Source organism: Perognathus longimembris, chromosome 5 (assembly GCF_023159225.1).
Source record: "Perognathus longimembris pacificus isolate PPM17 chromosome 5, ASM2315922v1, whole genome shotgun sequence".
NCBI lineage: Eukaryota > Metazoa > Chordata > Mammalia > Rodentia > Heteromyidae > Perognathus > Perognathus longimembris.
This window is the reverse complement of record NC_063165.1, coordinates 17018109-17090197: the sequence shown is the minus strand read 5'-3', so window position 1 is coordinate 17090197 and position 72089 is coordinate 17018109. Positions and strand designations below refer to the sequence as shown.

Here is a 72089-nt window from a genome sequence, read left to right as displayed (position 1 = left end):
AGCATTTTTCTCTCAAGGCTAGTGCTCTACCACCCATCCACTTCCTGCATTTGGGTGGTTAATTGGAGATGAGAGTCTCATGAACTTTCCTGCCTACCCTGCCTTCGAATCAAACCCTCAGATTTCATCCTCTTGAGTAGCTGGGATTATTGATGTGAGCCACTAAAGTCCAGCTTCTTTCAGTCTTTTAAAAACCTCAAGTTACATAGTAACTTATTTAATGACTTATAATAACTTATTAGTGTTCTATGTACATTTCCCAATAAGGAAACTAGGCACTACCTATCAATAGTGTTAAGACTGAAGTGTGATTTGTTAAAAGTAAGATGAGCTGTATATAATAAAATGCATCCCAGCTTTCAAAGGCTTGCTATGTAAGAAATTATACATATCAATAAACTTTAATCTATTTTTCACAAGTCTTTCCAATTCCTTATGAATGATACAATAGTATTTTTTCTGGTGGATGAGTAGAATTCCATTGGGTGTTTATCCCACATTTTCTGGATACATCAGTTCATCAAGGGCTGAGCCAGACCCAGAGAAACAAAAGTTTCATGGTTTTCCTCATTTGTGGTAGTTAGAATGTGCCTATAAATCTATATGTAAATACACTGGGTGTTATGTAAGCAGTTAAAAAAGAACTAACTGAAGTGTAATAGACTCCATGGAGAGTTCAAATAGTATAATTCTTTAGAAAGATTAAGTCAAATCACAATAAAATAAGTACCAGGAAATGGGTACTGCAAGAGGAAGGGGAAGGGGTATGAGGTGAGAGCTAGAAAAATGAATGGGGGAAAGGGAAACAATGTATATTCCACAAAATTAAAACAAATAAAGGAGGGGTGGGTATAAAGAGGGTGAAAATCTTGAAGGCATGAGACAGATCAAAATGCATTGTATATATTACTGCTTTGTTAAACAAAAATAAATCAATATATATTCTAAAAACTTAAGAAAAGTAAGGGAAGGGGTAAGCTGGGAGGGGTAGGTGAAATTAAAAAAAAAAAAAAAACTTCACCAATCACCAAAGCCATTAGCTTCTTAACTATGTTATGAAGAATCTTTTTGCAATCACATCTTTATCCAAAACAACTAATTCTAATTTATCAGTAATTTGTTAAGTTACCATTTAATCATATTGTTTTCCTTTGGGTTTGGGACATATTATCTTTTATACAGCATTTGCTTGCTTGTTATTTCTAGTTATTTCTGTTACCTCTCTGGTGTGGGCTCCCATGTCTTTTCTCCTTGAAGCAACACATTTGAGTTTTCTTTGCCCATTACAATTATTATCAACAAAACATAACTTATTCAGTTAATAAGATCTGTTTTTATATAACATTAAAGTTCTATCCATAAAAGGATTATGAGCACTTGGGTAGTTGAGTGATGTCTTATTCTGCCATTTCTCTTTCAGGGATAGTATAGTGGTCATAAATAACTGTGGCTGGACACAAAAGCTCAGCCAGCATCTTTGGAATATTATTATTTATGAGTGATAGCAGGCAGAGTCTCCTTTAAACTCCTAGTTGAGTTTATACAGCCAAAACATGGTGATGGTGAGTATAAAAATACCAGTGTTAACAATTTCCCTTCCAAGCTAAAATACCAAATAAAGAAGTGTGGTACACGTGTGTAATACTTAGTGGAGAATAGTAAATCAGAGAGTGATTTTTTTATTTTTTTCTTACTTTTTATTACTATCTTGAAAAAGTTATGTAATTCAACATGTACATTTATGTGTATCATATGTGTGTCAGCCTTTCCATCATTTTCATCCCTCTCCCATTTACCCATTTCTATCCATCTCCTATAGTGTTTGTTTTCTATTTTCACATATGTATAGAGTGTTGTGACTTATTTTCCTACCAGTCCTCTCTCCATTCATCCTTGCCTCCCATTAATCCCCATTCTCATCAATCAAGACAGTGCTTCAATACTTGCAAAACTGTTTGGTGTAAGTGAACTGAACACCTCAGAGGGGGAAAGGGTAAGAGGGAGGGAGGAGGGAGGTATGAGGAACAAGGTAAAAAACAGTATAAGAAATGTATCCAATGCCTAACGTATGAAACTGTAACCTCTCTGTACATCAGTTTGATAATAAAAATTTGAAGAAAAAAAAAAGACAGTGCTTCAAGTTTCTAGTATTCATTTTGTTAAAATTCCATGGAATCCCATAACTCAGTGTACTATACTTGAGTCAATTTCATCATGCATGTATGCATATGGCCCTGTCCATATTTTCATATATATATATATATATTTATACTTTAATTCTAACTTCCCCATAAGAGAGAAAACATGCTTTTTAACTATCTGAGTCTAGCTTACTTCACTCAATATGAATTTTTTCCAGGTCCATCCATTTCCAGCAAATGACATTATTCTACCTGATGGATGAATACAATTCCATCGAATGTATATAAATACACTTTCTTAATTCATTCATTGAGTGTACGGCATCTGGGCTATTTCTACAACTTGGCTCTTGTGAATAGTACTGCATGAACATGAGGGCGCAGATGCTTTATTACATCTTGACTTGCAAACTTTTGGATAAATGCCCAAGAATAGAATCACTGGGTCCATAGAATTCTTGATTTTTCACTCAGATCATACAATTAATTTCAAGCTGGCACACAGGTTTGGTACTCACCCTTTTCAGCCATAGTAAACTTTCTTGTTTTGTTCAGTGGTGAGACAGCATGGGATCATAATATAATGGCCTTAATTGTGAATGTCTGTGTTCTCAGAAATTGCCCCAAACAATAGCAAAAAAAAGATAAGCAAAATAAAGTAGAAGTAAATATGTACCAAGATAATTTCAAGGCTTATATACATAAATACATATATTAGAACAAAATTAAGATGAAGCCAATACATCTTGATTTAGAAAGCATAAATGAAGCTAACTCACTGATTAGAATGATAGCATATACATTTGGATCATGATTAATATTCATTGGTAAACTGTGTGTCAGAGACTCACCTAAAACAAACTGATTTGGATCTTGTAAATGTGAGGTGAGTTGTGAAGCAGAAAAAGTATAATAATAATCAAGGGTCACAATCTTGATATCATCAGACAAACCAAAATTTGAAAGAACATAGACACTTTCAGCACATCATAATATAGTAATATCTCAGTCCATTCAAGATGCTACAACAAAGTACATTGGACTGGTAAACTGAGAGCATAAATTTATTACTTACAGTTCCTGTGTGCAAGACATAGGTACAAATCCTGTACATAAAATTACATCTATACATGTGCATAGATGTCACTGTGCCTTTACAGAATGGAAAGGGCTAATGAGCTCCCATGAGTCACTTTTAAGATTATTGATCTATTTATGAGAACATAGTCATTATGATTCAATCACTTCCCAAATGTCGTACCTCCCAGTCCTACCAGGGAAGCAAATGTAAGAATTTTAGACTCACATTTAGAATGTAGCAATGAATAAGGATAAACTTCTATGCATAAAAAGTTATTGGCAGTCATACAGGAAAGAAAAACTAAAGAACATGATATGTATTCATTAGTATTAAATATTACTTATTTCTCTACGAATAAATAGTTTGAACAGTCACAAAATAAGTAATATGTGAAAGACTGGAACATAACAATTAATGAGTACTAATTGATATTAAATAAATTTATTTCCTGAATATAAAGTACAAGCCTAATTTTCTGGTATCTCAGGCAATGTGTCTCATTTAGAATCATACACACAACTATGTTTCTCCCAGTACAATTCACCATTGCTAAAATAGGGAACTAACCCAGATGCCCCTCAGTAGATGAATGGATCAAGAAAATGTGGTACATAGATACAATGGAATTCTATGCATCTATTATAAGGAATGACTTAGCCCCATTCGTGAGGAAATGGAATGACTTGGAAAAAAATTATACTAAGTGACGTGAGCCAGACTCAAAGAAACATAAAGTCTATGGTTTCACTTGTTGGAAACAATTAGTACTTGTCTAGGATAGTACTAGCAGAGGGGCACAATAGCTCAATAGCAATGTATTTATTATCATATAAAATGATCTTAAGAATGAACTACAAGATTTGGAAATAAGTGGTTTATCTTTGATGTCATTATTTCCAATGTACTCTATGAAATTATGCCTTTTTCTTTTGTCTTTCTTCCCCATGCTTTTACCCCTGTTGTCACTATAACTGACTTTGGTATGTTTATCAGAACAAGGGAAGGGGAACACCAAAATGGAGAGACAAGGGTAAAAGGTGAACCAATGCAACGGGGATACTTACAAGACAATATGTTGTAAAGCAACTGTACACCTAAGGAGAGGGTGGTGAGGGACCTAGGCAGCGGGGAAGGTGGGAGAAAAATGAAGGAGGTAAAAAGTTTGATAAGAAATGTACTCACTGCCTTACATAAGTAACTGTAACCCCTCTGTACATTACTTTGACAATAAAAACTAAGAAAAATAACAACAAAGGAAAAATACATTTAAAAAAGAAACACACACACACACACACACACACACACACAGCTGAAACCAAAGCAGTTAAGATAAAATGGTATTATTTGAAGCCTTACATTTTAGAGAAATTAGTAACCAACTCTATGGGTTCTCATAAGGCATATCTTCAATTTGAAATCCCTATACAAGGCTAGGAACATATAAAATATATCATAAATTTAGTGATAATCTTGGTTTGAACAACAACTGTGTCAACAATGAGATAAGAAAGAGACCTTCCTGCCTTGGTATAGCCCTGAGTGGGGCAAAAGTATTCCCTAAATTTGTTAAGCTTTATCCTATGTATTAGTTTATACTGCCTGCATGGGTAAGAGCCCTTCAAGTTGAGAAATTAAAGTTTCAGGTAAACATCATCATTTGATACTAACAAAGGCAACCTCAATTTTTCTCTGGAAATCCAGAATATGCTCACAAAGAATTTCCAGTGATTAAGACCAGAAATAAGGCAGGTTGTAACCAATGTAAAATAAATACAACAAAATGTTTCATGATCAAAGACAAAATAACCAACAATATGTACTGGAATATCAGATACTGCAATAATTAGACAAAATAATATAAAGTAGGCATCCAACAAATGTTTGATACAAATTGACTAAGGAAATAGTGAAATATCAAGAGCCTCTAAGAATTAAAACACCTCATATACTAACGGAAGTACTGTATGTACAGAGAAGAATTCAAACAATAAAATTCCTTAGAAAAACAAATTCACAGTCCAACAAAAGGAAAATTAAGAAAGTGGCACTTGAAAGATGTTGGGGGAAGATCAATGAGAGAGGGATAGATGAATGAAGACAGGAAGTAGGATGGATAATAGTCAATGTACACCCTGTGAAATTAATAAAGATTGAGAGGACAGACTGAAATTAAGAAAATTGAGAGGACAGAGAGGGATGGAAGAAAATGATGAAAGGATCAAGTTGCATTGTACTCATAAAATGATTTATTGAATGGTAACTCCTTTGGGCTGGCCAACACATGAGCCACTCACTGCAAATATGGCACATATAGGATGCATTCTAATATGAAGAAATTGTCAAAATACAAAATAATTTTTTAGTGTCCAACTAATGATCTCCCACACAGAGTCTGTGTGGTAATAACAAGCCTTACATCTCTACTTCCATCAGACAAAATTTCACTTTAACTGCTTTAAGAGGAACAACTTGTCACCTGTCCAGGACAATTCTGCTTGAAACCAAAATCTAAATGCTAGCCTTTCCTCACTTTTGCCAAATTTAGCTAAGCAATAGGGAAACATCTTTTAATGTCACCAATGAGACTAATGATAGATTTGTACACCCTTGGCTATCATCATAGCTAATATTGCCTGGAGACACATTTCAAGTAAAAAAAATGGTTTATGGATGTCCAGCAATTACATCTGCTAGCAATCTACTGTATAAACTTTACAGCTGCTTAAAAAACATCATAATATAGGGTTTTGTGTGCTGAAAGTACATAAACATGCAAAATGTCATTGCAATAGTTCTCCTGGCCCTATGGCTTCTTTTTTCTCTGAGATAACAGCATCTTCTTATCTAGCTTTAAGGGACTGATCAAACTTGGATACCTTTTCATCCGACATGAAATTTCTGTTGAACAAAGCACATGGGGCCTTTAAAATGAACAAAACAAAAATAGGTTGCCTTACACTCACAGATTTATAAGAAACAATAAAAATTGTCCCACATGAGAAAAAATCTCTAAATTAAAAATAGCAGTCTATGCAAACCACAACTCCTTTTACAGTCTTGAGAAATTCTCCCCTGCACATAATATATAGGTCATCGTTTAAAACTGATGCTCCCAGCCACTAGACTACAGCTGCATTTTGAAATGCCAGGTGCTTAGCTTTGCTTTCCTTGAAATACTTATCTATTAAAAGTTTACACAGTAACTATTCTCCCATCTCATCTTCTGAAAGTATATTGGCCAGATACTCCCGTATCTTTCTCTGGAAATAATGATTGGAACATTTTACCTACTCTAGGTCTGTTTGTTTCTTTCTTTTAAATAACCTAGTAAATCCTATTTGTTTATTGTTTATATATTATCTATTTACTTCCTGTTTTCTTAGTGGTATGACTAGGAGTTAACTGTGTGGTTGATCCTATACCAGCAGTGATCTTGCATATTCATGACAGTAGTGATGTTGCTCATCTATCTCACCTATACTCCTCACCTAGTGACAGCCGTTCTGTTTTCCTGTTTTTTTCATCTTCCTCACTCTTGTATATATGAAGCTCCTATACAATTTCAGGCTATCAAATACTCTTTAAGATAACCCTTTCAATACAGAATAGAATCTGTTTGTGTTCCTTGCAATCAAGAAACTTAACTCATATAATAGCTCAACTGAAAAGTAAAGCACGAATTATAAAGATTTATTTTCTAAAAATTATTTGTTCCCATATTGATATGATTTGTCTCCTTAAATAGGTTGAAAAAATGGTCCTCAGTATAGCAACATTGGGTGGTGATGTGGAACAAATAAGAGGTAAGGGCTAGTAGGAGACAATTCACTAGAGCTGCTGCATCTAGAATGTATCAAATACTGATCTCATCACATGTGAATAACCTGTTACTCAAGCACAAGTCTTGTATTGTGTGGCTTCTTTTCTCTGTTGGGATCTCTTTCTCTGTCATATTCTCCTACCAGGGTGCTACCTGTTGAGATGTGATGCAACCATTGAGGTCTTTACTGGGCAAAGGACAATGCTGTTTGAACTTTCAGCCTACAAGTCTATATGCTAAACAAATGTTTTGTCTTTACAAAGTATCCATTCTCTGGTATTGTATTTTATCAGTGTAAATTTGGCAAATTCTCATGTTGTATACATAATGGTACAGAACTACCATTTTCCTTTGTCCTCATCTCTTCTACTTTTCTAAGTTCTGAATTTGTATATCAATATGAAGGGTGAAAGATTAAATAAGTCTAATGTAAGCTTACCTTTCCTTTATTAATTTTATGAAGTAGCTATAGTAAAAAGATAAGTGTAGAAATCAGATAATGGCTGTTATTGCACTTAAATCCATTTTCTAGTGTTCTGTGATCACATTTCTCTAGGGAAAAATTAAAATAATAGAGTTGTTTTCCTCTGATGCCAGTTGCTTAAGAAGTTGTGTTCTCTGCTAGTTCAAACCCCCAAACAAAATATGAAGTACAGATGGAAAGGAAAAACGGAAAAGTCCTAAGGAAAGATGTCTACAGTAAGTCAAAGTAAGTAGATTTTAACAGCTTTCAAAGAAGATTTAACATTTTTGTAGTGTTAGTCTGTATGAGACACTGTTTCAAGTGATTCCTATCAGGGTTTCAGAATCAGTGTTCTGCTGACATGTTCATAGAAAGAATTCTTTTTTGTGTGGGCTGCCTCGTGCCTCACAGGCTGTGCAAGCTAAGTACCAGTTGTGCACATACGCACAGCATTTATCAGAAGCAAAATGATTTGCTTGAATGTTACCTTGGCTGGGAGATAGGGAATGGATAAGACCCACCCATGATGTGAACCACTCCCTGAGTTCATCATTTATGCTTCAGAACCAACCCTTGAGAGAGGAATGATCATTGCTCTTTATTTAATAGGAATTATCACTATCCCTTGACAGATAAGGCAGTGGTTGATTTTGACAAGACATACACAACTAAAAACTAAATAAGACATACATAACTAAAGCTAAATTTGTGCCCAGACATCCTGATTTCTGAATTTCCACTCACTTTGTTAGTTGTGCTCCAAATGATTGTACTCAGAGTTGAACTAAATTTGAGGGTTCGTTGCGTTAATATAAATAAACTATTCAGACAGAGGACTATACCATCCAGTTATATTCATTTTTTAAAAATAATAACCTCTTTACACAGTATTGGGAAAAGACTTACAATAGTGGAGCTTATGTGTAAGTCATCATGCATGCTAGATATATTCATTCTTTTTTTAATTCTTTTTTTTTTTTTTTTTTTTTTTTTGGCCAGTCCTGGGCCTTGGACTCAGGGCCTGAGCACTGTCCCTGGCTTCTACCCACTCAAGGCTAGCACTCTGCCACCTGAGCCACAGCGCCCCTTCTGGCTGTTTTCCATATATGTGGGGCTGGGGAATCGAACTGAGAGCTTCATGTGTAGGAGGCAAGTGCTCTTGCCATTAGGCCATATTCCCAGCCCTTGCTAGATATATTCAAAGGGACCCCTCCTACCAGTCAGTAGATAGAGACCTGTCAGTTTTTGAAAACCGACATCAGTATTTCTGGGGTGAAAATAATAGCAAAGGATAGATTCAATAACTTCTTCCTTTTAAAATTCATTCATTGTGCCTTATTGGGCTTAAAACTCAGGGCCTAGGTATCCTTAGCTTTTTCTTTCTTGGCTGGAACTCCACCAGTGAGCCCACAAATCTACTTGTGGCCTTTTGAAGTTGATTGTGATAAGTGTCTCAGGGACATTTCTGCCTGGGTTGGCAGATCCTCAGATCTAAGCCTCCTGAGTAGCTAAGATTCGAATCATGAGCTAACAGCATCCAACACCTTCTGCCTTTTTAATACATATTGTGGAATTAAATCTGGGCTGTCTTACTTTATTCAACAATACCTGTGTCTTCATTATAGCTCATGCCCAGTACAGCTAGCACGATTAGGCTTAAAGCTCTCAAGATCAGAGCACCCACTGAGCTTCTATGGAACTAGCTATGAAATATGTGGTTATTTTCTAAATCTTAAATTCTCTCTCTACTCCCTACTCTTAATGTGTATTTTAAAGTTTTAAAGTTTCAAAGCCTTTCCTTTTTAGATTAAAATTTAAAATCATGTATAATTTAAATCAGTCAAATAATTAAATTATGCCAAGAATTCTACTTCTAATAAATAAATCTATAAAGACATACTTTATAGAAATCTTTCCAATATATAAAGATTTCTTCCTGTCATGATAAAACCTTTTACTATGCATAATTTAATGCATGCTAATAATTCTTTTCCTTCCTAGGTGAACAAACATTTTATACTTGGAACATATTGAAGCATAAATCATAGAAAGAGTATATAAAGAGGAGGTAGGATAGGGATTGAACTCTTCTCATGATGGGGAAATACTTTATCAGGGATAAAAATTCCAAACAGCGTGCTAAAAGTAAACAGAGATCTTGCCTTTGGATTCAGCACAGGACATAATTGAGTTTTTGTTTGCCCTTTGTAGGACTTATGCAAAGTTCCATTCCCCTAGCATAATACACACAAGGTGACATTTTTCAGTTGTCTGACTTTTCAATTATGGATCTTTTGGAGAGCTAATGATGTCTATATTGTTAAGACTGCCAATATTGTGTCAGTACATTGGAGAACCCATGATATTAAATATGCTGATGTAAAAATATATGTTATTTCTGCTCACCCGTGTGCAAACAATCTGGCTGAAGAGCTTGAATTATAGGAAAATCCTCTCCAGAGATAAAAGCAGAATGGAATTCTGTTGAGAGCAGTTAAAAAGCTCTTTTGTTTTAAGTGGTTTCCTGAAATAATGAAGCCAAAGTTTGAGAAGTTAATTACATGAATTCTCTCACTCAAGAATTCTACTTAAAGTTCTAATATTATGACCATGTTAGTCTCATTTGGGGGAGGAGGGAAAGCATTATGAGACAACATTTATAAAGTCATTATGAGCTTTAAAAAATATCTATGCATGTAAATTAGATTTTTGAGTAAAATGATTGATGATGTTTTAGAGTTTAAAAGAGTGGCAATACCAATTTTTCAGACAGCCAAATATTAAAAGGATCTGAGACCAAATATTTCCATCACATAAGCACTATAACAAAACTCAGATCATGTTTTTAATGTTTATTCTTCACAGTAAGCCTTCATTTATTGGTTATGAGCATTGGCGACTGCTTCGGGTGATAGGTTCCAGATGTCCAAATGCAAAGACAGACCTCTGATAAATGAATTAGAGTGAACATAGTAACAAACTAAAAGCATTTTCACTTTAAAAATAAAACAAATGATAAATGTGATATTTAATAGCATATTTTAGTTATTATCCTTCCTTTTTCCATATTTTTATTTCTTAGTTCCAAGTCTCTTATCTAATAAATCTATTCTGGACAATAAAATCTGACAATAATTTGGTTCCACACATATAAGAATGCCCGTCTGGTATTTTTAGGGAATGAAATGTATTTGGCCAAAAATTAAAGTGCATGCTACATTTAAAAGAATTTCATTTGCTGGTAATTTCCAGATGGGGCAAAGTATTTGGTACGATTCGAAATTGTGTAATGATTACCGATAAAAACGGGGGGGAAAGGTTTTATTACAAAGAAAACAAAGGTAATAGCTTTTTAGAATAGTATGTTCTTGCTATCTTAGGATAGTGATAATATTATTTAAAAGTAGCCAAGTAACTTGTGTGTCAAAAACTAAACAAAAAATACCACATATGTCATCACTGTCATACAAATGTTAGAATATAGTCCTTAACAGTGTTATTTTTACTTTACTTTTTAAATTAACTTTAAGCAGTTGTACAAAGGGATTTTAATTCAACATGTCAGTTTATGAGAACAGTTCATCTTGATCAATGTCACCTTTTTCAAGGCTATTATTTAGTAGAACTATTGTGATATTTCAGTAAATGGCTTTCCTTATAGTGTAAAACAAAATACCTAGCGATGCTTTTGAATTATATACAATGTGTATAAATTGTTAAATATCCCATGAGTAATAATAGCAATAATTAATATTTATAATGGCAGAAATTAAGAAAAATCATTTCTATTTTCTGTAGGTTAGATTATGTGGTATTTGTACTTTTAATTTTTTTTTCATTTTGCAATGAAAAAACTTGGGAAGGGAAGAAAATTAAAGAATAGACCTCATCCCAAGAGAAAAACTTCTTGAGCCACAAAATTCAAATTTGTATTAGCTTCAAAGGAACTTAATGACAGGAAGACTTTCTGGAAATATATTTTTTCTAAAAAGAAGATTTTCTTTCAATAATAATACAAAAAGAAACTATGAGAATGATGACACATGAATACAGCTCCTTGAGCAAAAGGTCATACAAGTTATAGTGTTTTAACAAAGATTGGTTTTTTTTTTACAGTTATGGATGCATATGTGTTTGAGAGAGAGTTTCTTGTTTTTACATAAGTATCATTAACTATCCAAAGGAGTTGCTACTTAAAACAGTTTATGAATTCAATGCATTTTAGTCAATGTCAATTCTTTCAACATTCTCTCCAATTCCTCCCCTCTTCTCCTTCCTCCCACCTCCCATTAATCTTCATTTTGTAGGATATACATTGAATTTTTTAATCCACCAGAAGATATTTTATTTCCAGATATTAATAGCTTATGATTTTAAAAGGCATACCAACATTTTCCATAAAAGATAGCTAACTAATTTTCATTCACTTATAATAAAGTTTATCTTGTTCAATTTCAGTGTTTTTGTTCAATATCTGCTTCTAAAAATGTAAATCCATTTATCACGTTATTTCCATAACCAATGTATACACTTTCATAATACATTAAATGCCTGCATCCCCCTTTGTCTCCTCTTCATCTCCCACTTTCCCCTTAGCCCACCTCATCCTTTCCAAGTACTAAATTACTGTTGCTTATTTTCTTATTGACTTTGTCTCTCTAAGGAATTACACTGCTTAAGTTTTTTGATACAATTAGAAATAGCTTTTGTAGGAGGATATGACAAGGGTACATAAAACTATTATTAAAAATAAATCCTCTTTTCAATACTTAAGGAAATTTAAACATAGAAATAAAATATCCAACAAGTAATTGAACAACTCAATTGAACTTTTATCCTGTGATTTTTTTATTTTAATGGGTAACGAGATTAATTTTTGCGTGAGTTATAAGCTACCGCTAAAAATACCTCTATTTGCAAGTAAGTTATAATGAGAGTGCATTTTTTTTTTTGTAATGGCAAATCTCTGACTAGTGAATGTCTGTTGCTGAAAAACTTCTACCAATTTAGTAGCACAAAGTAACTCCCATTTATCATCTCCCAGTTCTGTTATTAGAAGTATGCATAGTCTCTTTTGGGTCTCTGCTGAGACTCTCATAGGCTCCAAAGGTGCCGGGCTAGATTTACCTCCTCTGGTGCCGAGACGCTAAGCTTTATCCCCTTATCTGTGCTCCCTTTCCACTCTCTCCCTTGGCCGCCTGACCTGCAGGCAGGCCAAGATAGAGTGGAGGACACGAGTAAGCCTCAGGTGCACATGGCCAGGGGAAATCCCTTCCCCCTTCCTATACCCACCAAGGAAGCAAGGCATGCATGGATTCCCAGAGAGCCTCAAAGGACAATCTGTTTTCAAGGGAGGGGCTAACAGTCATATAGCAGTGATGAGGAGTGAGGGGAGGGATTGATCAGGAACTGGCAATAGGCTGGCAAGCTTGTCCATCTAAGAGCAGCGCTCTAGGATCTCCCTCATGGGCTAACGTCACTTCCCATAGGGTCCCCATCCCCCTGGGTACTGCCAGTGCCAAGGTACACCTTGGGGGGGCTGGTTTCAGAGCTACTCCCTCCGGTTCCCGACACAGAAGGAGTTAGGTGTGGCTAACTTCCACAGGGCCCCAGGGCGGGGGAGGGCAGCGACTCGGGATCGCCCTCTCCCCCTCAATGCCAAGCTGAATCCCCAACACAAAGGTGACACCTGGGCTACATTACTACATTACACGGACTCTTCATCACACCTGGGCAAGTCAAAATCTATTTCCGTATAGAGAGGTCTGAGGTTTTTGTTCCCTTGCTCTAAGCCACCTACATTCCTTGCCAAGTTACCTTCTTCGTCTTGAAATCCAGAAACATAGCATTTCTGTCATTCAATCATTTTCATTTGCAAATCTCTTTGGTCTAGCGTACAATCAAGAAGGATCTGTAAATCCAGCCCACTTCCCACCTAGCATAACCCCCCTTTATTAAGATCTTTCAGAAACTTTATTTTATCATTTTAAAAAATTCCCATTTTCCTAGGTGACTAATGTATAAACATTTCACAGCATTTACCTACATCTGTAAACCAACAACTATTTAAGAGAGCATTTCCTTGGGATTCATTCTGAATACTGAATTGCTGCCCATCACAACCCTCCAACAGCTCCTACTTTCTCTGACCACCTCTTTGTTGCCAGAGTTCTCCATCTCTTCTAAATGCAAAGATGGTGATTTTGATTAATTTTTTATCACTACTACCATTCTTCTCACAAATGGCTTTTATTTCTTTGCTGTTATGATAGTGTATTTGACTACTATTTCTTCAGTATGTTTTGCCTCTCAAATCTTCCTATGTAGTAAGCTAGCATTATTTATCTAATATAAACAATGTTTAAGACCTTTCTTACATCCAAGCTCCCTTATTCTTGGAAATGTTATTTTTGGATACTTCTGAAATTACACTTGTTTCTTTAGATTCATTCAGATTCCAATTTGGCCATTATATCCTGCACGAAAGTTTCCTATTAGCTTTCAGTTTGGGTTAGTTAATCTCACTCTATGATACAGGGTAGCATGTCAAAATTTCTGAGCCTCACTCTGCCTTTCAATTGCCCAATGTTCACTCTACTACAACTGGCTTGTAACCTTACTGAGGAAAGAATTCTGGTTTCTCACATCTCCTTGTGTCAGCACACTACTTGTTACCAAAATTCATCCTTTGAATTATGAACTTAGGCCATTTTCCAATTCTATCAACTATGTCCATAAAACACAGTAACTTGACTCTTGTGCATTATGGTAATTTCAGTTACTTTCTACATTAGAACAATTAGTGACGAAAACAATGTGACAAAATAAAAATAAAAAAACTTTTAAATAAAGCTACTCAAATTTAAAGTAACTTTTGTTGTTTCTCCATGAAGGTATTGTAGTTATCATGGCTGAATTTCATCCTAACTTGTATTTTCTGCTTTAAGTTTAAGCACGTTTTCTTTCATAGAAAATTTCTATAAGAACCCATCTTCTCAACAAAACTTTGTTGTAGCTTCATTCCTTTGTCAACACTGATTCAATGACTTCTCCCAATAAGCTATTCGCTTATTTTTCATCTACTCTTTTCCTTTTTTTTTCCTTGGTCATTTTCATTGTGAGTAAAAAAATAAACATTTTAATGTTTCTATGTTACAAACTAACTATATTTTATAGGTATTCTCATCATTCATAATATGACATTGAAGTGCTAACATTAGTTTTAATAGTAAACTATTCATTCTACAATGTGTCGATAGACTTTTAGTGTAAATTTTAAGGAAAATCAGCACTTTGAGAAGTGAGATCCTCTTCTGAAAATACAATACGCACATATACACATACCCCACCCAAATGTTAAAAATAAATAAATTTTTACTGATACTGAAAGATAAGAACTTAGCACTGTCTAGTAATTACTTTGAATATGAGAAATTGAGGGAAAAATTAATGCATAAATGACGTTGTAAGAAATAAACTATCAAGTGTTTACCCAACATTTCAATAAGCTGTACCAACAGAACCACATAAACCATTGCACAAGTGTGGAACAGGATTTAACAGTTTACACCTGGATTCCCTCTGAATATGTATCAAGTATCTCATTAAAAGAAAGTAACACTGTAACTTCCATTATGAAGCATGCTATAATCTTTAAATAGATGTTCCTCTTTTACATTTCTACTGCTAAGCATTTGACAGTTTACATTAGTTGTCAAGCGCTTGTGTTTTTAAAAAGATTCTAAGTAGAATAAACATTTATAAATGACTTCTAAATGTCTGAAAACATTTATTTGAAAACTGATCACATTCCTCTTAAACATGGCAAATCTGTCAAAAACTGCCTTTTCTCTTCCTCCTTCCTTATTATTTATGAGTAATTATGTTGTCCCGAAGACCATCCTCATTATCAAACAAAATAATTCCTTTGGATATAGTTTTTGTGATTTTTTTCAAGTAGAATTGCATTAGCCTTTTAAAATGAGGATGCGATATTTCTTCTGAGAGATCTTTCCATGCAATTGTCAGTTATTGTTTGCTTTCAATTTATTAAAGCAGACTGAAAGTCTATTTCAGATTTTAATAATGATGTGGCATCAGTTCAACGTGAAAAACTTTATAAATGTGAAGATCCTGTTGATCATCTCAGGATTTTCTGTTTACTAGAAGCACGTGGGGGTGGACGTGAGGATTCCGATGTTCCTGTTCCTCAATTCAGTTCCATAAAATTGGAGAACTTGGCATCAACATTTTAAAGAATGCCAGGCTTTTCTAAAAGGCAGACAAGATAGAGAACCACCACTCATGTTGTTGCACATTAAAATTATCTCTAGTGCTTTTATAACTTCATTTAAAAACTCAGCACCATAGCCCACACAAATTATATCACATAGATGAGTCCCAATAATCCAGGTTGTCTCAGTACATGGCAAACCTTAAAAACTAATTTTAGATGGACAATCTGTTTTCTAAGCCAGTGTTTTTTGCTTGTTTTTATTGCTTTTCTTCAATACTGGAGTTTGAACTCGGGGCCTGTGTTGGATTGGTTGGCACTCTACCTCTTGATCATGCCCCCAGATTTGTACATTTTGTGTTATTACTTTTACAACCATTGCATTGCTTCTGCCGTAGCAAGATAGCACCCATGGGACAGGAAAATGAGGCCTTGGGTTTTAGGTAAATGAGTGTATTGTAAACCTAGACCACTCTTTGATCAGAGACTGTTTCTGAACTGAAGTATGCATTCTATAAAACCAGTGTACACTTTATATGCTTGCTGAGTCAATAAGTTTACTAAATCCTGGTGAGTAGATCTTATATCAGTGAATGTGAACAGCAACTACTTCATGAAAACGTGCTGTGTAGTGAGTTTTATACCATCAGTGGTTTGGGTTATAAACTGCTTCTGCTTACAAATGAAAACCTGCTAAAGCTAAGTGCACACCTTTTGAATCAGTAATAAGAATAGAGAAACACTTCAGCTTTCTAATTTTGCCAGCAATATTTGCTCTGAAAAACTTTCTAAATAATTTAACTGCTGCTCAAATCACAAGTAGAATAATAGCTAGATTTATAAGACTGTTTAAGCCAGAGAATGTAATTGAATTCATTAGTATTTTTTGTCCAGACTTTCCCATCAATTCACTTTCATCTTAGGAGAAAATTACTTGGGTCAAAAGTCCCTTGCTTTAAGTCCATAGGTATATTATGAGAAGCAGAATGTTAAACTCAATAGATATTATCAAGTTTCTGATAAGGACTTTGGTGATAGAAATCCTAACTTTTGGTGTGGTCATAGTCATTACTGAACACTGTGAAATCTTAGATTGGTTATTCCTCCACTTAGATGGCTAATTCCCTGGACACGATTTATAACCATGCCACTCCAGTAATGAACTGGACATCTTTTTCTATAGCATTATTCTGAAAAGTTATATTCTAGAAAACTTATACTTGTCTGCAACGTCCCAATAATGCCAAGGTGTTTCTTTCAGTGATTTGCTTGGAAATGTAGCATGTTAAAAGAAAGAAATGCTAACTTCATCTTACAATTATTGTGCTTATCATCTATAAGGCATCCATCTCTTTGAAGATGGTTATGCCTTTAATTTCAATTTAACAAGCTGTGTCTTTCCAATATGGGTGGTGCTATTTGCAAATTAATCATAAAATGGACATGTACATGCTGACAGTCTTAAACATAATCAATTTTATCTTCCAGAGTAACATAGATACATCCTGACATGATTGGATCAGAATTTAATTTTTGCCACTCAAGTAATAATTCTTGAGCATTCAAATTCAAATTTTCCACACTGAAGATTTTGTAAAGTGAATGTTGCCTCCCAAGATGATTTGGAAGAGCACAAAACTTTTCATATAGAGTGAGATCTATTCATAATGAAAATAGGCATTGTAATCTGTGATTTGTCATCCAAGTAAATACCTATATAATATAATAATAATATAATTCTGTACAAGTGAAGCATACATTATTGTTTTCTATATCCTTTGTTCTATATCATATTTAGCTTACTTAAAACTTGTCAAGTATGATAAAATTAAGGAAATATGCCTTTTTACCCCCAATGTCTTTCATAAAGTCCCATGATGGGAGATGTTCAAAATACTCCCTTTTGTGCTAGCTCTATAACTTATTGCTATAGAAAACTAAAGTTTGTGACAAATAATACTAAAATTTATAAGATACACTATAATCAGAATAGAATTTTTCTTATGAATGAGGCTGATATGAAATTATATCACTACTGTATTTTTCATCAGCTAAATCACTGAGATGTGGTAAACTACTGCAACTAAATATTCTTTGTATGGTTGTCTGAATTTACATTTTAAATATGATAAGCTTATTGGTAGGACCAAATCTACTCAGGCCATGCTATGATGAGAGTTGATAAGTACTAGCAAATCTCTCTTATGCTTAAATACCATTGTCATAGTTAATATTTCAGCACAATAACTCACTGCGATTAAAACTTCTCTTTGTTCAAGGCTAAAACATTCACTCAAAAATAACTGCTTTAAAGTAAGAGTACTCTGGAAAATGTGTTCCTTAGTCCTTTATACAGTAATAATTTGTCAAGTAGTTACAAAAGAATATACCATAGAACAAGAAAAATTAATCACCATTACTGAAAAAATACATGAAATATTTTTTCTGTATTTTGGTGTATCATTTGGAATTTCATAAAATGTGTTATTATTATCTTCTGGCACTTGAAGGTCAAACACATAAACTCATTTGTGGTCCAATCAGCTACATTCTTTATAGCTGAAGCATTATGTTTCACATAATTATATAAATGGAATCACATTGGAGAAAATCTGATTCCTTATCTGTATCACAATGGTTGACTTTCATTATATTGAGACTATAAGAGTTAATTTAGCCATTTATAGTTTTATAAAGCATTGACATCGTATGCTGGCTTGGGCTATTACAAAGAAAGCTGCTATGTAAGTTCTTGCATGCTTCTGTATTAAATATCAGCAGTAATTACATCATCAAGATATCTAACAATTTGGGATAGTGTATGAAATAGACTCTAAAGAAATAGACATAATTGGATGGATGCTCCATACAAGTATATATTTAAAGTTATAAAAAGCTGTCACTCTATTTTCTAGCATGGCTGTACAATGCTACATTTTCCCCCCAGCAGTATATGAGAATGGTATCTTTGCCTTTTCGCCAACACTTGGTATTGTCTTTAATTTCTCCTATGATAGTGGCAAGATAGCACATGATAGTTCCATTTCTCTAGTGATTAATAAACTTGACCATTTTCAGCTCGTTAGCCACTTCAGGCCACTTTTGATGAAAATGTCTACTAATATATCTGTACAGTTTTAAATAGAGACATTTGTCTTATACATTTGCATGAGTTTTCTGTATACATTATATTTATGTCTTTCAGACATAAATTTTGTAAGGATTTTTTTTTCCACTTGTGGCTTAGTGTTTTATTTTTGAACTCTTACTAGTTTCAAAAATGTTCTGAACTTGTTTTATATGCATCTTCTGCATATTTCATACATTATTCCTAATTATTTGAATATAATTATTGCTAATATTTAATTAGTATTTCTTACAAGTCATTTCTAGTGTATAATAATAAAATTGATGTTTCTTTAATGACATGTAATAAAAGTTTTTAAAACACATTTGTTAACAATGAAAAATGTACTTGCACTGTGATATCCCATTATTTTAGTAGGTAATGTATCATTTTTATGTCTTCTCTTTACTTTTTTTTCCCAATTTTTATTATCAAACTGGTGTTCAGAGAGGTTACAGTTCCATACATTAGGCATTGGATACATTTCTTGTACTGTTTGTTACCTTGTCCCTCATACCCCTTCCCCCTCCCCCTTTCCCTTTCCCCCCCTGAAGTATTCAGTTCACTTACACCAAACAGTTTTACAAGTATTGCTTTTGTAGTTGTTTGTATTTTTTTTACCCTGTGTCTCTCAATTTTGGTATTCCCTTTCAATTTCCTAGTTCCAATACCAATATACACAGTTTCCAATATACTCAGATAAGATTACATAGATAGTGTAGGTACAACCACAGGAAGGTGATACAAGAACATCATCGGTAATAGAAGCTACAGATACACATGGGACGTTGAAAGTAGTTGCAACTGTGATATAACAACTGTCTCCATAACATGGTGTTAATTTCATTTAGCATCATCTTATGTGTTCATAAGGGTATAGCTATTGGGCCCTTGTGATGCTCTGCTATGACTTGCCTAAACCTGTACTAATTATTCCCAATAAGGGAGACCATAGAGTCCATGTTTCTTTGGGTCTGGCTCACTTCACTTAGTATAATTTTTTCAAAGTCCTTCCATTTCCTTACAAATGGGGCAATGTCATTCTTTCTGATAAGAGGCATAAAATTCCATTGTGTATATGTACCACATTTTCCTGATCCATTCGTCTACTGAAGGGCATCTGGGTTGGTTCCAGATTCTAGCTATGAAAAATTGTGTTGCAATGAACATTGTTGTGCTGGTGGCATTACTGTGATTTTGTCTGTGATCTTTTGGATACCCAAGAGTGGGGCTGCTGGGTCATAGGGGAATTCTATATTTAGCCTTCTGAGGAATCTCCATACTGCTTACCAGAGTGGCTGAACCAGTTTACATTCCCACCAACAATGAAGTAGGGTTCCCTTTTGGCCACATCCCCTCCAACAATTGTTATTGTTAGTTTTCTTGATATAGGACATTCTTACTGGGGTGAGATGGAATCTCAATGTTGTTTTGATTTGCATTTATTTTATGGCCAGTGATGTAGAGCACTTTTTCATATGTCTCTTGGCCATTCTCATTTCCACATCAGAGAAGTCTCTTTGCAAGTCTTTAGCCCACTTGATGAGGGGGCTAATGGTTCTTTGCTGTTTTGTTTTGGAAGAAGGTAATTTTTTTAGTTCTGCATATATTTTAGATATGAGGCCTTTGTCGGTTGAAAGACTGGTAAAGATCTTCTACCAGTCTGTGGGATTTCTGTTTATCATGCGAGCTATGTCCTTGGCCATGCAGAATTTCTGCAGTTTGATGCAGTCCCATTTGTCCAACCTTTCTTTGATTTGTAGCCTTTCTGAGTCATTGTTAAGAAGTTCCGTCCTGCGCCAAGGAGCCCAAGTGTTTATCCTACTCCTTCCTTTAGTGTTTTCAGGGTGTCTGTTTTTATTTCGAGGTCTTTAATCAATTTGGAATTGATTTTGGTGCAGGGTGATATATAAGGATCTAGTTTTAGTTTGTTGCATGTGTTGAGCCAGTTTTGCCAGCACCATTTGTTAAAGAGGCTATCTTTCTTCCAAGCTATTGTTTTAGCTCCTTTATCAAAGAATAAGTAGGCGTAGTTCTGTGGGTCCATTTCTGGGTCTTCAATTCTGTTCCATTAGTCTTCAGGCCTGTTCCGGTGCCAATACCAAGCTGTTTTTATTACTATAGCTTTATAATACAGCTTGAAGTTGGGTATTGCAATTCCTCCAGCACTGTTCTTTCTGCTTAGGATTGTTTTTGCTATTCTATGTCTTTTATTGTTCCATATGAATTTCTGGATTGCTTCCTCTATTTCATTAAAAAATGGTGTTGGGATATTATTGGGTATTGCATTGAATTTGTAGATAGCCTTTGGCAATATTGCCATTTTGATTATATTAATCCTCCCAATCCAGGAGCATGGGAGGTTTTTCCATTTCCTTAGTTCTGACATAATTTCATTTTTCAAGCTTTTAAAGTTCTCCTCAAAGAGGTCTTTCACTGGTTTAGTTAAGGTTATTCCTAGGTATTTTATGTTTTGGGGGGCTATTGCAAAAGGAGTTGCTTTCCTTATTTCCGCCTCGGTCTTCGGGTCCTTAGCATAGAGAAAGGCTGTTGATTTTTGAGGGTTTATTTTATATCCTGCAACGTTGCCAAAGTTTTGGATCAGCTCTAGTAGCTTGGGGGTAGAGTCTATGGGATTCTTTAGGTATAGGATCATGTCGTCTGCAAAGAGAGAACGTTTAACTTCATCTTTTCCTATTTGGATCCCCTTTATATTTTCTTCTTGCCTAATTGCTCTAGCTAGGAATTCTAATAATACGTTGAAGAGCAGGGGAGAGAGTGGACATCCCTGCCTTTCTCCTGATTTTAAAGGGAATGGCTTTAGTTTTTCACCATTTAGAGTTATGCTTGCTGTTGGTTTATCATAAACTGCCTTGATTATATTCAGGAATGTTCCTTGTAATCCCAGTTTTTCCAGGGCTTTTAGCATAAATGGGTGCTGGATTTTATCGAACGCTTTTTTCTTTACCTTGCTCTGGTTGATGTGGTGGATTACATTAATTGACTTGCGTATATTAAACCAACTTTGCATCCCTGGGATGAATCCAGTTTGATCGTGGTGTATGATGTTTTTGATGACCTGTTGAAGTCGATTGGCCAGAATTTTGTTGAGAATTTTTGCATCTATGTTCATCAGGGAAATCGGTCTATAGTCCTCTTTCTGTGATGAGTCCCTGCCTGGTTTTGGGATGAGGGTTATACTGGCTTCATAGAATGAGTCTGGTAGTGAATGTTCTCTTTCAATTTCATTGAAGAGTTTGAGAAATATTGGTGTGAGTTCTGTTTTGAAGGCCTTGTAGAATTCTGCAGTGAATCCGTCTGGACCTGGGCTTTTCTTAGATGGGAGATCATTTATTGCCGTTTCTGTTTCAATACTGGATATGGGTCTGTTTAGAAGGTTTAAATCTTCATGATTCAGTTTGGGGATATCAATTTTTTCTAGGAAATCATCCATTTCTTCCAAGTTCTCGAATTTGTTGGCATAAATGTTTGCAAAATAGTCCCTTATTATTTTCTGAATGTCAGTTATTTCTGTGGTGATGTTACCTGTTTCATCACTTATCTTGTTTATTTGAGTGTGCTGCCTTCGTTTTTTGGTCAGATTTGCCAGGGGTCTGTCTATCTTGTTGATTTTTTCAAAGAACCAACTCTTTGTTTTGTTGATTCTTTCGATGGTTATTTTCGTCTCTAACTGATTTAATTCTGATTTGATTTTAATTATTTGCTTCCATCTATTGACTTGGGGTTTGGCTTGTTGTCCTCTCTCAAGGAAATTAAGGTGCTTCCTTAAATTATTGAGCTGCTGTTTCTCCAGTTTGTTGATGTATGCACTCAGAGATATAAATTTTCCTCTGAGTACTGCCTTTGCTGTGTCCCAAAGGAGCTGATACTTTGTGTCCTCAACTTGGTTGAATTCCATAAACATTTGCATTTCCATTTTAATTTCTTCAATGATCCACTGATGGTTCAGCAGTGTGTTGTTTAGTCTCCATGAATTGTAGGATTTTCTGTGGTGGCTGTTTGAGTTGAGCTCTAATTTTATTCCATTGTGGTCTGAGAGAATGCAGGGAATTATTTTGATACTTCTGAATTTGTACAGATTTTCTTTGTGCCCTAAGATGTGATCTATTTTGGAGAATGCTCCATGTGCTGTGGAGAAGAATGTGTATTCTGTTGTTGCTGGGTGGAATATTCTGTAGATGCCGGTTAAGTCTAGTTGGTCTCTGCAGTTGTTTAGTTCTGTGGTTTCTTTGTTCAGTTTTCGGTGTGTTGATCTGTCCAGAGGTGATAGTGGAGTGTTAAAGTCCCCAACTATCAATGTGTTTGGGTCTATGAGTGTTTTTAGAGTCAGTAGTGTTTGTTTGATGAAGTTGGGTGCTCCTGCATTTGGTGTGTAGATATTTAGAATGGTTATACCTTCCTGTAGGAGAGATCCTTTTACTAGTATGTAGTAACCTTCTTTGTCTCTTCTTACCTTTTTTAATTTGAAGTCAATTTTGTCTGATACTAGGATTGCAACTCCAGCCTGCTTATGGGGGCCATTTGCTTGATAGATTTTATTCTAGCCTTTCACTTTTAGAAGATGTTTACTTTTGCTGGATAGATGTGTCTCTTGGAGGCAGTAGAAAGATGGATCTTGATTTTTGATCCAACTTATGAGCCTATGTCGTTTGATTGGAGAATTTAGTCCATTAATGTTTAGAGGGCTGGGGATATAGCCTAGTGGCAAGAGTGCCTGCCTCGGATACATGAGGCCCTAGGTTCGATTCCCCAGCACCACATATACAGAAAAACGGCCAGAAGCGGCGCTGTGGCTCAAGTGGCAGAGTGCTAGCCTTGAGCGGGAAGAAGCCAGGGACAGTGCTCAGGCCCTGAGTCCAAGGCCCAGGACTGGCCAAAAAAAAAAAAAAAATGTTTAGAGTTAGGATTGAGAGATGATCGTTTGTTGCTTTCATTATCACTATCTTGTTTGAAGCTGTGTCTTCCCATTTCTTGATCTGATGTTTACTATTTAGGGTTCATTTCTCTGTCTGTATTGGGATCTTGATTATTTTCCCTGTATAATACATCTTTGAAGATTTTCTGTAAACCTGGTTTGGTGGATATATATTGATTCAGTTTTTCCTTACTGTGGAAGACTTTTATTTGACCTTCGGCTATGAATGAGAGTTTGGCTGGGTACAGAATTCTTGGTTGGTAGTTATTTTTATTTAGGGTTTGGTATACTTCATTCCAGACTCTCCTTGCTTTCATGGTCTCTGATGAGAAGTCTGGGGTAATTCTGATTGCTTTTCCTTTATATGTGATTGTTTTCTTCTCCCTAACAGCTTTAAGGATTCTTTCCTTGTGCTCTACTGATCCTGTTTTGATCACAATGTGTCAGTGAGATGTCCTATTCTGGTCTGGTCGGTTTGGGGTTCTAAATGTTTCTTGTATATGTATAGGCCTTTCCTTCTGGATATTTGGGAAGTTCTCAGCTAATATTCTGTTAAATAGGTTGCCTATCCCATTAACCTCTTTCTCCAAGTTTTCCTCAATACCTGTTATCCTTAAATTGGGCTTCCTGATCATGTCTTGAATCTCCTGTAGTGATCTGTTTTGTTGATTGGACTGGATTTGTATTGATTTTTGATCTTTCTCCATAGAATCTAAGGAATCTTCAGCTCCTGAAATTCGATCCTCTGCTTCAGTTAGTTGGGCCTGTAGGCTAGCTACTTGATTTCAAATCTCTTTTCCTTCTGACTGGTCTTTCCTGATGATTTCCATGTCATTTCTTAGGTCTTGTGTGGACTTCTTTACTTCATTAACTTCATTACTTTGGTTTTGAGTGTTGTCTCTCAAATCTTTAAGCTGGGTAGCTATCTTTTCATTTGACTCTTGAAGTTCATTTATCTTTCTATTTGTGGATGTCATGAAATTCTCCATTAATTTTTGCTTTGCCTCCTCATGCTCTAGAATAATTGACTGAAGAGATTCAAACTTTTCATTTATCATGTTTATCAGTAGACTTTGTAGAGCATTTTGGAGGTTCTCTTCTATGTCTTTGATTGACTGCTCTGCTTCCTGCTTGTTTTGAGTGGGGGATAATACTTCATTGTTTGCCATCTTTCTTGTGTTTCTTCTGCCCATTTGAATTGGGAATGCCAGTCTACCAGCAACTGTGAGCACCGTTTAAGACCCAAAGCAGCCCTTACCAAGCACTGTTGTGTAAATCTTACAAGTTCACAATTATATACAGATACCCTGTATAGCTGTCTATAAAATTAGATTTGGTGTTCCTAAAGAATACAATTTCAATATAACAACCGATCCTGGGCTCTGTATTCAATAGTTACCTATTTACTGTTACAACCTTATAAGCAATTCTTGTTTTTATATTAAGTTCTTTTAGAACTGGCTTTCTCTATGAACCCCTTTGATTCACTTGGATCAAGCTGGGATACCCTCTATCCAATAACCAGGAGTCAATGGAAACTGGAGGTCCAGGCAGTAAGTCAGGAGGGTAAGTTGGAGGTAGTAAAAAGAATAGAGTAAAATGTATTGGGGTGGGGGGGTGGTGATTTTGGTTTAGTTTCAGTGATGTGGAAATGTGGAGAAGAGTAGAATCAGTAGAAAGAACAAGGTTAAAATGATAGCCAATGGAGAGTTAGCAGAAAAGAGTGGAGGTGTTATTCATAGGAAAGTAATTTTTAAAGAAAGAGAACACAAAGAGAGAAATAAAGTAAAAATAGTGGAAGACAGATGCACAAAACAGAGAAAAATTGTTTATAAAAAGAAAATAAAAATAAAAAGGAAAAAAACCAGAAAAGGAACAACCCAAACAAACAGAAAAGAAAAAAACTTGATAAAACAAACAGGTAAAAATAGAAAACATTAAAAAAAAACAACAAAAACCGACGACATTTCAGAAGTGAAAAAAAAAATTTTTTTAAAGTTTAAATAATGTTGAAAAGAAAAAAAAATGGAGTCCTCCTTGTTTGGGAGGTCTTTCCCTAGTCTCTGGTTTCCTTGTGATGGTCTGCAGTCTATTTTCCTGATTGGCTGGGTTTGACTTGATTTCAGTTTGCTCCTCTGTCTGCTGTGGGGCCGCAGCCTTTAACACCTGGCTTTGAATAGGCTGTGGACTCAGCAGGGCAGGACGCCTCTGGCCTGGTTTACCTGGCTGAGAGTTGTTTGCCTGGATAAGGCTCCTCCCTCCTGGGCGGGGAGGCCTCCTAGGCGGAGGTGGCTATGGGATGCAGCTCCGTTTTGGGCTGGGAATTGGGCTTCCTCTGTGATGGGACCATTTAACTGTCTCAGGAACTATTTGTTCCCCCGTCTGGTGTTTCCATGCTGCTGGGAGCTGCTCGCTGCTTTCACTTTAAATTTAGAAATTCTGGTGGGCAGGGCGAGGCACCTCTGGCTTAGCCGAGGCCCAGGACTCGCCTCCCACCTGGGCAGGGGGCGTTCTCCTGGGCGGAGCTGGCTCTCACTGTTCGGTCCCTCTTGCCCTTTTCAAAGATATCTCCTTTGACCTCGCTTTCCCCAGGCCCGCTTTAGTTCCAATCTGGTCTGAGCCTATGCCAGTGGCAAAGATGGCGCTTTGCTCTGGCGGTAGAGGAAGGGCTGCCTTCCAGAAGCTGCTCTGTGGGCATGAGTGAGAATATTTTTTGTGGGGTACTCACGCTTTCTCTGTGATTTCAGGTCGTCCGTGCTCAGCCGCCGTCTGGAGGATTTCTCGCTGGTCTCCGCTGTGTGCTTTATCTGCGTGGCTTGCGGGTTGCTGTGCCAGGCGCTGTGCCGGCACTGGCGCAGTGGTGGGATGCTGCCCGGAGCTCAACTCTGTGTTTTCAGACGAGCAAAGTGGATTTTTCCTTCCTGGCCAGAATCCCTGTACTGTTAGAACTTACTCTGGCTGTCTTTCTAGGAGTAAAAGTTTCTATGGGGTGAGAAAACTGCAGTGTCGGAGGGAGCTCAACTAGGGCTCTGCAGCTCCTCCGCTGTCTTCCTGGAAGTCCACTTCTCTTTATTTTTCTTATTGATCAATTGATTTATTGATTGCTACTGGGTCTCAATGTGTAATCCAGCTTGGCCTCAAGTTCTTCAAATTCCCAATTATTTTTTTCTTAACCTCCTGACTTCTGGTAGATTGCAATAAGCTGCATCCCTCCAGTCCTGGCTCTTAGTTTTTTTAATCATTGGCTTTCAGCAACTTGATTACGATAAGTGATACTATTTTGCTTATTCACTTTAACTGCCTCTTTTTATCCTGAATGATTTTTTTATTTTGAATATGTTAATCAATTCTTCAAATATCCACACTCTACTTCAGCACTAGAATTTCACTGAAATTGAACAATTTGCTATTTTCCCACAGGTCTCTGATGAACCAGGTTTTGTTTCTCTTGTTTCTTTTTCTGTGATTTTTATTTTATTTTATTTTATTTTATTTTATTTTGCCAGTACTGGGGCTTGCACTCAGGGCCTAAGCACGGTCCCTGGCTTCTTTTTGCAAGGCTAGCACCCTAGCACTCGATCCACAGTGCCACTTCTGGCTTTTTTTCTGAGTATGTGGTACTGAGGAATCAAACCCAGGGCTTCATGCATGTTAGGCAAGCACTCTACCACTAAGCCACATTCCCAGCCCCTTGTTTCTTTTTCTGTGATTTCTTGTGGATGATTTCCATTTGAATTTCTTCAAGTTCACTGATGTTTTACTCTGTAGCACCTGATCTACAACTAATTGTATCAGTATGTTTTTGTTAACTTTTAAATATTTCTTTTGATCTCCAGAAGTTGAAAATTTTCATTTAGCCAGCTCCTGTTTCTCACTTCATCATGTCTCTGTGAACATCCTTGAGCGTTTGGTAAGGTTTCTGTTAGATGCCATATGCATGCGGCTGTCCCAGGCATTCCAGACACATGAGGCTTTGCTTCTGTTGATTACTTTTTGCTCCTAGCAGGTTTTCCCCTTTAGAATGTCTAGTAATTACATTTTCTTTTGTTTCACCCCCCCCACACCTCCCCACCGCCAAAATTCAGCCATATTTTAATGCAACTAATTTCTTAATTTTCTAATTTGTAAAATTTCTAAGCTCTTTTTTAATTCATCCATGAGACATTGTGATTTTCTAACTGCCATGTGAGTAGAAGTAGAGAAAATTTTATTACTTACCTAATTATTTTCTTACTTTCTGAAATCATGGTTTCTATATTGCCTATTGTCCAATTTGTAAAGACAATTGTTTAATATATTATGTCCAGTCATGTAAAATTAGGAAGAGAAAAATAATTTCCATAGGAGTTATTTTTTCATGGACTATGGAATTTCAGTAAGTTTTGGTGACAAAGAGGGCTAAGATATCTACAAGAGGGACATTGTTCTTAGGCAATAGAATTGCATCGAGAGATTCTGGGAAACTGCAGTATAACAATAAAGGGTATTTATGAATAAAAGCAGCAAAGACAATTTATTAAGTTCCATGTAAAAATATTCTGGTTTAGACATTTAAATCCATATAAAATTCTGTGAACTCTGCATAGGGAAGTATTGCCTTCAATGTCTCTTTTCAATTTTGAACTGTTGTAGAACATGTAGCCTGAGTTGGGCCTCCTTTAAAAATTTGTGGAGTTCAACACAGTTTCTTCTTGTCCCTTCTTTACCTGAGGCACCTTTAAGAGCCACATTTCTTCCCCATTATGATTCTTCTGTTCTCATTGCTTATGGCTTCTCTATATATTCAGAATATTCACTAATTGAAGTTTATTGTTACTAGGCTTCTTATAGCCACAATTGCATCCAGGTATTCAGTCTAGAACATGCTGTAGAATATTCTACATTTTTATCATGTTTTTGCAAAAGGCTCTCAATATATGTTATGAAAATGCTTCATAGCTTAAAATAAATACTGAAATATCAACTACTGAAAATTTTCAAATTTATAGAAAACAAGGTTTCTCTCCCAAATTTTAGACGTGTATATATGTAGGTATATTTGTGTGTATGTATATATATATATATATATATGTATATACATATATGTGTGTGGATGTATATATGTATATGGGACACATATATATATAATTTACTATACTTTTTTAGATGAAATCAATATATTTCAAAATGAATCATACCCACTTTCTTCATGAAAACTCTTGGTGAAGACAAATCACCTTTGATTATCAGAAATGGGTAGCAAGGGTAGAGATGGCAAGAGCCTGCTGGTTGTTACTACAAAGGATTTAATATCTTTAAAAAACTGTATTGATTACTTTCATAAATGTTTTAAAACATTAAAAATAAATAATGCAAGAGCAAAGAGAAATTGTTATTCTCTGTCTAAAAAAAAATCCAGATACATCTCACATGAATTGAGTTTAAGTGCCATGATTAAACTTGGCATCCAAGAGATTACCCCCAGCCAGGGGAAAGGATAGGAGGGGATATTTTCCTTCACTTCTAGAAGGATCTTGATTCTAGAAAGATCTAGCACAAAACCAGCCTTTCTAGGTTTTTATTCAAATGTATGCTCCAATCCACATTTTATAGGTAGAAAACAAATGTTTTTGTACCATTTAGTGATGAGCTGACAAAAGAAAAAATTCTAAATACTTAAAAAATGAAACGTCCTGATTCCTAATGACTGGTTTGTGTTGATAGAAATGATGTCCAATGTATAATGAGCTTGGCTGTTTTTTTTTTTTTCTTCTTTGGTTCATGTAATTAAATTTACAATATCTCTGTGAGATAAAGGGAATGATATTTTTATTTTTTAATCTAATATTGAGCATATTCAATTAAGTCCATCAACATAGCAGAATTGACTCTGTACCTGCTATATGGGGACTTGTTATTACAGACTTTAAAATTATACTCTGGTTGGAAGAAGTTTTGTTGTTGTTGTTATGTATATATATGCCCAAGGGAAAAGTTGAAGACTATGGTTAAAAAAAATTAAATGTTTTCCTGAGTCTACTAGCTTGTAAATACTTGCATAAAGTAACTGAATATATTTGAATGTACATATAGCAATTGACTCTGTTAATTTAAGTGAGATAGAATTTGACCATTTTATTACAACTTGATACATCCCCAACATTTTCTCCATGGAGTTCAAAGATTTAGCAAGCAACACGTTAGCGGTTAAAGTTTATGTCTATTTATTTTTTTAAGCTTGTTCTTTTTTATTATATTTTATTGACAAGGTGATATACAGAGGGGGTACAGTTATATAATAAGGTAATGAGTACATATCTTGTCATATTTATTATACCCTCCCTCATTTTTCTTTCCCTGCCCTATTTCAGGTAAGCATATATTCAATATCCAATGTACCAAAACTATATACAGTGTCTATTTATGTCTATATAGATTTAACAAAATTATACTTTCTCCTTTATTTTTCTTACACAAAACTCACGATTGTGATGTATTTTTTGCCCTGAAAATGCCCATTCCACATGATAAACATTTCTAAATCCATTTGATTGTTTTCTTAAAGTTTATTCTTTTTAACATTTCAAAATTCTTATTATTCTATACTGGAAACTGACCATATAACTTGGTGGGAGGGAGGAGGGAGAAAAAACACTGGAGAAAATGAGAGAGAGGTTGACACTTCAAAAAGAAATGTACTTATTACCCAAGTTGTGTGACTGTAATTCCTCTGTACATCACCTTTACCATAAAAATGTTCTTTAATCTTATTCTTGTTATTCTTCATAAGTCAATTCAAATAGTTCTGTCAATATATCCAATCATTTGCCATCTTCTTCTAAAATGAGCTGGTCAATGATAACAAAAGTTTATGTTATTTCTATTTTCCATTGATATATTTTACTTTATTATAAATTATGAGGAAACCTAAATGTATGTTACAAATTCACTTATTACATTTGATAGTCAAGGCATACTGTTTTAACTTTCAGCTTACAAAATAGATGACAGTAGAAGTTAACTTGGGATTCTAAATAATAGATATATTCAAATATTATATCTAAATAGTTTAAAATGAATATCTATTAAAATCTCTACAGTATTGTAATATTTAAGTAGCTAGTTTTAAAATTCGGAATTGATATATTTGTAATAGAGCTTCAAAATAGGTGTGGAATAAGGTGTAGAAGAGAGACAAGTATAAATGAAACTACTTCTTATGTCATTTTTATTTGTGAGCCCTCTGATGTAATAAACTTGAAATAAACTTAATTTTGTGGTACTAGCTCTATCCATTCAAAGAAGGGTATAAGTGAATGGTAGATATTCACCAAATATGACTCAGACAAGGTGTTGTCTATCTTAATGGAATATTGTAATATTTACTTTAATTGTAAAATTGCATAGGTTTGATAAAAGAAAGACAATTGTATTATAGAATGAGAGGTTCTCCAGACCTACTGGCTAAAGGAAATATATGAGAAGACTTAACAAGACATGTTTTTTCTCTGTTTTTAGTTTGAGCCTGATACTATTTTAACATATGTAGACTGTCAAAGATTTAATACATTCTTCAACTGATTGAATGATACATTTAAATACATAAACTTATATTAAATATCATAAACTTATATTATGTAAAGATATTAAGATCTAGAATATCTTGTTATACTTTTATTGTGTTCTTTATAGTCTGTATTTCTGCTTTCAAATCACAGGAACATTGTTAAACTAGAGCAGGGAACAGTTTTAGGCATCTAGATGAACCAGTGTTTAATATAATGTACCATCATCCCCAGATAAACTATATTTCATTCTAGATTAATAAAGATATAAGAGAATAGAAAGTTTTAAATTATCTATTTTCTAATGAGGATATTTAGGATTATAAGATTTATAGTACTTTTCACAGTATCACTGAACTGGCCTGAATACTGAGTATTTGAATGAGGTTTTCTCTCTTTAGGCTCTATCTTCTTGTTTCTAACTCACAAAATCAAACTATCTGCTTAGAAAATTCTTCTGATGACTATGAAAATTCTGAGATATACTTGAATAGTCAATACTGAGATCGACTGGATGTTGTGATTGTTGTTGAGTTTAGTTTTAAAAATTGTTTTTAAGACATAACATGTCCATTGTTATAAATAGGGATGGATTCTGGGCATAACATGGTGAAAATGAAATACAAAAGAGAAGTAAGGAAAGCACAGAGACCTCCTGAAATTATTTCTAGGGAAAGCAAAACAAAATGAATAAATAAATTTAAGAAAGATTAATTGTGTTACAAAAGAAAATGGTAGTCCACAAAATACTATTTTTTTTTTTTTGGCCAGTCCTGGGCCTTGGACTCAGGGCCTGAGCACTGTCCCTGGCTTCTTTTTGCTCAAGGCTAGCACTCTGCCACTTGAGCCACAGCGCCACTTCTGGCCATTTTCTGTATATGTGGTGCTGGGGAATCGAACCCAGGGCCTCATGTATATGAAGCAGGCACTCTTGCCACTAGGCCATATCCCCAGCCCCCACAAAATACTTTTTAAACCTGACACATAGTATGAGATAAACATTGATGCATATTGATGACAACATAAACAAGAGCTAAAAAAGCAACATGATTTCAGCATGGGTATTGGTATGGGAGAAAAATCAAACAGAAAGCAAATAAAAGCATAGTAAATTTTGGCTTTATTTAGAAAGAGGTTATTAGTACCTTTGTACTTCAGTATCAATACAAAACTGTCGTGGTATTAAAATTTTACACTAAAAAAGAGAAATAATAAGAAGAGAAATAACAATTTGCAAATTACAAGATAAAAACCCAGAAATAAGGAAAACAAAATGTGATGAAACTATTGAAAATAAAAGTATAGGAAGCAAAATGTTGCTGAAATACCTGATAGCCAATAAGTATAATTAGTCTTCAAGGTCCTAATGTCTAAATGGAAGGAGTTTTTCAATAAGATGGTAGTTACAAGATATAAAATAGGACAAAGTTAAAAAATAAAAACATTAACATGTTAGCCCATATTAAGCTTTCCCCAGGCATTTACAAATTAAATTTTACCCAATACCTTTATTCAGTTTTATCCATTATATTTTTAAAAATAAATTTCTTGTATGAGGTAGAACCAATCCCTATGGCAAGGAAACTGGACTTATACAGAGAATATAACACTTTAAACTGATCATTGCCAGCCGGGTTCTGGTGTCTCAAGCCTGTAATCCTAGCTACACAGGAAACTGAGATCTGAGGATCGTGGTTCAAAGCCATCTGGGGCAGCAAAGTCTGTGAGACTGTTATCTCCAATTAACCACCAGAAAACTGGAAGTGGTGAAGTGGCTCAATTGGTACAGTACTATCCTTAAACTGACAAGCTCAGGTCCAGACTCCAAGCACCATGACCAACCAAAAAAAAAAAAAAAAAGATCATTGTCTTTATTTACATGTAAATGCACCCCACCCAGTGTAAAACTAGAGCAATGAACTCTAAATTTTCGATTGTTTCTGACAAAGAGTTAAGGTGAGAATGTGGGTGGAGAATGATACATTTTATTCCCCTAAATCGCCAATTATGATTAATACCATTCCATTCCTGTTTGGAATTTCCACAGCATTCATCTAAATCTGCAAAAGAACCAGATTCTCTATAAAGAAGCTTTTCTAAATATATAACAAAAACTATGAGCACCAAATAATTCAAAACAAGTTGTTTCATTCTAACTCTAAAAATACTCTAAGAAGCCCTTCCTTGTTTCTGTTCCAACTTTTTTCTTTGCTAAAAAGGTGAAATTTTAATCTTAGAAACAGCCCAATTAAGTTGTTTTCTTAAAATCCATTTAATTGACACCTTGGATATTTATTCATGCTTCCATGACAAAAAGAATAGCAACTATAGATCTTTCATTGAAGACTTTACTTTTAGCCATCCTTTCTGCCCAGGCTAGTCCATCAATTTAGAAATCATAGTACTCTGTGGCAAATCCCCTTTAACAGTGTCCCATGTGTATGTCATGAAAAACTTGGAAAAAAAATGTGCCCACAAAACAAACATAAACTACATTCATAAATGAATCTGACTAGAGTAGGGACATCTTAATCTGAGAAAATAAGCTCTTTCTACTTGGACAATTTTTATGATATAGTTTCTATGACTATTGGTTGCCGTTTTGAATGAATGTATGCCATGCTGGTTTTAGAGATACTAATAAATTTATGCGTAGATGTCTCCCAAAATTTTCCTATGACATTACTGAATTAGTTGAGTAGTAATTGCTACAGGTAACTTCTTTTCTTTTTTCCCTTCTTTTCTCTTTTTTTTTTTTTGTTTTTGTTTTTTGTTTGTTTTCTTGTTTTGTGCTGTGGCTGGTCACTGTGCTGGACCTCTTTTGCTCAAGGGTAGCTCTCTACCACTTGATCCATGGCTCTACTTCCTCATTTTTGCTGGTTAATTGGAGGTGAATCTTATGGACTTCCCTGACTGGGCTGGCTTCAAACTGTGATCCTTAGATCTCAGTCTCCTAAGTAGTTAGAATTGTAGGTGAGAATCACTGCTACCCAGAAGCCTTGCTATTTCTGGGAGGAAAAAATTCATGTAATTTGGAAGATTCTTAAAATAAGTTATTTTTCTCTAGAATGTGTGATTTAGGAGCATTTTATGAATGGATTTATTTTTACAAAAATGATTGCTTACTTGTAAAAGCTTTCTTTTAGAAATTGTCCAGAAACATACACTCATACCCACATGTATCTCTATCCAATTTGTTTTATACCACCATACAATTTTTCTACTGATATTTGAAGTAATATTCAGACTCTATTGTCTAAAGAGCTGTATAAAAGTTAAATTGTCAAAGCCTGGATCCTATAAGGTGAAACAAGCGCTTGATTTGGGAACTTGGTATACTTACAGATTTATAGGCGCATTCTAGCTAGCACAACTGAGGGAAACCATGAAACCTATGTTTCTTTGGGTCTGGCTTACTTAATATAATTTTTTCCAAACATCTTACTTGTGATTTTTTATCATGCTTTGAAAATAGGTTATTTTTAAACTATTTTATTTGGGTGCTATTGGTTTTGTTTTGTATTTCTTTTTGTAATATTCCTTCCACGTTTTGCTATATGTGACTTCCACATTCGTCCCTGAACTTTTGAAGTTCTAAATTTGCTCATATTGGCTTCATGTTTTTCTTCTTGGCTTTCAAATAACCTAGTATTGTTTGTTGTAAATGATGAAGACTGTGCTCTTTATGATAGCCAGTTTCATTTAACTCCACTTTCTAAGAGAAATACAAAGATTCATTGGATTAGTTTTCAATTTTGACACAATTATCATCCTCAAGTTAATTTTCTTAATCTTCCTGACACTTTCAATCCCTTCCCTTAGGGAGGGAAATTCAATTTCATCAACTTGTGGTTGTTTCCTTAAGGTTTGATTCTACTAATAGAAGCCTATCTCATTTTTCCCTATGAGCAGGAATCAAATCTGAATTCTGCCTTAGGAAATTTTACCTTTATCACAGAATAGTATACCCCCTCAGCTCTCATTACTTCATAACTGCTCTGTCATCTGAATTCTCATTTTGATATATGCCTGTAGCTACTTGTCCATGCTTATTTAAAATTGCCTTAAGTTGGCTAAGGAAAACCTTATTAACCTTCTATTGATGGTTTAGGAACTTAACTGTTTTACATTAGATTTATGATATGGTTATTTCATAAACTCTTATCACATTAACCTTAATCTGATTATTCTTCCTCAATAATCCCATTACAATACTTTATTCATGGCTTGTGAAGGTGATATTTTCACAAATATCTGTGTAATAGATTTGTTTTTCTAATTGAATGCTCCAGATACAATTGTTTCACTAGCTGTCCATTATTTTATTTATTTATTTCTGCCAGTCCTGGGGCTTGAACTCAGGGACTGAGCACTGTCCCTGGCTTCTTTTTGCTCAAGGCTAGCACTCCATCAGTTGAGCCATAGCGCCACTTCTGACGTTTTTTCTATATATGTGGTGCTGAGGAATTGAACCCAGGGCTTCATGTATGGGAGGCAAACACTCTACCACTAAACCATATCCTCAGCTCCTGTCCATTATTTTAGTAACTTTTTAACTCTGGCCTAGAGATGGGTCCTCAGATACTCCTGTTTAATTCCATCCTTTGAAAGTCATTTTGGAGCATATTCATAGTTATATAATTATTTTCTCATAAATAAATATGGTATTTAATGGATAATGAGATGTTTAAACTGTATTATTAGCCATTGCAAAATATGTTCATAGTGGATAAATCTATGAATAAAAACAATAAAGAAAGTTAGCAAATCAAAATGACAAAATATCTGCAGTTGATTTATATTAGAAAGAAAAAATTAAATAATAAAAGATTTTTTGAGAATTTAGGAAGAAGTTCATCAAAAACTTATTTAATGAAGTAACTGGAGAATTCTGGATAACTACTAGAATGATAAGCAAATGGTCACTTTATCAGTAAACTTTACTTCTTTATAAAAACATAGAATCTTTTTCTTTGGAGAAAAAAAATACCTTTCTGTCCAGATTAAGAATTCGTTTAGGGCTGGGGATATGGCCTAGTGGCAAGAGTGCTTGCCTTGTATACATCAGGCCCTGGGTTCAATTCCCCAGCACCACATATACAGAAAATGGCCAGAAGTGGCGCTGTGGCTCAAGTAGCAGAGTGCTAGCCTTGAGCAAAAAGAAGCCAGGGACAGTGCTCAGGCCCTGAGTCCAAGCCCCAGGACTGGCAAAAAAAAAAAAAAAAAGAATTCGTTTATAATTAGACATTCGTGAAGGTCAAAATTTTTCTGCTGTATTGGTAGCAGATGAAATAATGTCCACAACTTCTACCTATACACTGGGTTTCTATTCTGCTTGCCTCTAAATATCATATGCATTAATTATGTAATTTGATAGATGTAAGGTCCCCCCCCCCGGGAGGGCTCTGTGCAGATACCCCCCAACTGTTTAAAGTCTGCGCCAAGTACCTGAATTTCCTACAAAACTGGCACACCTAGAGGCAGTTACCTCCTCCTTCCCTGAGGTCACATCCAATCCACCTGGCCTATCTCCCACCTTTCCCTACATAATCCAGCTCAACATGAGTCCCTGCTCTCTCTCCTTCTCTTTCTTTCTCTTTACTCTCTTTTCTTTTCTTTCTCTTTCTCCCCTTTTCTTCCTCTTTCTCTCCTTTCCCTCTTTTCCCCTTCTTCCTTCCCCTCTGACTCCCAGCTCTTCCATCTTGTGTGGGCTGGCAGTTTGCTCTCCCCCCAACAAACTTTTCTCTGCCTGAACCATGTAGCAGGTTTCCTTTCTGGAAAACCTTACAATATTTTCAATGGTTCCATCACCAGGACAATATCTAAGTAAATCTACTATTTCTTCAAATTTCTTTGACTAATGAGCTATTTCCATTCTAGGAAAGATACCATCTCTTCTTAAATAAGAAGAATTAGTCCCAAAAACTTCAAATGAAGGCTTATTGGACTTAAACCTCATTAAGGCTTTAACACTGTGATTTTATTTTAGCATTCCATATAACAAACACACATAGCACTAATTATTATGTGCATTTTAATATTGTAACTGACAGACAAAACTATAGTTCAGTATAAAAGCATATACATTGTTTTTTCAAGTGCTCACTAATCAAAATTATAAATCAAAACTATATCAGAATCAAAATTATGAGTATCTTATTTCTATTATTTGCAAATATTTTCTGTTATTTCATATGACTATGAGATTGTGATAATGAAAATACCATTTGTTCTGGACCACGAGCTCGTGGTTACACATGTTATTAATGGGAAAGACTGTTTACTGGTGTTTATTTTAGATCTGATTCCATCTCTGCCAAAGAAAACAGCAGTTGAGAAACTTCATATTTTTATACCTCTGAATTTGGCTGCTACTAACTTGTGTGGCTGTAGTAGACTTATTAAATTTTTCATACTGTAAAAATGAGAATTTATGTGGGTCATACCGTTGTACATTTATTTGATCTTGTCCATTGGTTTCGATATAGAATAAATTATACCCATGTAATATACTCTGGGAAATAAAACTGTATGTCTCAAAATGCATTTAGTTTTATGTTTACTCACACACTGTTGAGACATCTCAGTAGATTAATGAATACCACAGGGTACTCTAATGAATTACATGGGTAATATTTATCCCTTTGTCTGTGGAATTTTGATATTTTCATAATTAACCAAAGTCTAGGGCTTTAGTTGGTTAGTATTTTTGCCAAGCAGTCAGTTCTTTCAAAGTGATTAGGAAACTGAATTTTATATTTGATCACTTGACTTTCTTTCCTAGAATGCATGGTACTGAAATAATTTCATTTCTAAGCATTTCCTTGGGGGTAAAGAGGATAATTTCCACAAAGTAGTGTGCTTTTTTAGGGTTGAATAATCTACCTAAACATAGAAGTACTGTATGCAGCATTTTCTTGCCTTTGTTTGACTGGCTCTTGCTCATTTTCCAGATTTTAACTTAAACAGCACTTCCTAATAAGCTTTACTGGGATCTATATTAATTCTACCAGAACATTCTATGCCCTAAATTAATTTATATAACTTTAATAGTATTAACCTCTAAATTCAATAGCCAAATACTCTTACTGTTTTACTTTTTCTGGGCAACTCATGATTATTGAAAAGTTTTGAAATTGTTCCCTTTCCTGACACTGTGGAATGTTAGAAAAGATTGCTATGATTGCTTCAACTGAATATGTACTTTTAAGACATTACCTTAAATTTAGTTTTATACTAGCAGATTAATTTTCATATTCAATTATATGTTGGAACCATGGTTTTCTTCAAGTACTCTCTTTTTCTCTCTCCCACCAAACTTAAGCAACTGCTTAATTCCCCTATTATGTTTCTGTTTCTGGTTATCACAAACCTCTCAAATTCAACATGTTCAGAACTGAACTCATTTTATGCTCCTCAAACTCCATCTCTAATGATTCCTATTTTATAAGCCTTATATTCCACCACCTTTCATCACTTCTTCCGGGCAAAGCACTGAGAAGGGTATAGTCTTCTCTCTTTCATACTACCACCAAGTTAGTCATCATATTACTTTTATATTCATATCCACAGATAGTTATGTAAAATATATTTCAGTCAGTCATCTTTCTGTTTTATATATGTCCTATACTGTGCTTTAATCAAATTGAATTTGGTTGCTTTCTCTCATCTCTACTACCTCTACTCCTTGCTAGATTCAGTTCATTTTCTGAGTGTAATGTGCTGAATTCACCTCCAATATGGCCACCCTTTCTTTCATTTTATCATCACTGAGTGGTTTTATTTCTAAAAATCTGTCTCTTCTGCCTGAAATCATTCCATAGTTACTCAGTTCTTCAGAAAAAAAATAAAACATAACAGGGCTACTGACATTGCACTTGCTACATTCTAGTTTCATCTTTTCTTTCTCCTTATGCTTTATGTAAAGCTGCAAGGATGCTTGTCACACTTTCATGTATTGTTCTTTTCCTTGTGTCACAAGTGCTCTTCCTGGATTTGGCTTGTATTTGATTATTCAAAAACGTGAAAACAGAGCTTTTGAATAATATGTTTTCACATACATGTTCTCCATGCAACTCAGAGATGTTGACTTCATTGTTTAATATATTCTCTAAAGTTAGAGGTTATGTCCATAAATGTATGATAACTAAGTTATCTAGAAGCTAAAGTACTTTACTAATAATGAAAACATCATCAATTGTCCATTCCAGTAAACACACACACACACACAGCATAACTAGTTGAACACACAACTTTCTTTGCTTTTTGTGGAAGTGTGGACATAGATTCTTATTTTTAAGTGGTTGTACAAAGGGGTTTCAATTCCAGCAATCAGATTATGAGCACAATGTATTTTGATCAAAATCACCTAATCAGTGTCACATATTCTTGATGCTAAAGTCTGACATAAGAAGAAAACTGGGTGTCTGGGCATGAAAGACTTTCATTGCCAAGCATCTCCTTGGCTCAAAAAGAAGTTATGATTGAATTTGACCTGTCCCAGCTGGAATAAGAAAAGCAGCTGTGAGGAAAAGCACATTGGAGAGAAGAGAGCGTCTCTCGCCCTTCTAGCTAACTTAGTTGTATAATATGGTTTCTACGCCAATTCCTTCACGACAGTCAGAAAATGTACTTTTTTTTTTTGCAAAGTTGTCTTTGGTGCCAGAAATCTTCTCAAATTTCATGCCATAAGAGAGATGGATATTCATAACCATGATGATTTGTGACACTCACTTGACCTCCTCAAGCTATAAATGCTTGAGTATTTAGACTAAAATAAAACCTACTCAAAAATTCATTGGAAATTTTCAAGATATTGGAATTCTTATGTGTGACATTCTCTCTCATATTCTCCATCTTTTAAATGTTATCTTAAATAGCTACCTTAAATAACTATTAATGCCCTTACCTAGGATGGCTACTTTTATCTGTGGGGACAGTGACTACAGACAAATGGATCTTGTTTCTGTGCCTTAAAATAAGTAATACTTCACAGAAGCATGTATTTTCAGAGCTGGCAATCTCTTACTGAGGTCAGACTTTTAAAGTTAAGTGAATTAAATGGCTGAAATATTTGGAATGAAAGTTTAATGTTCAGAAATCTGCAAATGGAAATACTTTAGAATAAATAGCCAAGCTAAAAAACAAAAAATGGTTTGGCTGAAATTAGAGGTGAAAGTATCACAATGTGAAGTATAAGTCATTTGTGACAATATGTCTCTGAAACCAGAGAACACATTTATTATCAGGATTTTATCGAATGATCTGACAATTTTCCCAACTAGGATTATATAATTTGGGTTGTGGTTTCTGATGTAGGATAATTTCAAAGTATTTTTTTAGTACAGAATATATGAAACATCCCAGAATCTCTCACTACTCCATCAAATTCATGAACTTTGGCTAAACTAAAAACACATTAGCTGTGTAAAGATATAATTCTTTCAGGAAAACTTTTCCAGCAAGTATGAATACCAGTATCACCACTAATCATTAGCTCCCTTGACCTTCACCTTTCATATATACATACATATATGTTATATATACACACATACATGCATATATGAACATAGATACAAATGTGTATGCATGTGTTTGTATTATCTTTAAGTAATTGTGCAAATGGGTTTCAATTAAGCATGCACATTTATGAGTACATCTTGATCATTGTCACCCAGCCCATCATTCTCTTCTCCATTTATCCCAATTTCATTTTGGCTTTTCCACAGGGTACTTTTCCTTCTCGTCATTTTTTAAAAATATACTTGATAATTATGAGAAAAGCACAAACCCCAATGTTAAAGAATGGGTTCCATGAGCTCAGAAAGCAGTAATGTTGGTTTTTTCTGTGTCCTCAACATTTCCATGATACATTTGCACATAATGTGTACTGTGATATCTTTACTAAGTCATCCCTCTAAACTTATATACATTAATACTTTCTGTCCAGCCACTTCTTTTCTGTGTCTCTTACTTGTCATTCTTCTCTTGTATTCTTGAATTTTCTTTCCACACCTTCACCCAGGCCAAATTTACCCCTTAGGTCCCACATTCACATATGGAAATTATACAATTTTATTTTTGTAATAGCTCAGTCTCCTTTCTAGGTCCTATTTTATGAGGTGGTGACAATTTAATTTTTTGTGGAGTACTGTTGTTTCCTCTAAGGCTTAATTTAACTTCAATTGACTTAGATATTGAATCTCTTGGATAATGGGAGAAATCCCGCATGGTTTGCAGTATTTCTGCCAACGTTAGCATTAACTGGGAGGATCTTCCAGCCTCTTCTCAGTGCTGGCCTGTTCCACAATTCCGTATGATGTGTTCCATTCAGGGCTTTACCTTGTCTCAATAACTTAGGTAAAAATTTAGATACCTGAGAGAACATCGGCTCATCGGCTCATATGCAGTCAGGAAGAATAGAGAATTTGATTGGACTCTCTTCAGTTTTCACCATTTCTTGTTGCCTTTAGGAGCACAGGCACCACGCATTCTTCCCTGTGTCCAGCCGACAGAAGGGGGATACTCTGAGATGCCTTTGCCTACCTTGGCCAAATGTATATTTCATATATTTATTTTGCACCATGATCCTGTTAGTGTTGAGTTGACTGAAGGAGAGTATTGATACTGACTATAGCAAAAGCCTCCCATGCAAGGTTTATATCAGCCCTTTTCTTCTCTCACTGCCTGGGAATTTTATTGTTCTATTATTAGCAACTATTCTTGCCTAGACAAAATTAGAACTTGGAACCTGTTAGGGGTATTATCAGCATGTGAACTTTTCTATGTTTCCTAAAATTTTCAGTTCCTTCAGAGAAAGACTGCAGAAGAGAAATCAACATCAGAATATGACAACTAAGGGACAACTAAGGGAGAAGGAAGAAATCTTACCTAACAGCATATGGTTATTCAACAAGATGAAACAACACATTTAAATACATACAAGGACAAACAGAGTATAGGTTTAGTTATAGTTCCTCAATATAGCCAAGAAGATCAATGTGATATTCAAGCATTTTGGTTAATGCAAATCCATTCATATTTAAAAAAATGTGAGCACATACCTATAATACATTAATGTATAGAGGTGATATAACTCCTACTTGGCTAATGCAGTACAATATCAAAGAGATAGACAGGTGTACATAGAACATCTATTGATTTTAAATGAGATGTTTGGGAAGCATAAATAACATTTTATATAATTGTACTATATATTTTAGTAGCATTTCTTTTGTCTCTCATCAACTAGATTTTTGCCATCAGCTGAGTCTCTTAGTGATAGGGATTAGTTTTGTTTATTTTTTACTTACTCAGCATAGTTATACAGAATGAACAATAACCGATTTGTTAATAATCAAACTCTTGTGTTCGTAATTTATAGTTTTTGTTTAGTTTGTTTTGGCTACCAAAGTTATTTTATCCTAACCTAACATTGTTTCTTCTACTAATAATTTTCTATTATCCTCTCAAGAATCAGGCAATTGAACAGCTCTCAGGTACTAATTTGGTTAAAAAAATCTACATGCTTTTTCTTATGTTCCAGAATGCCAATGATTTCATGCATGTGATTTGAATGCAAAATGACTTAAATAAGTAAACATTTTCTCTAGAATTTCTAGGGCACAGAAACCTTCATATCTATATTACAGATAAGGAAAGTGAGCTTTAAAATCGTTAAAGGAATCATTTATTATTACATGCTTAACCAGTGGCACATCTGGTTTATGAATCTTGGTCTGCTTTGTCTAGACCAGTGTGCTCTGAATTTTGCTTCTAGGGTTTCTCTGCTTACATCATGCTTGCATCCTTTCCTGTGGTTAATACACTCTTTACTCCAATAGCATTTGTCACTTGAGGTATTTCAAAGGAATAGCATATTGAATCCCAACAGGACTCCAAGATGAATTTTTTAAATTTAAATCTCAAGCTTTTTTCAAATGTTACATGTAGAATCTATCTATCTATCTATATATGTATCTATATACATATATATATTTGTTATCAAACTGAATTACAGAGAGGTTACAGTTTCATACATTAGGCATTGGATACATTTCTTGTACTGTTTGTTACCTCATCCCTAGAACCCAAATTATCTTGTGTCATCACTACATCACCATTATTCACAGCAATTTCTGATAAAAAAAATAAGGCATTTTAAAATCCAAAATAATTACATTATATTAAAACTGCTCCAGGAAGACTTCTTGGGTATGCCACTTCACAGTCTCTGGGCAAAACTATAGTGAAAGTTGTCATCAGAGGGCTTGTGATAAAAAGCTACATAAGATGGGTTTAAGGACAAAGATTTACTGTTGTCCCCAAATACCTACTTTATCCATTCAGGACCAAGACTGTGAGGGTAGTATACATTTATTTCAGACATAAAACCTTGAATAAATATGCTATGTGTTCATTACACCCCCATGGTTATATGACTGATTGAAAACTTTTAAGAAAAACAAACAAAATGATTTTGAATGGGCAAGCACAAATTTACATGTGATTCTAAAAATGTCCTTCTATTTTATTATTTCAAATCAATTATAATTCATGAGGAGGAAAATCAAATGTTATGGAGGAGTAAAAATATTACAACATTTGTTTTTCCTGTTCCAAAGCCCAAGTAGACTTGTGCAGCTGTGAGAATTTTTTTTAAAGTCATTCAACGACTCAAAAGGCACACTTCACTAAGATATCACACTGTTCTAGAAAATGCCACACCAATAAGGTCAATTTTTAAGAAATCCTCCAAAGGACTAAGCCAAACTCAAAAATAAATGTGTCTGGGACCCTATGTAACCTTACTTCACCCCTTTTGAGCTGATTCCATTTCACGTCAGAGACCCATTAGACATGTGGATGTGAAAGGAAAGAGCAACGTTAGCTCTATTGGCTAATCCATCCCAGCCATTCCTACTTGTGTTTCTTCCATTGCCAACATTTCAAACAGTAACCATGATATGATATTACCAATGAGACATTTGGAAAATATGACACATCAATGACTCACAAAATTACCTTCCTACAACTCCCACCTTCCCCAGGGTATGGCAGAGGTTTTCTTCTTCTTTTTGTCAAGATACTTCAAGAGAAAGTGTGTGAAAATTGAATCCCTTCTCTGTCCCATTGTTCCCTTTTTCAATCATATCCTGGTACTCTTAGCCTTCAGTGAAAATTTTCAATCTAGCATTCCAACTCTCGATGTCTGTTAAGGAATTTTCAGTACAAGTTATTTGCTAAACAGTACAAGAAGTGTATCCAGGGCCTAACATATGAAACTGTAACCTCTCTGTATATCAATTTGACAAAATAAAATAAAAATAAATTTAAAAAGTATTCATCATATGATTTATTTTACTCCAATGCCTACAAGTGTAGCACTTAACAGACTAAAATTGTATGCTGGTTTAAAAACTTAGATGAGAAAAGACAGTTTCCTCTATAGAGCAGTATGATGCTTTTAATATAAATACATTAACATGATTCTTAAGTTACTGCTGTTTCCATGCATTATTCCTTCTCAGTTTTACAATGATTTTTCTCTACAGTATAACAGATGTGAGAAATTTGCCATGTAATATGCTCTTATTTTCTTTTTTTAATGTTACTGTAAAGGCGATGTTAAAATTGTTACAGAGGGGTTACCGTTACATGAGTCAGGTAATGAGTACATTTCATTTTGAAAAGTGTCACTCTCCCCTTCCTTCTGATCCAGTTTTTCCCCTCCCAACTTCCCACTCTCCAAAGTTATATAGTTCATTTCCAACATAGTGTCTGGTGGGTTTCACTGCTGAGTTGATTCACCCTTCAGCTCCCCAAATCAGATTAACAAATATACATAACAGAGGGTACAGAAATAATGAAAAAAAATCAACAGAAGGGAATAAACCAAAGAAAAAAAGAAAGAACCACAGACAGCACAATAAAAGAGCCTACTTCCATTTCTTTGAGTTCACTTCCATAAGCATCATTTTATATGATTTTATGAACATAGCTATTGAGCCCTTGCTATCCTCTCCTAAGAATATTCGTCTTTGTTCTCACTGAATTATTTTCATTCACTAAGCTATAAGCTTTATATTCATCATGTAATATATAGTAATGAATACATTGTTACAGCACTGTAGCTCTTCTCCTATAGTTGATAGATAGATAGATGAAGATAGAGATATAGATTGATATATGTATATGTATATATTTGGGAGATATTTATGAATACAGTTGGTCTTTGTGAGCTCAGCATCAAAGGAATGAAAAATGTATATAAGAACATCTCAAAAAGCAATCCAATATTAATAATGTAACAATAACAGTAGTACAAATAAAAATAATAAGATACAATATCTAATTAAATTCCCTTTGCATTTTATTGAGTATTACTTGTACTCTCTATATAATTGAAAATATACAGGAGGATGTAAATTGTCTATATGCAACTAGTAAACCATCTGATGTAAGGGACTTGGACATCTGTGGATTTTAGTACCATGTAGGGAATCCTGTAATAAATCAATCTTTTCTGTATTCCAAGAAACAACTATATTGTGTGAATATACAAATATGTATGCACACAGATATATATTGCAGGTGATTTTATTCTCTGTAACAAGGAAACACTTTGAAGCACGATAATTGTACCAATCCTGTACCAATTGTACAGGTTCTCTTCTTTACTCCTATCTGAATCACATATCCTTCTCAGACCTATATTTGAGGGTTTCAATGCTTCCGTTGATGAAGCGCTTGCAAAGGACATTCACTTCCTACCAGAGTCCATTTATTCACCTGATTTCAGGTTTCTAAATAAATAATGTAGCCACTCCTTGTGTAACTACCTTAGAAAAGCAGAATGCTTTCTAGAAAGTTGACTCTTTCCCTACCTTCTCCCCGTATCAGTTGCATTTTAGCACCAGTTCTATAATTTTGCTTTCTTTTTGCTATGTTCAAACTACATGATTTTCTTTTTTGCTCTATTGAATTACAGAAAGAATCCTATTTTCAATATCCTAATTTTTTAAAATAAAATCTTCTCTGACTATTATGAAGACAGGAAAGAGTAGTCCTTTCTCTGGAGTTACACTTTGTCAGTCACATTGGATAAAAGGATACCAGTCTTTTCTCTTAGTAAGAACATGTCTAATAATTAGGTTTTTGTTTGATGCTCCCCAATTAGAAAGATCTCCATATATGTTTTATTTTAGCAAAGTTATGATTTATTTAAGAAGAAAACTGGGGAGAATGTCCCCTTTCCTCTTCTTTTCTCTCTTTCACTGATATATTTTCTTTCTGTTGCCCTCTGTCTGTTAATCACTTGAATACATTTGAGTGTCTAACAGACAAGAACCAGTCATGTGATTTCAGACTAATGGTTGGCTAATAAAACCCTGTGAGCCTCATTTTCCTTACAGCTAGTAAGAACAGGTGAATATAAGGTTTATATAAAGCATAAATAATATATGCTAGACCATTAGCACTCTGTCTGGTATATAGTTTGTACTTAATGGCATATTTTTCCCAGTTGAAGAATGAATAAGCCTAAAAATTCAGAAACAGAATCTTAAGAAACATATAAATAGGACTTCAAATTCTACCCTGATTATTTCTTTATTTGTTAAAGTTTCTTGGCCTCTCCGTTCCTTATTTTTCTCAATTCCAAAATGTTATTTTCTACAAAACATTGGAAAAACTGAATGAGCAATAAGGATGTGATCACATGACCAATATGTTGACAAGCTTGATGTGTATGAAGTGTGATTGATAAATAGTTTAAAGGAATGGTGAAAGAGACATAACATTCTACCCCTGGAGGAGAACAGTCAGGCAGCTTCTCTTGATTTTCATTTCATTGTGAAGTAAAAGTAGGCCCAACTGTTATTTTAAATTATAAACACATGTCCAATTCAGTCATCAGAATATGCAGTCTGATATAGCAGTGTAAACTCCAAACCTGATTGACCATGGACCTTAGCATTTCAAACAGCTGGCTCCTGTGTGAGGCTGGAATTTGCAATGGTGTTTTGTCTCGGTCTGGCTATCTACCTGCTTACCATCTCTTCCTGTCCTCAACTGCACTTAAGAATCAGAATTTGACTTAATGAGCAAAGGGAATGCCTTGGTGGCATTAAGCTTTCTAGTTTCCAGAAAGTTATTAAATTTGGTGGCTCAGATTGAAAGAACCATACAGTTAATTATACATGACACATGGTTGCTGGTATAGTCTGAATTTTTTGGTATAGTTGCCAAATTTTATGTGAAAACTAAATTCCCAGTATACCAGTATTTGGAAGTGGGGACTTAGGGAGATTTAGATGAGGTCATGAGGATATGAATTACACATCTGGATTAGGGTTCATAGAAAGAAATGAGCCCAGTGTTTGCTCCTAGCCATGTGAAGATGTAGTGAGAAGATGGCCATTTGGAAATGAAGGAGTAGGTCCTTTTCAGTCATGATGAAAACTTGACCATGCTGGCACTGCTATCTTCGATTACACTGTGGAAAGTCTCCCAAACTGTGGGAAACATATGTTTTTGTGTTAAAACCACCCAGTCCATGGTAGTTTGGTATGGCAGCTTGAATTGACTAAGATGGTGGGCTTTTGGGTTGTTTTATTTGGCCAATCTCTCTCATAATTCTCATGTTCCTGTAAGAGTCATCTATTCCACAGTGTTAGGAACCTGATCTGAACTCATACTCATATGCTAAATATCTTTCCCCTGGCAGCTCTGAGACAAATCTTGCAAGACTGAAGGTGATTCTATAATATGGCTCTTTCCAAGTGGCCCATAGCCAATTCTCAAACATTATCACTTTTCCAACTAGATCATTTCCTTTGATTCCCCTACTATGGGATCAATCTTTAGTTTCTGTATTTTCTATGTTTGGACTAGATAGAAGCCACAGTCGACTACAGTTCTCTCAGGCAATAGCCCAAAGATCAATCATTTGTGCTCTACTTATGTCATATCTCCCACAGATAAGAGAGGGGACTGTGATTTACAAGTCATTTAGCTCTCACTGGATTATTTTAGACCCTTCGTCTAGCTGAGGGATCTGAGACACTGAAGTTCTCAGTCGTTACCAGTATAACTTGTTCTCATGCTCCACTGATACTTATCTATTGGACCTCCATCAAAACAGAGGAGAAAGGACCCATTTTAGATCCCACGGTTAATTTACAAAGCATAGAGCACATCATGGATTGCCCCAAGACTGGCTACACAATTTTCTAGGGCAAGTGCAAACTGAATATGAATGTCCTGTTGCTCGAAAATAATTACAAATTTCAAGATCTCAATATAGTAGTGCATTAAATGCACCATCTCTGTGTGGAGTCCTCTGAAACAGCATGGGTCACATGTTCATAGAATCAGTTCTAGAAAACAGATGGCCATTGCTGTCAGCCCTTTGGTTCTCTTCCCATTTAATACCACTTCTCTCAGAGGTTTCTGGTTGACCTTCACCACACTGAAATTCTTGCTAATGACCCCACTGTACCACATTAGTGTATGACTCACAGCTGATTTCATGCTGCAACAAAACTGTCAATTTAAGTCAGAGCTATCTTTTCTAAGTTAACCATCTATTTTGTTGATGAGGAAACAAAGTCTCCTTGATGCTTTTATAATTTATTGTTCTCAATTCATTTTAAGAGAGCTGAAAAAAATGTGTAAAAATAGCATGTAAAAAGTACAATCTATGTTAGTCGTGTTCTCTTTGTTTTAGCTTTGAAAAATAACAGAGCCGTGAGACAAAAGCATAAAGTACTATGGTCAGTAATATGGAGAATGAAAATGTGATGTGCTATCCATCAAAACTCTAATGCATGCCATTATTTCCATTATGGCATTTTTTGTATTGAGAGAAAATAAGACATTCCTTAGAAGGGGGAGGTTTGCCTTTCTAATTCAATGGCACAGAAGCAAACATCCCTGAGGTAAGGTTCAGCAGGAGCTCATAGTCAGCGCCGAGATGCACACACTGCAGATATCATCCATCTCCCTGACACACGCAGGGCCTCATTGTGTGGCTGCCAGACACCGTCGGCTGAGATGAGAATGTCACAGAATACAGAAAAGGAAGCAAGGCTCTTGGTCTCATGATTGTTCTTATCTATGAACAGCTCCATAAGGCAGCTCTGGGGAATAGTATTCTGAGATGAAGAGATGGAGATTCACTCTATGGCCGTCACGAACAACATACACAGTCCAGGAGTTAAAGGAAGTATGCCCACAGAATATGGAAGTCAGAGCATGAAGGGACTCCATCTTTGTCAGACAGATATTTTCAGTGCAGATGCCGAGTCATCATTTCAACGGCTCTCAAGATAAATGATGTTCCAACCTTTCTCATTCCTCATTTTCTAAACCAAAATGACAACGTGTGCCCAATGGAGATGTCATCATTGGGAACGGCAATTAAAATGTAGTCTATAGAGGAGTAGGACTGAGTATAGAGTGAGAAAACCGACTTAGTTTTTCATACCTAAGGCTTCCTCATTCAAAAAAGAAAGAGGAAAACATTGCAAGCATTCAGAAATAGGCAGGCACTGAAAGTACAAAATGGTTTTATGGAGATAAACAGACCAAAGCAGAATCTTATAGGGTTATTGGAAATTCTGTAACAAAGAAAAGGTTTTGGGCCAATCTCCAATGAGGAGCATTTGGAGACTGGGATACAAACCTCCAGCATATCACACTTTATTGCTGGCTTTGAAAATTATAATATCTCCTGATAGATCCTGGGAATGTATGAGTTGAACTTTGTCCTTGAAATCTGCATACTATTGATTCTTCATACAAGGATCTCTAAAGAAAGGTTCTCACTTCCCCCCATTGACTCCCTGCCTTTCATTTTTAAGTACAACTTCTTTTCGGGAAGAAGACAATTAGTGCAAAAATCTATCAGAAGGCGTCTCAACCTGTCCGAGTCTCCAGCCAGGAACTTGCTGGAAGGAGGCCATGGAACTCTCATTATTTGTTAGGCCATGGCCTATTTTTCCAGGCTGTTGTATAAGGCAAATCCATTGCCTCATTTCTCTTAGCCTCTCTACAAAAGAATAAAGCAGACGATCTTCCCAATCTCAGACAGAATACCATGCACAGCCAAGTGGGCTGAAAACGTATGTTGCCAAATTGGCCAGCATAGCCCCATGTACTGCTCTCTTTCCAGAGTTTCAACAAAACAACAAAGAGGCTGACCCCCAGTGAATACAAGAAGGGGTTCATATGCTTCTATTTAGATAGAACCAGGGCTCTAAAAAGCAAGTGAGTATGCAATGTTTCCATCAGGCCTATCATCCTCGGAAGTATCACAGGAGAAGTCTGATGATTCGCATTTAAAAATAATCAACTAAACCAGACAGAGTCATTGTCAGATAAATACTAAGAGGGTCCAAATGATCATACATATCATGTACATACAAACAATACAAACAAGGGGCTGTACTGTGGGAGGCCTCCACATTCCTCACCAGCACAATCAGTACCTCAATGAAGAAAGAATGGTAGCTTCTCCTTATTGTTTACTAAGTTTCTGGCACAGAGATAAGCATTTGCATTGCCTGTCTAATTCTCACAACTCTGAATCTCTTCTCACTTGATGAGAATCCTGAAGTTCAGACACTGTAGGAGATGTTCAGCACTTCATCTCAGAGCCAGGCTGATTCCAGTGTCTCCTACTGTAAACCTGCTTTCCATCCAATCCAGTTGTCTTTAAGATAAGCAATTGCAGCCTTTCATCCTCATTGTTTTTATCAGCATTTAACAAATGGAGAGCAATGAACTTTCAGAACTAATGAAGATGCCAATTTTACCCTCAGAAAATTTTTCTGAAAACGCTTTGGGATAATTAGCATTAAAGGAAAAATTAGGACAAAATCACCACATTTCAGTTATTTCTTTTGTCATGGTAGTGTTCTTTTTTTAAAAAATGAATTATCCTTGAGTAGTTATACAAAGAGGTTTTAATTCAGTGTTGGTTTATGAGCACAATGTATCTTGATCAATATCACCCTATCATCGTTCTCACTAGTCACTCCCACCTCTACTCTGTATGCTTCCTAGTAGAATGGACTCTCTCTCTCTTCTCTCTTTTTCCCCACACTGCATCTTATCTTTCCTCTGTGTGTATGAGAGTGTGTGTGTGTGTGTGTGTGTGTGTATTTTGTTTGTCTCTGTGTTGCTACACCTCTGGTTCATTGCCTCACAACGCTCCTTTTCCCTCATACAACACAATATGACTTCCATCTGCCCTGATTTTCTCACAGACCAATCAAGAAGCACTCAGATCATACAAACCATGTTCCCAGTGGTTGCAAAGCCTGTGATGATGGTGGTCAGGAGACTGGAAACTCTACAGCCTCAGAACACTCCATCAAGCCATTCAGCCAGTGGCATTTCACATAATGCTACATGATTAAAGACCATGAAGGTTAAACATTCTAAGCAGACACATATGTCTAGCAATGGTCTTTTGAAAACCTCCATTCGAAGGAACCATCTGGACATTCCAGGTAATCTCCATGCCTACTGATGGGAGTTTCCTGATTCATACATAATAGTTTGGGCAATCCAGCAGAGAGTGTATTTGATGGCCCCTTTTGTTTTAGTTTCTTTAAGAAGAGAGCCAAAGATTGACTTCACTTTCATCAAAAGAATATTAAGTTACACATCAATAAAAATGCCCTGGCTCTTAAAAGAACAGTAGAATTTAGACCTTGCTCTTTAGTAGTGGCAGCACTCCGATTCTGATGCGATTCTCAGGACAGAGAGAAAAGTCAAAGGATGGAGGTTAAAATTATAGAGTACAAAATTTCAGCTTGGCTGGGGGAAAAGCTAACATAAGGGCAGTATGAGTTTGGGATGGTTTCTCTGCTTTCAAGAGAGTGAGATTTTCATAAAATGAGTCAGACAAGATCTTAGAAGTTATCTCTCCAGCACATTCTTTGATCACAACAGGAAAGGGTCAGAGGTTGGCAGCTTGAAACTTGACCTCAGATACTTAGACTTCTCATTCACAGGGTAGAGCATTTTTGTCTGTGTATATTCAGGCAGACACTGGATAACTCACTGTGTGGAATGTTGCAGTTAGCATTTGACATTAGATGGACTGAGGGATATTACGTACTATTTTCAACTCTGTTAATTTATGATTATATTGCTATGTGGGATGAAGGATATAAACCTTGCAAGTACATTGGACTTCTTTCCTAAGATTCTATTCTCATGCTAAGAATCAATATGAAGAATAGTAATCTGTGGTAAAGAATAGTTATTTGGGATATACTAAATAAAAATTATTTCAGTGATAGATGCCATAAATGGTGTATTTATGAGTGTATAAATGCATTGTGATACAAAGTTGTGATTACAGAAGCAAAGTACAATATGAGGCATAGAATTTCATTGTATTATCTAAGTAAACATTTCCTCTAAAATATTGCTTCCTCTAGCTCCATTTCAGGAATTGTGTTTTTTTTTTCTGATCATGGGTCTTCAACTCAGGGAAGTATCCCTGAACTTTTTTTTCTTCCTTTCTTTTTTAATTTTTCTTTTATTTTCTCAAGGCTACCACTTTTAGCTGTTTTTGTGGTTAGTTAGAGATAAGAGTCTCACTATCTCAGCCTCATGAGTAGCTAGTATTTTATGTGTTAACCAACAACAATGGGTAGAAAGTAATTTTTACATGTGTCTGTGTGTTGCTTTTGGGGCTTGAACTCAGGGCCTGGGTACTGTCTCTGAGGCTCTGTGTGCTCAAGGCTAGTGATCTACCTCTTGAGCCACAACATCACTTCTATTTTTGACTAGTTAATTGGAAGACAAGATTCTCATGGGGACTTTTCTACTCAGGCTGACATTGAACCACAATCCTCAGATCTCAGACTCCCAAGTAGCTAGGATTACAGGCATGAGCCACCAGTGCCCAGCCCAGAAAATAATTTTTTAAATAAATTATCTGCAATGTAGTACATAATATTCCAAATGCTGTTTAATTTCATTGGAAGATGAAAGACTGGCAAGAAGCAAAATGGACTTTTGCAAACTATCTTTTAATACAATACTTACCAGTGGACCATAGAATTCATTGATTAAATAGTTGAGATTTGGACACTGTACATTAAAGTGGAAATCATCACCATTTTGTGATGTACAAGTCCATATGCTGCAAGATTAATGAGTACTCTCAAGGAACATTTTGTCATGGTTTATTTGAATTTAATTAAGAGTTTTTAAACATTTATACTTTGATACTATGAAAGCACTAAGTTATTTTTAAGAAAACTTGGGGGGCTGGGAACATGGCCTAGTGGCAAGAGTGCTTGCCTCCTACACATGAGGCCCTGGGTTCAATTCCCCAGCACCACATATATGGAAAACGGCCGGAAGGGGCGCTGTGGCTCAGGTGGCAGAGTGCTAGCCTTGAGCGGGAAGCCAGGGAGAGTACTTGGGCCCTGAGTCCAAGGTCCAGGACTGGCCAAAAAAAAAAAGCAAAACAAAAAAAAAAACAAAAAAAGAAAACTTGGTCATATTTATTCTATTTGTAAATAATTTTGTGGCATATTAGCAGTCATGAATTTGAGGCTTCTTGAACAAATACAAACTTAGCCCTTGTAGAATCACAGGGCCTGATAATTTAATTTTATAATGGAATAATGAATTTAGACTTGAACAATATGATCTTGTCAGTCTCTAGAATTCTTTTGTTATTGTTGTAGTTGTGGCCAGTCCTGGGGCTTGCACTCAGGGCCTGAGCACTGTCCCTGGCTTCTTTTTGCTCAAGGCTAGCACTTTACCTCTTGAGCCACAGCACCACTTCCGGCTTTTTCTGTTTATGTGGTGCAAAGGAATCGAACCCAGGGCTTCATGCATGCAAGATGAGCACTCTAGCACTAAGCCACCTTCCCAGCCCCTCTCTAGTATTCTTCTAAAAATTATAGTCCACAATTTTATCATTTTTCCTTGACAAACTATTTATATGAACCCAATTGTCCATAAATTGAGTATGGAGGAAAAAATATTGCCATTACTTCTAACACTTATTACAGTCCAACCCATCCTGACAGCAGAATAATGACTGCATAAAAAAATGACATGTTGCTAATGTCTAATAAAAGTATTTTTCTCCACATGCTTTATTTACTGGATTCACCTGATCTTTTTTTCCCATAAATTGAACCCAAAACTCCTAATAAAGTTCTTTCTGGATGGTGCATTCCAAATAATATTCCTAACACCTGAGTTTTGTAGGCATCCTCAGATTTAACTACATTTTATAGGGGAACTACCTTGGCTCCAATAAGATACATTGGATCAAATCGAGAATAGAAAGCTTAGTTCACAGATTTGGATCCTTACATGCCTGATCTTAACTTTTGCACCCAATTCTTGATTTTTTAGTCTGTTTCTGTCATTTCCTTGTTTAAATGTGGTTAGTCGTCTGTATTGCCAGCATCAACATTAAAGCCTCATTCATTCTACCAGACTGGCCAGAAAAAAACATTTACAATTCCCTTCTCTGTGTCCATTACATTACACAATATGCAGACATTAATTTCAACAGAATAAATGCCAGATTACATCGCTCTCCATATCTCTCCTACTGAAAAATAAAACCTACACCCAGGTGTATTATTTAATAGTACAGATCTTAGGTGCAGTTTATAGTGCCAGGATTTCTGTAATCACTAAGTTTGCTAATAAGTGAAAAACAGAGGAACTGTTCATTATTATTTACTATCCATATTATTTGTATTGTATTCTTCTATTGTATTCTTCTATTTCTTAATTTTCTTATATATTAAACTGATAAATAAGCATGAAATTATTTAGAGGTATTTTTCCTATGGTTAATAATAGATGGCATTGAAGCTCAATAGAGATATGCCCTGGCTGTTACTGATCTAGTGGACTATATTATTTGAAAACATGGTCCTTTATGAAACTGGTATCTTTTTTGGAAATTAAAACTGAAAATTACAGAAAAAAACCCACAGATATTGTTTCAGTACTTTATTCTTCAAATAACTATTATTTAGAGTAGGTTTCAAAATAATTAATTTAATTGAAATGTCTCAATATACCTTCCCCACTGGGTAGTTTGCACAGATACACAAATAATGGCTTAATGATATGTATTATCTACTTCTAAGTTGGTATACTTGCATCAACAATGACTCAAAAGCTATCAGCAAAACTGAAAGTGTGCTGGGGTAAAAAGTGCTGAATGCCCCCATTATGCATTATTTTACCAGGGTAATGAATATTGTATGATCCCCCAATGTTGAGGTAGTTTTGTACTATTTTGATGCCTATTTCTGTAAGAAGAGAAACCTTAAGTAATGTAATGGGCTAAGCTTTTGCTGTTCAGGTCATTATTTTCCCTTTTTGTCTGCACTTCAATTTATATATATATATATTTTTTAAATTTTGCAGATGCAAGAAGATATTTAAAAAAATACTGTGCAAGCAATCTTAGAGAGATCTTTTCTGGGAGAAAAACAATGCATTTTCATACATGATTTTTAATCCTTAAAAATTGCCTAATATTTGATTCATAGAAAAAAACATAAATAACCAACTATCACTTTTATATGAAGAAATTAAGGAATCGTTAAGTATTTGCTTAATATATATGTATACATATACATAGTTCATGTGTAAATACACACATATAGAGAGAAGTAAATACACAGCTATGGTGTATATGTAAATGTATAGATACAGGTATGCATGTATGTTTGTATGTATGACATATCTTCTTATTTATACTGCATAGTGAGTGCTCCATTTAATCACCCTTTGTCCCACCATTTATGTGCTTCCCTTTGCCCTCCCAAAGCAGATAAATGAGCAAACAAGACAAAAGGAAATGAAAACAAAAATGGCAACAAAGAAGAAAGAAAAAGCCTCTTGTTTCCATTTCCTGGGCTTCATTTTGATGAATTTTATTTAATATGGTCAGTTGTCTTAGCCAATTGCATCTTATTTGTAATAACTTGACAATTTAGACTTACTAAAGCTTCTGTTGGGAATGGGAAATGCTAATGTTTAAGGAAACACTTTCTGATGTAAGCTACTAATTTTTTTATTAAAGTGTGGTCAAGTCCACTTCAGTAAATAACTTCATTTGTGCTAAAGTTTATACAATTTAAATAAATAGTCATGGAAAGCATAGTTCTGAATTCTTTTTCTTTGCTCCAATAATTAAATATTCATAGTTATCATGAGAAATGTGTTATGTGATCCTTCTTATAGGGAGAAGGCAATAGAGGCATGGAAAACTTAAGTAACAGATCCCAAGCGACACCAGACACCTATGAATTACTCAGGATTTGATTCAAGGGTATGTTGATTCCACTTGCAAGTCCAAATTTCACACAACTAAAAGAAGAAAGAACTTCTATTCTTTTCAACTTTGAGTGAATTTGTCAACTACATAAATATGTGTACTATTGCCCATGGAGATAAATGCACATCGAGACATAGATTCTTCTAGTTTCTGTTCTTGTCCCTCCATAGACTGAAATTCTAGTCTTTACTGGTTGAGAAAAGTTACCATGTCAACAATTATTACAGCTTTCCCTTAAAAGATGTGTTAGTAAAATGACATGAAATGACTGTAAATGAATTTCAGTGCATTAATCTAAGATATTCCTATTCAATACCTCTGTTCTCTTTTGGTTTTAGGGAAAACATTTACAAAACAGATAATTAAAATAACATCTTTTTGTTTTACTGAGTTCATAAAAATCCATCCATGATTTGTAAAAAGAGGTAAAACATTACCAAATAAAAACTAGGAGTCATTATCCACTTGCCTATTAAAGATGGGGTGTGGCTGGTTTATTTAAGGCTCACAAGAAGAGTGTGCTAGTGATTTTTAATCATATAACTTAAATGTGTGGATGCTTCTAACAAGTCAAGTAGGGATCTACAATAATGAAGTTCCCTCTATCTGTCTTTTAACATTTGCTCCTGAATAAGAATCACCACAGAACTTTGAGCTGTGGGTTCAAACAATGCTGCAAAATTCCAGCTCTTTAGTTCCCAGGAAAATGTGTGTGTGTGCATCTGTGTGTGTGTGTGTGTGTGTGTGTGTGTGTGTGTGTGTATTTTCATTCCCCACTGACATATAGGTCTTGAATACCTAGTGAATATCTCCAACTTTTCTCTTGGAATGAATGATTTTTTTGCAAACCATAGCTCCAAATGTAAGAAATCTGACAAAAGTAAATATTTGAATAGTAAATGGCTATTGATATTCATTGGACATAGTAAAATTTTTACATGTGCAAGGATCATTGTTTCCTTTTTTTATTTCAAAGAAACTTACTAGAATATTTAGGAATTAAATAAAAATATGCTGTGGGATTTGCTTAAAATAGTCCCTTCACAGAGATGGGTAGATAAATGAAATAATTATGACAAAATCTTGAGGATTTTTCATACTGGTAATAGGTATATGAATATACATTATTAGCTCTACTCATGACTGTTGTCAATTTTCTAGTAAGAAGCAAAAAAAAAGTGTTCTGTTTTAATGCTATGCCCATCTTTGTAAGTACCATTGATGCATTACTTGGTAGAAAAATGTTTTAAAGTCTTAGCGTATTCCTGATGATAAGGCTTCTATTTAGTCATTTACAGTTTGCCTCAAGGTATAACTCTGATTCTTAGCAGTATCTCTTCTCAACAACTTATTTGAATTAATTTTCATGGTTATTATAGTGGAGTTTTTCCTTTGTTATTAATTTCTTCTGTCAGAAGTATTTCTTGAATAGTTACTATATGCCAGACTGTTGAGAGGGTTTTGATTAAAACTAGTATAGTTGCCCAACCCTGTAATCTTAACTAGTTGGTAGGTGGAGATGGAGAGACTATGGTTCAAGGAGAGACTGGGCATGAGAGATAAGCAGACTTCTTCTTAACCAATGGCTAGATATGGTGGCCTATACCTATTTCCCTGTCATTCCAGCTATCGAGTAAGTACACCTGTAATTTTCAATGACATAGGGAAGCAAAAGTAGGAGGCTTCAACTCAGGCAAGCCAGACACTACCATGAAAATAACCATTGCAAAAATGGCTAGAAATGTGGCTCAAGTGGAAGAGAGATTGTCTATTAAGTATTGGGCCCTGAGTTAAGTCTTCAGATAGGGATAATGACAGATTATGTTACTAAGATAAAACCAAGTGATAACTAATTTAAATTTCAAAAAGAAGAATAGTACTGAATATCTAATGAGTTTATTCCAATAAAAGAGAATATGTACAAGGGAATTGTGACAGAATGAAGCAACATATACCTACACAACAAATTAAAACAAGACTTCAGTATTCAGTGCTGAGAGCTTGAGAGTCAGCAAGTCAAAATTAACGAAGTCTTTTCTCTTCTCTTCCCTTCCTTTTTTTCCCTTCCTTACCCTTCTGTTTTCTTTTCCTTCCACCTTCCTTCCTTCTTCTTATACTCTTCTATCCACTCTTGGTCCCTCCTATTCCCTCCCTTTCTCCATACCAACAATTCCCTCTCCTCAGTCCCTCCCTCCTCTCTCTTTCTGTCTTCAGTCTCTCTCCCCCTCCTTTCCTCCCTCCTTTTTCCTTTCCTTTCCTTTCCTCCTGCCTTTCCTTTCCTTTCCTTCTGATGGGTGAAGAATTAAATGGTTTCACTTTTAACATAATATTCTTACAGTGTGGTTCCCGGAAGATGTTGTAGAGCAGTTAGAAGGAGTAGATTCACAGTGTTACAACATACAAAGAGACGATCTGAGAGGTAAAAATCTACAAAACCTGGTGATGAATTGAACCTAGCAAATGAATTGAAGGGCACAAAAAATTGGTTTCCTGTCCACTTATACAACATCTCCTACTTTAAAATCACACACTTTCACACAGTATATTCAAGTGAACCAAACACAGTTCTAATAGTTTAATAAATATATTTCTAGGATGAGTAATGGATTGTGTGCATTTCCACTTTGACAAATAAAGTGCATAGAGAAGAAATGAGATTGTCTGAGACCACATAGCTGATATGTAGTAGGTAGTAGATTTGAATGTAAGAAATCCATGGTCTTGGATCATTCCTTTAAAAAAACATGAGAAACACAAATATGCTCCAGTAAATTAGGGACTATTTGCTTCAACAAACTAACCCATATCCTGCTTATTGTGCAGATCTGTCCTAGATAACTATCTGAGTTGGAGATATATGGAGGCTATTCACTTGGATAAAACACACAGGAGGGGAATGTTTGGAACAGGAAAGACCATAGAGATAATTATGAATGGTTAACTGTGACATGACTTCAAAGCATTCAAATAGAGATGTTGAAGAAGTAACTGCACATATGAAAATAAATGCTTTACCAATAAGACACTTTCATTTTTAAGAAACAAAAATGGAAATTCCTTGAAAAAAATTAAAGGCACATTAGCATTAAATATTAATTTGTATAAATGTCAGACACCGGGGCTGACCCCTGTGATTTTAGCTATGCAAGAGCCTGCAATCAGAGGTCTAAAGTTTGTCTACTGCTACATAAGACATCACTTGTTAAACTCTGTTTTATAAACCAAGAAATATTTTTCATGTCAGGGATTTCTGTAGGTCAAAGACCTATGTACCTTAGCTGAGTGCCTGGGCTCAAGCTGTATCCACAGGCTGTCATGAAGCTAAAGAACACATCACAAAATTTAGGGGGAACTGGAAGATCTACTTGCAAGTTCACTGGAATAGAAATTTCCTACAGCCTGTTGAGTTAAGGGATTCATTTCTCTATCAATGTCTCCTCAGCATAGATGGAAACAGCATCTTGCTTCCTACAATTGAACAATAATGACACAGAGAGAGAGAGAGAGAGAGACAGAGAAAGAGAGAGAGAGGTGGGGGGAGGGAAGACAGGCAAGAAAAATTACAGCAGAAGAAAGGTACAGTCTTTTAAAAAACCTAATTGTGAAGCTGATATCCCATTGCTTCTTCTATGTTCTACTTATTAAAATGAGTGAGGCATCCCCTCTCACTCAAGAAGAGAAGAGTGACAAACGAAGATTGACAAGGCCTGAACCTGAGGATTATTGGGAGCCAGTCACAGAGGAAGCTGAGTTCTCCAGTAACCAACAACAATTCTAAGAATGTGGATTGAGGATAATTCTTCAATTAGCCCATTTGTAAATTTTTGGCAAGTTACAATTCCCATTAACTGTACCTGCAACATGATAAACGTTTTATAGTATATAAATTAAATATGTAATTAGACCTCTAGGACTTTATACTAAAACAATTTGGCTAGGTATTTCTCAATTTGCAATGTAAACTAGTTGTAGATCTTACTTATAGATGTTAGAAAAATGGAGGAAAACAGAAAAGGAATAGGCTGGATTTTACCATCAACAGGCGAGAACTGTTTATTGAGGAACAGGGAGGGGCACAGACCTTCCCGCGGGTTTGGAGGTTGTGCAAGGGGGTGAATTTGGGACCAGGCTTATAAGGGGGCCTGAGCAAGGAGGCAGAGGTTATTGAAAGCACCATTAGGTCTAGGAAGTTGGTGGCTTTTCTTTGGGCAATCCACAATGGATTGTTTCCAGCTGAGCTTAGGTGAATTACCCTGCCCTCACATCAAAGCAGGTCAGCATGTACCTAGGGTTTTTGCCTGATGCCTGTATGGGTCTGGAAAAATTGGATTGGGGCCAATTCTTCATATCCCATCTTTGAGTACATAGAAAGAATGGGCCTAGAGGGGAGAGGCAAGTTCTTCAATAGACAGATCCATAGAAGGAAGGATCAATAGCTATAAGATATATACTTGTAAGTATAGCTGAATCTATAGACGTGTGTATATGTGTATATATTTCTCCATATTATTATTAGTATTAGAGGTGAGGGCATATCTTTTTCATTACTTGAAGATAAGTAAAATAATGTCTTTACATTTGGCAATATGAATGTGTGAAAAGCAATAAATATAAACAACATTTGAGAATTTCTGTTCTATGCTTTTGCAAATAAATGTTTTACCAATAAAACACTTTCATTTTTAAGAAATAAAAATGGAAATTCCTTGAAAAAAATCAAAGGCAAATAAAAAATGCAAGACATTTTTATATTTCCTATTTGATATAAAATTCCAGGGGGAATGAAAGTAAACTTATGCAAATCTTTTTAAAATTCATTGCAGATATCATCCTAGTTGTTAAAGATTAATAAAAGAGCAATTAAGATAATTAATATAAAGTACAGTATTCATGCTCAGTGGGGTTACTGTATACTGGATAATAATTGAAAATTGATGTCTTCTAACCAGCACACTAACCCAGGGCTTTTATTTCATCTTGAGAAGATTACATATCAGAGTAAATTCAGAGATTAGAAAACTCTTTGTAATTACATGAATTGCCTCTCTAATATCATGTCACTTTTAATGTTACATGAAGATAAAGCAACAAAACTAAAGTTGTTTAAAAAAGACTTAACTATTTCTAACATTTGGGTAAATAGGGAATACTGTATTTTCTATTAAGAAGCTATTGAAAAGTTCTAGTGCTTTATTGATCATCTAATTTCTATCATGATAAAATTTTGAATTAGTTAGAAAGAACATACATGTTGAAACACTGCATATAAATCATTTTGCCCCTTTTCTGATCCAGACTGAAACATTTGCAATAATATTTCATCAAGCTACTCTGTATATTCAATTAATTACATATGATTAGGTATCACATAGGTGATATCTTTGTATGTTACCAGTACTGTTGAAATGTGTTATCTATTAATAGTCATATTTAAAGTTATTGCCTTAATGTTTAACAACAATCAATTTAGAAACAAGTGAGTAGCTAAAATCCTGACTGAGTAGATAATTATTTAGTAGGCAAAAGAATCTTGAATAAGAAAAGAATTTCTTATATTGTATGCAATTTGAGCAGAAAAAGAATCACACTATTATTTTGATATTCAATTTCCCTATGGAGTCATCCATTGGATTTCAGAAAATATTGGTGAAGCCCTTTTTATTCGGCAGATACTAGTGTAGGAACTCTGTGGACAAAGCAGTAAGTAAAAAGACACAAAGGTAATGTGTGAAGTTATGGATAAATCAACTATGGATGATGGCGTGGAACCATACCTCAATAATGTATACCATCATGTGAGGGTTATTTCTTCCCCAACTTGAAACATATTACTCTCTGTACCTCATCTAAGAAACTATTAAGGGAATTTCTTTGCATAAGGCAGTACCTTTCCTTTTCCTCTTTCAGAAATTATGCGAAAGCAACAAGGATAATAAAACTGTCTCTAACCACATATGCAAGTATTCTCAGGTGCAGACTGAAATATATGTGTCAAGTAGAAGCTATATAGAAGAAATTGCAAGAAATAATATGGAAGCAATAAAATTGCTCAATGGAAGCGTATTTCAGAAGTACCACCAAAGTGTATTTCTGCAGGTGAGATGCTCACTGTGAATCATGAATTACATCCCTTCCCTGCATTGGCAGGAATGGTAACTGGTCAGAGCAGTGCTGATGGCAAGGATGTTATGTGGCCCCATCTAAAATGGTTTGGAACATACACACACACACACACACACACACACACACACACACACACACACACACAATGTTACAAAAGAGCTGTTTATTTATATTTATTGTAAAAGTGATTTATAGAAGGGTTATAGTCACTTAAGTCAGGTAATTTCTTTTAGGACAGTATAGCCTCTTCTCTCATTTTCTCCCAGTTTTTCCCTTCTGATCTCCTCCCCCACAAGTTCTAAAATTCATTTTTGACATGGTGTCTAGTGAATATCACTGCATTCACCCTTTGTCTCACCATTTCTATGTTTCCCCTTACCCTACCCCCAAACAGATAAACTTACATACAAGACAAAAGGTACAGAAATTTTCAAAAAAAAACAGCGACCAAGGAGGAAAAAACAAAAACAAAAACAAAGCAGAAAAGCAAAAATAACAAAAGAAAACCTCCTGTTTCCCTTTTTTTTGGAGTATATTTCAATAAATCTCATTTTATATGATCATATGTATATAGCTACTGAGTCTTTGCTATCTCCTTCTTAGAATATTCTCCTATGATCTCACTGTGTGAATATTTAGTCCTGTTTATCACATTCAAGTATAATTTGTATCCATTATCATCCAATGTGTTTACTTGTAGATTTATAAGAATTTTAGTAAGAAGCAAACTTGGGAGACATTGATCAGCGGAATAGAGAAGGATTTGAAATCTAGACTATATTCCATAATATCTAACCCTATGCGAATCTCTAACAAATAACTTTTCCAGAAAATTCCAGCTCATTTAGTGATGAGTAATGGAAAAGAAAGGAAAATAATCTATACAAAGTTGGATACAACCCTTCACCATACAATTACAACATTTTGGAGACAGTGGTAAACAAGGGTTCAAGTGGGCCAATGAAAACACAAATGGCCTTTCCTATCTTAGCCCTGAAATTAGCCATTACTTTCCTGAGCTCATCTTTTCCTTATGGTACCTGAGCACATGTATTTGAAAGCAATCAAAATAGGCATCTTACATTCTACCTGGATCCATTTTCCCCAGCCTTCCATTCTACCTGGAATTACAGGATTACTACATATATTGTTTATATTTCCTTTTCTATTTAAGATAAGAACTAATTTTACTAAATACTGCATCCATGTATAAGACATGGGGTAGGATGAACAATCAACTTGTCAGGATGTTTGCATCCTAATTACCAAGACCTGTGAAGGTTTTACACTCTACAGAAAAAAGTGCTTTCAGAGATTGACTCTATTGAGCACCCTGAGATTGAGAGATTCTCTTGACACCTGGATGTTCTCAGTCTGATGGTAAAGATCCTTTTAAGTAGAGGAAGGAGGATGAGAGTCAGAAAAGGTGATAAAATGTCAGAGAGAGATCTGAAGATGTTGCAGAGGTTTCAGGCTATAGTAGTTAGCTCTTCCTGGCTTTCTGGCCTACAGTAAAGCAAGGAATCATGACAGGAAGTCCATGGCAGAGAAAAACTGCTCAATTCATGTAGTCAGGAAGCAAAGGATCACAGGAAAAACCATGAGAGTTTTTTAACCAATTAACAATCTAAAAACCAGAAGTGGAGTTGTGACTCCAAGTGGTAGAGCGCTAACCTTGAGCAAAGAAGCTCAGGGACAACACCTAGGCTCTGGGTTCAAGCTCCATGACAAAAAAAAAAAAAAAAGTGCATTTGTTTTAACTTAATCTGGTATACTTATTGAGATTTACTGGTCTCTAAAGATATAATTACTAAACAAAAGACAAAAACTCATTTCTCAATCTGTCTTGCATTCTCATGTGGAGAGATAATAAATGAGAAAAAAGAAGCAACTGTATCATATAGTGGGAAATGATCATTCTGTAGAAATAGTAAAGTAGTAAATGGGATAGAGTGGTAAGGATCTGGATTTCATTCCAAAGTGAAGTTCTCAGAAGGGACATTGATAAGATGATTTTTTCACATTTTCAAGGAGTGTGGAGACACAGGAGTATGGGAAGTACTTACAAGAGACAAGAAGTTAAATTACCTTTATACTCTATATCTTTCTTTTACATTTTGAATCATGTGATTATAGTACTTTTTAAGCAACATTAAAACTTGATAGAAAATCAGGATGATTTAGGTAGAAAAAAATGTATCATGAGACAGAATGTTTAGATTCCATTCAGGTTCACTTACCAACCAGCTAGTGACTAGAGATGAGCCACCTAATTCCCTCTACTTAGTTTCTTGATCTGTAAAAATGATAGGTCTGGATTAGGTGTTCTTCTAGTTTTTCATTCCTTTAATATTCTATGGGCCTGAGGTTTAATACAGTGTTACTAAACTGTAACCTGGGAAAATAGTTTTGGAGTCTAGCCATTATTAAACCGTTTTATCTCCACTCTGTCTGCTTCTTCTATGAAACACACAAATACTGAATAACTTTTTCCAATTCCAAAATTATCTAATATGAATCATGTGTAGAATAAATACTGAAAAAATCAACAGATGACATGTTTTCAAAGGGATTCAAATAAAATTATTAAATTATTAAAATTATTAAATTATTAAATTTTCCTAAAAATTGAACAACAAACTATTGATAACCTATTTCAATATATTCATTTAATGTCAATCTATAAAAAATTACTTTTTATGATGCTTTAGATTGTGAACTGATTTTAAGTAAACAGCAAGAAAGTTTCTGTTCATCATAGCACTCAACTCAAAACTGTGAGTATTTTGTCCCTTTATGCTACCTAGCAATCCATGATATAGTAGGACTTATATTAGCCTAGAAGTTATTTATATCAAGTCTGTACCCCGCATTTACATTTGGGGGAATAAATTCTTTACAGTAAGGTCTCGTTTCCTTCTCTGGGTACTTCCATGTATGTACAACAGGGTTTGGTTGTAATGTTTGCTCAAGTGTGTTCCTACTGGGACTGATTCATAACAATCAACCTGAGGTGGAGAGTCAGGTGCATGACTCTTAGAGGTTAATGACTATTGAATACACCCTCCTTGATGTAAATAAGTACATGAGAAAAAATAAGCAAAGTCTTTTTGATCCACAAGATCAACAACCCTTCCTAAAGAGAATCAGAACACCAACTTGGAGAACCTACCACTTACACAATGAAACTGGATCACAAAACAGAATGTTTTCCCTGTCCAAACAAATGAGAATTTGATACCTGGGTATTTTCTTTCAAAGCAAGAGAAGGATGACTGATTTTATGAACAGCCTTTGTCTCAGGCTGCAGACTGAAGAATCTCCTTGAGCGACATTCATCCATCTAATCTCTGAAATGGTGACAATTGTGGATATGTGCCATTTTTAGTAGACTGTCTTACTACATTACTTCTTTCCTGAATCAAAATATTCTCTTTTCCAAAAGGATCTCCTTGAAACTGTGACCTTTTGTGTAAGCAAGTAATATAACTATTTAAATCTTATGCTACAACCTGAATCAGAATTTCCTAATAACTGGTCCCCAAAGGTCCCATTTCTGTATGATTTCATATATATGTATATATATATATATGTGTGTGTGTGTATGTATATATGTGTTTGTGTGTATATATGTGTATGTGTATATACATATATGTATGTATTTATGTATATACACACATACACACAGACACAGATACACATTCAAGTGTTTTGTTCTGATTTTATTTTTTATGTAACCTGATATCATTGCCTGAGTTGGCATGAAACTTGGGTATGCCACCATACCTGGCTTGAAAAATGTTTTTATTTGGATACCTCACATCATATAAAAATACTATAAAATATCATGATTTGGATTTGTTCTCTTAGAAGCTGAAATACCTCCAATACTCTGTAGTCTATCCTCAGAAAGTTGATCACAAATCAAATGTATACAATGTGCCTTTGAAGGAAGACCACACACAATCCCTAATTTCAGTGTGTTCATGTAATTGGGTAGCAATTCCTGTTTAATTGTATTGTGTATGCACTGGCTTGAGAAACTCATAACCATAAATAGATTGTGTTTTGATAAACCTATAGAGATATGCTGTTTGTTTATACATTTTTAGCAAAAGTAGGAAAATTATGCATTTGGACATTTCATTGTTTTAGAAAGCTCATGAAATTAAGAAACTGACTATTGTCCTTTATACTATTTTCTACTTTTTAAAAAGAAAGCTACATAGAGTCCTCTCACAAAAAAGATGAGAGAATGTGAAAATATGAAAAGCTATAACTTCTACAACTTTAACAAAGGCCTATTAGCCATTTCTGTCTTCAAGTTTTCCCATTCTCCTTCTAAATTGTTTTTATTGTAATTTAGATTTATCAAGAAATTGCCTCCTGGAAAATACTAATCTTAAGTACAGCTTGTTAGGTCTAAAATTGCCATTACTTTTATAAAACTACTGTGATGTCTAAGGAGAGACAGAAATTATCTTTTTATTTTAACTTTATTGTAAGGGAGATAGGGTTATCTTTTAAAAGAAGTATTTTGATTTTTTTCCCTCTCTTCTCTGAAAAGTCTAAAGTAATTGGATAGCATAGGACAATAATGATCTAATTAGAAATTTGAAAAATATCAAAGTTGTTCAGGACATGTATGTTAGAGATGTGGGACATTGAAGGGAAACTTGTGAATTACTACCCCTTCTTTTCTGTGTCTCTACATGAAAAGCTCTACTGTTTCTACCTTTAGTTCTGTCAAAGAAAACATTTGATCTGTAGGCAGGTCTGATCGAATGACCAATGGTTTGACTGAATTCACAACCATCAAGGCAAACTACCCTGCATGTCCATACAGGCTTTGTTTGCTTGCTGGCAGTCTCTTCCCAGAGAACACACAGCATATGCCAGGTGGCCATGTGTCTGAGCCAGAGGGAAGAGAGAACAAAGCAAAGAAAGATTCCATTTGGACAGAGATGCTTTAAGCCATCTGACTGCCAGTACTGTATTAAAGAGAGAAGAAAACACAATGATGCTCGACTATACTCAACAGTAAACAACTTCATGCTGGAGATTCAGATCACAAATCTCCCTCTGCTACTGCTGACGTGTTCCATTTGTGTCTGGTGACAGGAGACAAAGAAATCTGCTCCACGAGAAAAACACTAGCCTCACCCTAATTTTAATCTCTCTCAGATGCATGTTTTAGGACCTTCTATATTGTAATTACATCTTTTATTGGAAACCTGTGTTGAAAGTGAGCATTGAGATAAAGGTTCTAGAATGGCATAAACCACAACTTGCTTTCCATCCACATCTTTCCCCTTTATCTCTACTTGACACTTCATGCCCCCACTTGCTGCCACCTCACCCACAAATTGTGGAATACACTGGGAAAATAGGAAAATTCCATATCTCAAGTGATGGTGAATGCAAAATATTCTTTTATAAAGCAGAAAAATCATATTTTGTTAAAAAGTAAAGTGTACAACTCATATAAATAGAACAGTCCCTGCCTTGTGATTTCAGATAAATTTTCTTCTTTGCACTATTGTTTATTGGGTAGCTGATATGAGCTAGACAATGTGCTACAAGCCTTTCTTTCAGTACTGCCAATCTTCCAGCAGTTCTACAAGGCTTCACTGTGTTCATCTTAAGGATGAGAATACTGAAATTCACATCAGTTGAGTTGTCAAAGATCACTCAGCAAATAAATTTAAGAGCAACTTACATTCAAGATGATCTCATGGCAAAGCCTGTCTTAATCATATTGCATTAAGTCTTTCCTTCCTTCTTTCATGCCTTAAATGGTACAGTGCATCACTAAATCAACCCAATATAAATGCACTAATAATCTCTAATTTCAGATCTTAAAACACTAAAGCTTTAGCAGATAATTTTCCCACTACTCCAACAAAATCCAGACATGTTTCCACCTTAACACATATCTCAATATTTGTCTAAAACTCCTACTGAACTGAACTCAAGAAAGTAATATGTGTTGGAACATCTTGTGTCTTCTGCCTGAAATGATTTCTCTCTACAACACGTCTGACAAATTCCTTCCAAAATCTGGTTCTGATGTGTTTGTTTTAGAAACACTCTTAAATTACAAAAGGAGGAACTACTTCCAACCTCCAGGTACTATAGGCATACCTGTAATAAAGAGCACGTATGCCATGTTGTCCTAGATCCATTTGTCTCTGAATATGGCTCCAGGTGACTGGTGATCACCCAAGTGATAAAGAAATTTCTTGTTGACCTCTGAACTTACAGCATAGAGGTAGGTATTTTATACTGCAAAAGGCTTAGCTATGAGAATGAGCAATTAATGGTACATTAAAGAGAATGCATCAGAAAAACATATATATGTATATATATATATATATATATATACTGCATAAGGCTGTGTGGAAATGGAAGAAATATATATATATATGGAAGGGACAGAATTGTATTACTTCTTATCTGCCTTTTAAGGAGATTTTTCTGAGCTAAAAATCCTATATTCACAGAAAAACCTTACTGGACTGCCAAGACAATCTGAGATTATATTTTTAAAGGGAGGTTTTAGAGATCTAATTTACTTTTTGTCACGCACTGTTTACCATTTGCATTCCACTCTGGTTGAACATTGAAATGAGACGTGCCTTTATCACCTTTGTGTCTAGTCACGTCTGCTTGCTAGTCGCCTTTTGCTGCTGTGGCGCTGCAGTATCAGGCTGCAGAGAGCAACAAAATGGTTCAGGGAGTGAAAAGAAAAAAAAAGAAGAACAGAAAGAAAAGTAACTTGCTTATGATCTGATGAAAATGTACTTAACTGAAGAAATATGTGTAACAGACTTTTTGTAAAATCTCTTCTTTTCTTTATATTTTTAATGCAGATGTGTGCCTGTAAGTAGTTCATGAACGTCATATTGTCACCCGATTAGGATAGCTTGCTAGCCATCCATGCTTATGAGGGAAAAACATAACAGGAAAACAGTATGATTTCATAGTTCAGGTGAAAAATAAGAAAATTGCAGCCAGCATGAAAACCCCAAGTAGCATGTCTTAAAAAATCTATCCACAGATGAACCAAGATATAGATTTTCAGTACTGAAGATGAACCTAGAAATCTATTTAGGGTTTATTTTAGTTTACTCTCACATAACTATAGATTTCATCTCAGCAAACAGATGTGCAGAACATGAACTTTATGTTCATTGGCAAAGAAAACAGAATTGAGAATTTAAACTAATTTCCATTTTTATTATGTTGCGTGACTTTTGCTGCTGCTTCTTTGTTCTCTCATAATCAACTTCAGTCCCCTTGAAAATACCCTAACTGATAGTCTCTAACAGGGTTAGACTGTGTGAGCTGAATGCAGACTCGCTTATGACTGTCTTATCCACATTTGCACCTAACATATTTTCTCTCCACGGAATAACCAATTGGATTTTTCAAGAGCAGGAGAGAGGAACCAGCACCACCTAATAAAATAGATGGAATTTCACTTGTGAATAGCAGAAGTTTTGAGCTGAATTAAGGTGTATGTTTAAGGAATTAAGTGTAAGAAATGAAGACGGCTTTCCACTGAACAGTGAAGTGGGCTAGGTAGGAGAATATGCACCCGTTCATTTGCTTTTGCCCATGGAACGACTTTCTCCTCTGTGATTCCTCGGTGCTCCTGGATATGACTGCTAGGAACTACGGTTGTCAACTCTCCTGCAGCTACCCTTCAACTTGGTGTAGCCCATGAGAACTCCAGGAGGAAAAGCCTGAGAACAGTCTACACTACTCTCCCATCCTTCTGTACTTGGTGCCACCAAGTGACACCATGTGACAGTGATTGTGTCTCTCTAAAGCTAGTGTTTGTGCGAGACAGTCATCCACTAATCCACTACATCTCTATGAGCTTCCTATGTCCCTTTGTACCTCCGAGTGACTAAATCTCTCTCCTTTTACTAGTATTGGTGTGTCTCATCAGCTCTTATTTGCTTCCTATCCATGCTCACACTTTATATGTTGTTGCTCCATTAAAGTGTTTTACATAATCATCTAAAATGAATACCGTGTCTTGCTGGACTTTAATGGCAAAGAACATAGCCACGTCTGTCTGCCGTACTGCTTGCTTGCTTTCCTTCCCTCCTTCATTTTCCCTCTTTCCTTCTTTCTTTGTCTTTCCTTTACTCTCGCCCCCTCTTTCCTCCCTCTCTTCCTTCTTTTCATATATGCTCACTTGAATAAAATAATCCATTGGGAGCTACAGTTTGATGCTAATTGTCTTCCAGTAGAAAGGCCACTATGAGCAATCTTGTCTGTCTTATTTAATCTCCATGGCAAAAGGGATAGCACTTGAAAAAATTACAGTATTCATCTTCTAAGGGTTTTAAGAAATCTACCCAAAATCTTCCAGACTCTTTACTGAATCTTCTAAATTGAGTGGAAATTATTTCATGCAGATGGAGAACTAGAGGCCAGATATGGGATGCTCCTGACTAATGCTCAGCTGAAAGGTAAGAAGGAAGGGAACACAGAAGCTACAGAAGACTACAACCTCATTATCTTGAAGTGTCAAAGAGGTCTGGATTACAGAATATTTTGCTGAAAGACAAAATACATCATCTATCCAAGAAAGAAAAAAAAATCCTCCAAACATAATCAGAACACATATAAAGAGAGCAAAAGACTTAAGGAGACTTTTAAAAATCAAATATGCACACCTTTGGCTCCAAATATGTAATAGTAATAATTTGTAACTCATGGATTAAAATGAAAATCTCTAAATTCTCAAAAGATTAAGGAAGATCATGAAATGGGGACAAGGGGAAATAAGGACAGAAGATAGAAAAGAAGGGAGAGAAGAGGAAAGAGAGGGGAAGGGTGGAACAAGTTCTTCCTTAGAATAAAGTGCCAACCGATATTAGAATATCAATAATGCAGCATTATAATTCCTAATGCAGTCTAAAAAACAACTGAACATTTGATAAAGAGGACACTCTTGTATCTCAAAGTAGTGTCCCACACATTTTCTTCTTAGCAATTACAGGAAAAATTATCTCACCATGAAAAATGCTGGTACGTACCACTGAATATGCCACAGTACAATATATCATTTTGGTCCAAGAATTATTTTGAGTTGAAGGTATTTTTTTTTTGAAAAAATCAGATGCCAAAAAAGATGCTCAGATTCTCCTTTTCCTTCCTGAAAGGGAATAAAATTCTCACATGGAAGATATCTTGACTATACCAGAACGAAAGTAACATATCATCAAGAACAGGAAATTGGGAACAAAAACA

General features: G+C 35.2%; 1 long non-coding RNA gene across 1 annotated transcript; it reads left to right on the top strand.

Moving 5' to 3' along the window:
- Positions 1–30041: 30041 nt before the first annotated feature.
- Positions 30042–41873, top strand: LOC125351239. The gene is made up of 3 exons (XR_007210917.1): positions 30042–30195; positions 31499–31505; positions 41863–41873. It is a non-coding gene; the product is annotated as an uncharacterized LOC125351239 (long non-coding RNA).
- The last annotated feature ends 30216 nt before the right edge of the window (positions 41874–72089 follow it).